This window comes from Danio aesculapii, chromosome 7 (assembly GCF_903798145.1).
Source record: "Danio aesculapii chromosome 7, fDanAes4.1, whole genome shotgun sequence".
Lineage (NCBI taxonomy): Eukaryota > Metazoa > Chordata > Actinopteri > Cypriniformes > Danionidae > Danio > Danio aesculapii.
In genome coordinates, this window is record NC_079441.1 from 38,517,789 (window position 1) to 38,574,254 (window position 56,466).

Sequence of the window (56,466 nt, forward strand, 5' to 3'; positions counted from 1 at the left end):
CTGATATTTGGTGCTCAAGAAACATTTATTGTTATTATCAGTGTCTTAACCAACTGTTAACATTTTTGTGAAAATCATAACATATGACTTATTTTAGGATTCTTTAATAATGGAAAGTTTAAAGCAGCATCTATTTGAAGTAGAAATCTTTTGTAACACAGTCAACCTCTTTACTGTCAATTTTGATCAATTGAATTCTCATGGTTCATTTGGTAGTCACAAGACTTCTAAACTGAAGAGAGATTAGTAAAAAAAATTCTACTTAGAGGGGTGGGGGGGGGGCTGTCAGCTCTATACCCAACACTCAAAAAATATTTTTTTGCTTGTTCAAACTACTTGAGCTGAAACAACACAATTCTTGAGATTTCATTGGGAAAACTTAATATTTTTATGTTCAATCCACATAAATTTGTAAAAAGTGTTAAGTTAACTTAAACGATTTGTGTTGCGACATGAATGAATTGTGTGAAACCCTGCATTTTTTGCAAAAAAAAAGTCTATACATAGGGATGTACAGAGCTGTGGATTGTAAAAAAAAAAACATAAAAAAGAAAGTCTGTCAATTAAACTCTCGCACATTTTAGCTCTTAAGTGGCTATTTAAAATACTTTGAATGTTTTATATTTTGTTACAGACATACAGTGTCATCCTGCAACTGTTTTGCAGCATATGAAATGTCCTAAACCCTATTTTCAACTGTTCAAAGTGGGAAAAAATTTTGTTTTTACTCTCTGATAGTCAAAGCAAGTTCAAAAAAATTCTGTTTTATATGCATTACAAAAAAAAAAAAATCAGGAAAAAGTGTTTTATGTAAATTCAGACCACGAGTCCACATATGTACACATCATTTTTCTCTAAAAGTACATCATATCAAAAGATGATACTTAGGTTTTTATTCTAATCAGGTTCCAATAAGCCCAAATAGAAAAGAGAAATAAAAAAATGCATATAAAAACACCTTTGGCCTTAGTGAGAACATAATTTCTTACATTTGGGTCTATATTTAAATGTTAATGTTTGGCTATAGTTTAAATTTTATGATAACAATCAAAGCAGAAGACAAAGAAGGCTTTATTTACTAATCTAATCCGAAGATCAAAACTCAATAAAGATGTAACAAAGTTACGTTGTATTCTCATTTAACGTGTAATAATTAAGATGACGTTTTTCTTAATGAATTTGTTTGTTTTTGTGGTCACACAGCAACAACCACATAAAAAAACAGAGTTTCCTACCATTCTATTGAGTATATTTTTGAACATTTTAAAATAACTGAACAACAAAAAAAGTATTAATTTAACTCTTACTTGTATCATTTCGTGGAACTAGTTTCTCTATTGAACATGCCTTGCTTCCAGACAAAGAGCTGAACTTTCCCCCCTCCCAATATCTTTCACCTTAATTTAATTCCAACATTTCCAAAATTGTTTAAAAGCACAATTCTTTTCTCTTAACATGAAGGTGATGCAAACTGATATTATAAGGTTCATATGAGTGAGAAAACAGGTTTTTATCCACAATTATAAATTTTCTCCTTTCAGAGATTTTTAAAAACATTCTCGATCTACAGCATTTGTCATTTACCAGAGTAAATATTCACCACTCATTACTGTCTTTTACAAACACACAAACAAAAATTGCATAATTCTGTGTAAATCATAGACTAGTGCAGAGTCCCTTAGAATCGACAATCTATCTATCAGTGACTGGTAAAGCCTGTAAAACTCCTTCCATTTCACTTCTATTTTCTGTGGTAATCACTATAATGCTGTGGAAAGTTGTGTACATTTACTCAAACCTGAACATTCCTTTGAGGAATCATTTTTAAAGTGTTGAACCAAATCTCTGTGTGTCTGTTACATACTGTTTGTTGCCCTGATGCCAGTTTACTGTTTTTCGCACACATATCTATGAGGAAAACCTTCTAAAAGTTTCCAAAATCTCTTTTCAGGACTATATTGTTTTTGGCCAGCTATTATCCAGTGAGTTTATCCACCCCGAGGAAATTCAATTGACAAAATACTTGTTGGACAAATAAATCCTGTTTTCATTGACCAATTTATTACTTTGCAAGCAACAGTTGGAATCAGGGTCAACTAAAAAGATTTCATGTATGCGAAAGGGTCATTTGAGTTTTCCAAAGTTATCCACCTTTTTCTGCATGTGCCTGATGCGTTTCAAATTATAGGTTGCAATTCAGGTTGAGGAACTTCCTTTCAAAAGAACTGAAACTAAGTACATTTAGTTATACTCATATCTGTGGCCAAAGCTATTTTGAGTTCAGTGTTTTGCTTCTCTACTGTATATTTCTATATGTATTGCCATACACATCACAGTACTATTTAATATACATATATGATATTACTGTAGAAATATTTGTTTTGAGTTTCGGGGTTATAAATAAAGTAAAATGTGACCCTGGACCACATTACAATAGCCAATAGTTTTAACAATAGCCAAAAATAGACATTGTAACGCACAATGTAAACATTGTATGGGTGAAAGCAGTTAGAGAATTTGCTAAATATATCAAAACGTAATATTTGATTAGTAATATTTAAAGGTGGTTTTCTCAGGATTTAGACTTTTGGAACCCTCAGATTCTAGATTTTCAAATACTTGTATGTTTTATATATATTGCCATATCATAACAAACCATCCATTAATGCAAAGCTTATTTTTTTGACGTATAAAGCTCAGTTTACACAAACTAACACTTATGACTGTTTTTTTCGATATAACATATGTTAGTAAGTTGGCTTTTAATATTTGAAGGATGATATGAGGAGAATGATGCCACCTGTACTCCGTTTTAAAAAACATTTCTCTATTTTTAACATTGAAGGTAATCTTACAATTCCTGCAATGCGTCATGGGTCGTCAGAAAAAGGTGGATAGTTCATATAGAGTGATAGAAGGGCCAATTTTGTGGTTGATATTTGTCATCCCCCTCCTCCAGCTAACTGCCCACTCGCTCTCAGTCGGACCCCATTTCCTTGAGAACATGCCATCTGCCGTGCCAGTCTGCGATGCCAGAGAAGAGTAACAGACACACAGGCACCAGCAAACAACTATATCTTTATATCATACACACAAATTAGATCCCGGGCCAAATTAGTTTGGATTCCGTCCATGTAACAGTGATTTTAATATATTTAAAAGAGTGTGTGTCGTTTTATGTTTCAATGGAAATTAACTGAATCATCACCAACGACTCACTACCAGCATAGTATGTCTTTATGCACTATACTGTACAAAGCTAAAACAAGCACAAAGATGAAATACTGATTTTTGAATGTGAATGCAGAGGCCTGAGCCTCGGCTGTCTTAATCGCTCAAATATTTCAATGCCACCTGAGTATTTGACCTTTTGCTTCTACATTTCACTGGGAATATTTTCGAGATGTTGATTTTCGAGAAACCATACGTTGATCAGTGTTTTAAGATTTTTATGCTTTATTTATTGTCCTGTGGTTTTGGTTTTGGCACTGACCCCTCGATCTCAAAAGAAGGAAAAAAATATATAAGAAAAGAAGAAGAAATGTTTTGCTTTAATTCTGATCCTGTTCTGTAGTGAATTAGATGTGGTTTGAAAAATACAATTTGCCTCATTGCTTTCGTATTGTTCTTCTGCTGTTAAAATCCAAATAGAATGTAACATGACTAAGTTTACAATATCATGGCTTGTATTATTGGTATAAGCTTTAATTTTTAAATAAAAAATACCTTCTGTTAATCAGGACTATGGAGTGTTTGGACTTTGATTGACATTGAGACTCATTCTCATTTAAACAGGTTTTGTCTGTTATCTCAAACAATTATAATATAAACAACATAGACCTGCACTTAAAACACAAGAAGAGTGATTTGGGAGACTCCAGAATTTGTTCATTAACGCAAATTTCTAATCAGCTAATCACATGGCAATAACTTACTGCATTTAGACATGTGAAAATGGTCAAGACAAGCTGCTATAGTTCAAACCAAGCATCAGAATGGGGAACAAAGGGGATTTAAGTGACTTTGAACATGGCATGGTTGTCGGTGCCAGACGGGCTGATCTGAGTATTTCAGAAACTGCTGATCTACTGGGATTTTCACGCACAACCATCTCTAGGGTTTACAGAGAATCTCTGAGCATCTCTGAACGCACAACACGTCCAACCTTGAGGCAAATCGGGCACAGCAGCAGAAGACAATGAGTTCACTGTACTCAAATGGCATCCACAATCATCAGATCTCAATCCAAAAAAGCACCTTTGGGATGTGGTGGAACGGGAGATTTACATCATGGATGTGCAGCCGACAAATCAGCAGCAACTGTGTGATGCTATCAAGTCAATACAGACCAAAATCTCTGAGGAATATTTTCAGTATCTTGTTGAATCTATGCCACGAGGGATTAAGGCAGTTCTGAAAGCAAAAGGGTCCAACGCAGTACTCGTAAGGTGTACCTAAAAAAGTGATTCACGGCCAGTGAGTGTATATGATAAGATAAAAGTCTTTTAGTTGACAGCTATCTTGCTACCTTTTCAGCTTCCAATGTCAGGGTCTTTCTATCAAATATGCAAGCTTTCTGAAAAAAATAAATAAATAAATAACACAATCTATTATTTAATGTACTTGAAGCAATAGTGAATCAGGATATTTAACCTCTGATTTGGTAGAAATGTGATCATTTAATTACATTTTTCTCCCACATTTTTCATGTTTTTAACATGTGAAGCTGCATGTGACGCTCATGTTTTCTCCTAAAGGCAGTCAATCGATCAATCAATCAATAAATCAATCAATCTTGTCTCTGGTTTTTAAAACTAGTTCATAAACCTGGTATTTTTGTGCTACAATAACCTAGTTCTTTGATGATTTGCTTCGTTCCTCTTTTCCAAGTCAGGTGGATAAAAACATCTTTTCTGCATTCATGTAAACATAGCTTATGCAAGCAGATATTTCAGTTAAATTGTAATTAGCAGTGCACCCACTAATCACAAAATGTTTTATTATGAAATAAATGTACTTTTGTAATGAGTTGCCACTATAGTAGTTTCAAAGTGACTTACACTACTGTCATTTTGTTTTTCAAAGTTCTTAATTCTCAATCATTAAACTGTCATTACCTAATAATTTTTAGAAACATTTCAGATAACACGGGAGTGGCTATCCGGAAGGTAATATTTCAATATTTCATGCTGTCAAAGATAAGATTAAACTATTTCTGTATTGACAATTCCCAACCAGCAGAAGGAGCAAAAGCCAGCACAGACATTGGTGATGAAAAACCTTGTTTTTTGTACGACTTGATGCTAAATTTTTGATTTTTCACTGTCTTCATTTTTGTCTATGGCAAGTGAATATTTATATCTGTGCTGGTCTAATGCATCAATCAATGTCTGTCACAAGCTCTCCAAATCAAGACTAATCAAAACCATTTTTGAAATAAAATCTAAATTAAAATCCTCATTAACAACATTAACTACTACTTTGCTGATTTAATCAAGCAAACGGGTTTAGATCGTAGTAGCCTAATTAGTTCATACTGAGAATTTCACCATCCCTCAAAATTGCATTTTGCTCTTTATTAACCTATTAAGGTCTTATATGTGTATTTATAGCCTCTACATCTCTTTTAAAATGTAAATTACAATAAATACAGTCGAAATGAGCTTGTACTTGGTTATACTGTATAATATCACATACTCAATAAATGTTGTTGATTAGACTATCTAAAACAGTAGGTGTAGGTGATTCTCAACAGTTGAGATTGAAAATTATAGCTTTAATTATTGAATGTACATCTAGCCTACTTACCACAGTAAAAAAAAAAAAGATCTTGAAATTTAGTTATTAGAGTGCCAGTTTGGTTGATGCCGCTAGAGGGCTTCAGTCGTCCGTAGAAGTGTCCTGTTGACAGAGACTGGCTGCAGAATAAATGGAGGTAAACAATAATGTAATAATAAGCAATAATGTTGATATTACAAAATTATGAAAAAAATTAAGTAGGACTGGGAGAGTAAAATGAAAATATATGTGTCATTCTTTTGCCCGCTAAATATTTCCTTCCCTGTCATATTTCTTGATATTAACATGCAAAAATAAGACTAAACGAGGATTGACGAGATGTTTTCAATATACCAAAACGGAAAACAATTATGAATTATTTATTTTGTATAAACAAATTACATTTATTTATATAAAACAATACATTCAGCAGTTATGTGAACCCGGCCGTGAACCAGAGCTGACTGGAAAAGACCAGCTTGTTATTTTGTTAAAAAAAATTCTGTCGACACAAATTAAAGTTGACTCAAAATCTAGCCATTTTATTTGTATTTCTTAATAATTCCGTTGCTTTCAAAAGCCCAGAGCCTTTGTGTCGTTACCTTTCAAACACATTTCTTTGCTGTATGTTAGACCAACGAAAACTCGGTCATTCTGATGCAACTCTCCGCGGAGGGATATCAGCCATGGCGACACATTTGTAATCTGTCTTGTTGCCTGGAGATAAGTAAAATGGAGTCGGAAATCGCCTTTTAAAGTCCTTCTCTGTCAGCCATGTTGGCTCAACCCGACCTGTCATATGATGTTTGGCGACATATGATGCAAGCCGGTCTTGATCCAAAATGTCGTCAGTTCAGGACGTAACCGTAACGCACTCTCTGCCCCGCGCCTGATATCTGTGACGCGATTGCGGCGGACCTTCAGAGCTCGAGCTCGGAACGGCAGCGGGAGAGAAGTCATCGCTTCTCCTGCTGCTATTTAGCACACTGCGTAGGGTCACAGCAGGTAAGATTATTTCACCATGTTACGTTGCGTTTCGACATGTTGCGTTTTATTTGTATTAGTAATACTCTGCAGGCTCGACTTGGAATGAATGTTGATGTTTTAGGCCATCTTGTCAAGTATTACAAACGCCTGTAGCCAGGCAAATGAGCCGCGCCTCCTCCCCGGTTTAGCAACAACGGTGCACTAGCCTAGCTTAACGCTAACGTTACCGCGTACTACTTGGAACTATAACCTCTGTTTTTTTCAATTCCAGATGTATTTTCGTTCCTATATGAATACACGATGCGTGCGTTTAGACTGTTTACGAATTTTCATGTGCAGCAAAAACATTTACGTCGCTTCTAGTTTTCAAGGAAGTGATTAACCGGGACTAGCGTTTCACTCTCTGGCGTAAAATGGTGTCCGAGTTCGCCAGCCAACGACACTGTGTGAGCGGTCATCTGTTTACATCTCATATGCGTCAGGAAAGCCATTTAAACGACAGTAACTTCGATTTTGGCCGACGGTTAAAGCCAAATCACGGGTTTCATAACTCGAAAAGGAAGCTTGTTGTACGTTTTGAGGAAATCTCTTGCCAGGAAGGATTGTCTAAGTTAGGTTGGTAGTTTAACTACGCATGATTATTAACCTATATGTTGCACTTTTCTCGCCCAACAACACGACGAATGTTAGCTGAATCATGCTGAGTAAGGGAAAGTGGTTTGTCTGCTGCGCTCGTACAAAGTGGCCTGTGCAGGGAAATTTTACATAAACGTGTTGTATTGTTAAGTAATTTTTGTCGATCGGCGATCTGAAATGTTTAAGTTATAAACATGGCGTGGATAATTGAGCACTTTAATATTTCGCTGTCTGGTGGTCTCTGGCTTGTCAGGTGATAGCTGTAGCTCGTAGCCAGTCAGCTGGCCTGTCATTCCGCTCCTCTCCTGTCATTGTCGAACAATGCGTGCTATTTTGATGCTGTTAACACGTTAGATTGGGACGTCGTTGGCGCATTCGCCTTCAGGTGGTCTTTTAAATGACTGACCATAACTAAGCGTACGGCTTGAATCCTAACGTGATTTACTTAAGCCATATAAGGGGGCAAACGTCAAGGGCATAGTATTTCACGCTGTAATTTCCCACGCCAGTTTAAACACGGATCCTGTACGAATGCAAAAGGAAAAGGGCATGTGTTTAAATATGATTGCTGTGCAATTTTATTGGGCATTTTTTCGACTTGGATATGCATTTAAAATAGTTAAATTTGGTCATAAATGCAAATATAAAGGTTTCTGTTATTTGCGACGACATGAGAATCTCTGAAGTGTGGTTTAGTCAATGAAAGCGCTATTCAACGCACTTCTACAGAGCGCTCACTGTATATGATGAGCAGTGACGACAGAAGGGGGCGTGGCGGAACAGTGTCTCAAATGTTTTCAGTTTTAACTTGGATTGGCAACAAACCATTTGTCCACTCCACAACCTGTTCTTTGTAATTTCAAGCATTCAAGAAAATAGCACCTCCAGTAGTTTGTAAATGGGGTAGCCAGATTGGCACAGTAAAGCCCTAGGTGACACACAGTTCACTAAGTAAATGCAGTTATAATTTTAAGGGTGTTCTACTACTAGGTCTCTATGATATTGGGAAATGTACTGTTGGTAAGCATTGTGATGTTTCTCATGATATAACATTTCCCTAGAGAAATGCTAAATTTAATAAAAAATATTTAATTATTATACATTAATAAATGGATAATCAATATTTTAATCTAATTATACCTAATTCAGACAACAACAATGAAATCTATGTCAAGGTGCAAACATTTAAACTTTTTAAAACACTATAAATGAGTGAACTTTGACAGATGTTCCGTTTCCTATTTGCTGATGTCAGTTTTGTCGCTCTTCTCTACTCCTGCCATTAATATAAATTTTTTAGTTCTCTGATCTGAGCCACTAAGTTCACTTTTGGGCCCTGTCTAGCCAATAGCATAATAGCACCTATTGGCGAACATAAAATAAACTTCACACCTCTCTGTGATATGAACATGTAGTATTATAACAGTAACAATAATTTCTCTATATATTGTGTGCAGCTATGTATTTTTAATTGAATGCACATAAATGACTTCTGAAATGGTTTATAGTTGATTTATACTGTAGTCAAATTAAAATACTTTTAGCATTTGCATGAAACCAGTTGTTATAAATGTTATTTAAAGAGTGAAAAATGGTGGCACGAAGTTAACTCATGGAGAGTAAAGCTAGGAGATTTGTTTATTCTAAGGTAATCAAACACTGAAGTATCAGGGGTGCCCAAACTCAGTCCTGGAGGGACAATGTCCTGCAGAGTTTAGCTCCAACTTGCTTCAACACACCTGCACAGATGTTTCTAGAAAGCCTAGTAAGAGCTTTATTAGCCCAGGAGTGTCTGATTGGGGTTGAAACTAAAGTTTGCAGGACATCAGCCCTTCAGGACCAAGTCTGTGCACCACTGGTATAGATGCATATTTATAAGGTTTGTAAAAATAAATGATGATAATAATAATACATGAATTAAAAAATAATTTTCAGTAAATGAACTTTTTTGTTACTGTTTAAATTTGAAGACAATTATTTAAGTTTATGTCATGATTGGTATTGTATGTTAAAGTAATATTCATATTAAGTTAACACAGACTTGTGTAGAGGCCACATTCACTCTTGATTTTCTTTTTTTGTTGAGAATGAAATATTCAGATTGAATTGAGGTTGTGTCTTGGGAGTGGATTAAGTTTTGGGTGAGTGCATTGATAATTCTGCACGATACTTGCTTTGTTTCATAGGCATGTAGTATTTGCATATACTTGACAGTTTGTGGAACATGTTTCTTTAAAACTCTTTTGAAACTCATGTATTGTCTTGCTCAACAAGACAGCAGAAACAAGTCATAATTGGGGAACATTCCAGACATCATACCTCATACCTCGGGCAATGAATTAGGTTCACTTCACAATGAAAAATATCTTCATGTGCTCATCTTATAGTTTTTTGGTTAAACAATATATTTTTAAGAGCTGATGACTTTATATAATGACAGCCGAATGTTGTTTTATATGTTTTAGGTATGACCTTTAATGTAATTAATTTTATTTAGCCTATTATTATTAATATTTTTATAATTATTATTTAAACCGTAATACATTTGGAGCTGTTTGTAAGTATATAGAAATCAACAGAAACAGTTCAGCTCTTTATATGAGCCTGCAAATTTCATTTTGTTTTATTGTCTTTGTAAAACGTTTTTATTGACTGGCTAGTACAGCATGCAAAATGTGCTGATATTAACATTATAGTTACAGTATGGTGTGGTATACATGATGCATGACAAGTAGCTAAATGTGTGCTGCCATGAGTGGTTGACGGTTCCTTTTGACAACTTCTGGTGTTGTTTAAAAATCACTGATGAATCTTTATGCATAACCCAGAGAAACCATTTGTAATATTGTTAAGTGAACAGAACTCATTTAGTGATTCATTTACTCATATATTTTCTAGCTTGATTGTAACAGGATTGTCTTCCAACTGCATTGAATTCCACATAGTATTCATACCAAACCACATTAAGCCTCACCTTAAAACAATGCTGACTAATCCCAAAACTTTGCTGAAGCACTTGTAATAGAAATGCATGAGCATAAAAGTTTTACTTTTGTTTTCCTTTTCCAAAGCCAAATATTGTGCATACTACAGATTAAATGAACTTACTGACCTATATCACAATTAAAATGACACTGCTAGACATTTGATTAACAAATTTATAGACTCTTCAGTAATTAAATTGCAAATGTATTCAAGTGTTATGTGCCAATACGTGTTATACAGACTGTTAACCTCTACTTATTCTTATGTTGTAAAATCATGCAGTATACACCAATGTAAATAAGATAATTTTTAACTTAAAAGCATATGTGATAATCTGCAGTTATATAATAATAACAACCACTTTCTTTACACAGTGAATCATACAACATTTTTTATTGCTAATCTCTTATTAAAATGAAATGTTTGTTTAGAAGTCGTAAAACAGCCCTGCACAGTTATATTAAATGTTGAATATTAATCTCTTGTTCATTCTTTTCTGAAAAAGTCCTTAGTGTTCTATCATAAGAACGAACTGGTGTAGATGTGCCATTACAAGTTCTAGTGTGAAAGAACCTTGAGCTATTTTGCATGCTGGTCCGTCCGTCTAGTCTTATAGTTGCTTAAATTGGTTTGTGTGGGTTTGCTAACAGCTTTTTGTGTGGCGCGAGTGCCAAACGCAGGTTTTTTCTAGACAGATTTTTCAAAATACCATGAATAATAAAGATTTGTATTATTTGCTCTGAAAACTAAATGCTTTTTGGTTTTTCTCTCTCCCTCAGGTTGATCCTAGAACCAGCTGTCCTCCCAAGATGAACCCGTATGAGTGAATGCGAGAATGCTCAGTAAGCTGTTAGCTTCCAGTGGTCAAAGCCATGCCTGAAGATTAGAGCCTCGTCTTGCTTAAAGCAATACAAATATACAGAAGATTCTACATGAGTCTTCATGTAGACCTTCTTGTGTTTGTCCTGCTGGATTAAGTCCTTCCTCCCCTGCTATAAAATCCGCTCTGTCCCCTTCATACCACTCCCTCTTGCACTTTCATGTCCACCTGGGAACATGCAGCTGCATTTGAGAATGGCTCCAACCTAGTCTCATGCGTCCAATGAGTGGCGAGTCAGACGGCCCTGCTCCTGAAAGAGTCTCGCAGGCCTTCCCTTTGTCAGGCCCTGTGTCCTCCTCAGAGATGTCCTCACTGCAGTCACTAGGGCCAGTGCAGAGCTGGCTGGGTCAGGAGCTGGAGAAATGTGGCATAGATGCAATGATCTACACCCGCTATGTCCTTAGCCTGCTACTGCACGACAGCTATGACTATGACCTGCAGGACCAGGTATAGTGAAAAATATTTCTGAATGGTTTTAAAATCAGAAAACTATTAGTATGTTAAATGACCTTCTGTACAAATATAACACGACTTGAATGGTTTAATAAATGGTATTATCTATTTTTTTTTTGTAATTATTTAAATGCTGGTTTATCAGCATTTATGACCAGAATAATTAAAATGTTTGTTTAGTAGTAGTTTAGTTATTTCAGTATGTTTTATTCCATTCAATAATTTTCATAAGTAGTCTGTAGATTATTTCTAAATATTTAAAAATATTTTAATCAACTTAATCCTGCTATTAAATAAGATTATAAAGACAAATGTAGTGAATCTAGACCGTGGTATGCTTGTTTGGAATTTCTGTACTGCTACTTGCGTACTAGAGATGACTAGACTGAAGCAACAGGATAAGAATATGTCGTATGTGGTAATATTGACACTGAGAGGCAGGTTGTATTCATGGCACATACAATCAGTACTCCTTTTTTTTTTCTTGTCCATAGGAAAATGACATCTTCCTGGGCTGGGAGAAAGGAGCAGCAAAGAAATGGGGGAAGAGCAAGAGAAAGGGAGGGACTGACCTTAGTCTTGAAGAGATGAAGAAACAAGCTGCTGTGCAATGTTTGCGTTCAGCATCTGATGAAGTAAGACCTGTTGCTTTCATACATTTTTCAATAAATAATTTTTTTATTCCATTACCATTTTCACCAATACATTGCAATTGGTGCTATTTTATTCAGCAACATGCAGTCATAGCAGCCCAGGGCTGGCTGGTCACATCACTTGTGAGTTTAGATTAATATAGGATTAGTGGAGCACAGATTGGTTAAAGAGTCAAGAATAACTCTCCGTGTTAATGCTTTGACATGTGCCTGACAGTTAATGTGGCTGTATCTCAGAGCTACAATCTTTTCTGAAATCTGGTGGTATTGCTTTGCTTTAAAGCCTTTTAGCATTACTGATTATTTTTGTAATATTTCACTGTACAGAAAATTATGTTAGACAGTGGTTGTCGAATGGAATAAATGATGAAGGCTTTTAAATAAATCATATTTGCTGCTTTTAAAGATCACACAGAACTGTTCATCTTAATTTGTTTATTGATTGATTTTTTTTTTTTTTTTTTTTACATGAAAATGTAAATTTAAATGACTAATTTTATCTTCTTCAGAATTCTGGAATTGAAAGCTTGGTTGAGGAACTTTGCTCTAAACTAAAAGATATTCAGAACAAACAGAAAGGTTGGTTTGTGTATTCAGTGTCATGCTGGTAAACGGTTTTATGGCGGTGCTTTAATTACATTGTTTTGCTACAATTGTCTTACAGAAAAAGAAAAGCATGGAATTAAAAAATCTGATATATCTCAGTCCCCTGAGCCAGATGAATCACTTTCTTCTAAGGATCAGGTTGAGATGTAAGTAATTCAGCTTTACACTCTGCAATGTAATTAAATATAGTCATTGGACTGTTGTGATGTGGCCTTTATTAAACCTGAAAAGGCTGTGATTAAATGTATAGTCTATGTTCTGCTTTCTTCGAAGTGAATGGGCTGTGGTGTGTTCTAAGAGCCTAATAGTGCACCCATTTTGTACAGTTTTTCTGGGTTATAGTAAAGATAATTACAAAATCAGTCTCAAACAAACTAGGATTATTCTGAGCTCTGTTCTCATATTTCTTTTTAGGTATTATATTCGTTGTTGATATTATTATTATTATTATTATAATCGCACTGTTTTCTCCCTCCTTTAGGTACTATGAAGCTTTTCCACCTCTGTCAGAAAAACCTGTTTGTCTTCAAGAAATTATGACGGTGTGGAACACAGCTAAAGCCTGCACATATTCCAGCTCATCATCATCTGCTGTCCCTCAAACAAGCACAGACACATCCTCTCCAAAAGACTGCACCAGCGAAGGTGAAGCCTTTAAAGACCGAACAGTTGATGCACCCAGTTCCACCTCCACAACCAGCGAGAAGGCCCAGCAGCGACGCACGAAGAGGGAGAAGGAAAACCGATTCCATGGAAGTGCAACGGGGATGCCTGACGATCAGGTTGCTCCTCATAGCAAGAGGCAGGCCAGACACCGGTCTGAGGGGAGATTCCGTCCCCGATCATGGTCCTCTGGCTCCAGTGAGGCAGGCTCAAGCTCCAGTGGTAACCAGGGTGACCAGGCCCCTAGTTGCAAATCAGTCCGCATAAGACACAAGTCTCGAGAGGTCAGTAGCAGAAACAAAAGGGGCCGGAGTGGTGGCGGACAAGTCAAACTGGCCCTAAAAGTAATTGACAAAGAGGAACGGAAAAATGCACGAGGCAACATGAGTACCACTGGAGGCCCACCTAAGCAACAGCAGCACTACATGAAAAAAGGCAAGAGACCTCTGAGGGAGATTCGCAAAGATGCTAATCTGGTCGAGGCACAGGAGTCAGGAGAAGAGGCCAGTAAAAAGGAATATATGGAGGAGCCTCTTTGGTACACAGAGCCCATTGCTGAGTACTTTGTCCCTCTCAGTAGAAGTAAATTGGAGACAAAGTATCGGAGTAAAGAAGACTCTTCCAATGACCTAGCTATGTCCATTGATGTGGAGTGTCTTTCGGAGAGAATTCAAGGAATATGCATTGCAAATTCTTGTTTTCAAAGGGCATATCTTGCAGCAGGCACTTTCGTGGATGGCCACTTCATTGAAATGCCTGGGGAAGGTGACGAAGAGGCTTCTGAACTGAATGGGATTCCCAGCTGCCCTCCTCCTGAAGACGGTCAAGATTTAGATGATGAGCATCTGTCTGAATTCACTCACTTCTATGAAGTTGATCTTTATCAATCCATATTGGATCCTAGTGCCTCAGATGCGGTACAAGAAAGTCGAATCCTGAGCATGATTCGGCAGAAGAGCGTTGAAAGAAAACACTTCGAAGCAGGATGTGTAGTTATAGATGGCCTTGAGCTGCAAGGGGAAAGTGCAATAAGGGTTGATTCTCTGGGAGCCTCAGAAGCAGGTGTTTCTATAACACAAGATATGGAAAACATCGCCCAGGTCTGGGAGTGCTGTTCGTCGTCTAGCTTGGAAGATTTGGAAGGAGAAAGTTGTCCAGGCGATTCTCCAGGCAGGCTCTCCCCAGTGTTGGACAGTGTTCCATTTAATTTTAGTAAACTGTCTGGAGCTTATGTAGGGTCTCGTCTCCAAGAGGCCAGTGGTAGCAGCTCTGCCCCAAACCCCTACTTCTCACTTTTTGAGGTGCAGTACGATAGCCCTACCTTTTCTTTTCCATGCGACTCACTCACAGAGGGTCAGGAAAATGTAGATTCAAGTAGCTGTTTAGATCCACAAGGTAACAAACAATCTCGTTTGCTAATTTGGACCAAAAACAGTGCCTTTGATGAAACGGAACACTGCTCTAACTTATCCACAAGGACCTGCAGTCCATGGTCCCACTCAGAGGAGACACGGTCAGATAGTGAGCAGGTCAGTGCTCCAGCAGACGAATCAGCTCAGTTTGGCAATGAAGAGGTCAGCTGCATCTCCCTTATCCCACCTTTATGCCTAGAAGAGGAGCTTTTAGATTTCTTTCAAGAAAACTCTAGTCACCAGCAGGAAGAAACGAGTGCAAGCGCAGAGTCCAACCAACTCTTCAATAAGAAATCGAAATTGGAGTCTGTTTGTGGCATAGCACTAGAGCAAGATGAGAGTAAACTCTATAATGCTGTTGTGTTTTCAGATGTCCCAAATCAACAAAGTGATGAATACACCTCAGGGATAATAAAAGACATTTGGATGGCTATTGGAGATAGAGACTGTGTCCTAACACTCGGGGTAAAGAATACAGGGGAGCACTTGTTTTCAGAGGATTCTACCAGCTACCAATGCAGCTGTCTTGACAAGGATGTAAAAGGAGAAATTATTCAAAAGAAAGCTGTGCAGTGTTCGGAGTATCATCTTTGGGACGGGCAGAAAGAGAACGATGGACTTCCTAAAAACAAGCTAACTAAAATGAATGATGGGGATTATACTGCTCCGGCCAAGCCCTGGAATTGTAACTCACAGGAAAGCACCTCATTTATTCTGGGTGGCGTTTATGGAGAGCTGAAGACTCTAAGTGGCGACAGAGAATGGGCAATGATTCCACCTGGTGATGCTTGTGGCAGCTTGTTGCAGTGTGCAGCGACCACATCTTCTGACATGGTAACCATTGCTGGAGCAGATGTGTTCATGAACACAAGCAGTTGCTTTGCTCCTGGCCACAAGCCACTGTGGAGACCTATTGTGTCCCTTGGTCAAAATGAGCATGCAACCAAGGGACCAGGGGAAGGTTTGAATAAGGGATTTTCTGTTGTCTTCCATGAAGATTTACTGGGATCATGCGGAGGCTTCCGTGGAGAAGAGTCGGGACTGGATTACCCATTTTCATCCTTTGATTTAAACAACCCTTTTTCTCAAGTCCTGCATGTGGAGTGCTCATTTGAGCCAGAGGACATGGCCTCTTTCAGTCCGGGATTTAAGCCAAAATCCATATTATGCTCAGACAAGGAACCCTTTTGCCCTTGGTTATATGGCATCAACCGGACTCAGTATCGGGCCATTCGAATTTCCCCAAGGACTCATTTCCGGCCAATATCTGCCTCTGAACTGTCTCCAGGTGGGTGCAGTGAGTCAGATGTAGAGTCTGAGAAAGAGGAAGCAAGTATTCCAGTTGGTCAAGCAGACCTCTTTGATGACCCGCATGCTGACCTTAAGCCTCTCGAGGAGGACGCAGAGTGCGAGGGCCCTTACTATGGGAAATCTGAATTGGAGTCTGGCAAGTTCCTACCCAGATTAAAGAAATCTGGCATGGAGAAGAGTGCCCAGACATCTCTGGATTCGCAGGAGGGTGGGAGCACCCTTCTGCCAATTACTGAACAAGAGATTTGTGTACATTGTGAGGTGTCAGCGGTTTCAATGCCATGTTCTCATGTACAGTCTTCTGTTCTTCTACAAGAGGAGACTAGCAGAGAGACAGAGCCTTGCAATTGTGTTGCAACTGGTCAGATTCCTAAAAGTGGGAAGTTGCTGGATGTTGCTCAAGATATGCATGAGGTAAGAGACCACCTCACTGTCATTAACATGGACATAATAGATTCATGTGTCTTTGGCTGTTGCTATTGGTATTATCTGCACTTCACTATGCAGTTAACTTGTAACATTCCATGACTGTGATTGATGCTCTTAGGTGATCTAAATCTGTCAAAAATGAAAAATTTTGTGCATACCCTGATACATTCATTTTGCCCCATCAATTGTCTTCTTTTCTTTTTTTAATTTTTTTATTTTATTTATTATTTCAACAGATTCCTCTGTTGAATTTTGGAGAACAGTGCTTAACCAACATGCAACAAGAAGAGTGCTGGTGGCAAAGTTCGCTATGTTCTCCTTTATTTCCAGGTTCTCAGTGCGGAGGTAAGAAGAGTACACCAGAGTGGAGAGTACAGAGTGCACTGCTTTTATAAAACCCTTTTACAAATGAAGGTTAGTTTATACTTCTGCGTAGAATGATCGCCATGACCCACGGCGCAGGCCTTGTACGTAGCCATGCATTTATACTTGTGCTTGCTGTTTGTGTTGCTCTGCAATAACACTTCGGAAATGCTAGCTGGCAGTGAGGTTTTTATGTTCCTCAGTGTCAAGTTTCTTCACGTGTGTTTTGTTTTTTCTGAGCGCTACCTTAATGTACAATTAGCTCAAACTCCCTCATTCAGAGGCGGGAACCGGCAGACGTGCAACAACATTATATAAAGTAAGGTAAATGCAAAACAAAAGTTTCCATCTGGAGCTCCTTCACAGGATTCAACACTTGTAAACACTCACTCCATCAGGCTCGCAGCTATCATCAGTGCCCACACTCGTCACTGCTACCACGCCGACCAATCAGAGCTTGCGCTACGCGTCTTTGCAACATTTTTCGAGAGGTGCACGTCAGCCACAGTGAGGGCTATGCGAAAGATGCGCCAGACCATATGCATGTGCTTGACGCAGAAGTATAAAGCAGCCCTAACTGGGGAATAATCATGAGAAAAGGAAATGTGTTTTTATAGTTGCACCCAAATGTCCATCAACCGAAATCTGCATAATTCTTAACGTTGTTCTCTACTTTGCTTTTAGGAAGCAGTAATGTATGATTTTTCTGCTGAACGTGGAGACATACCAATGCTAATTTCCTCCTTTCACTTTCAACCATAAGCTTGAGGATCGATGGGAGGACCCTTGCAAGAACAGTGAGCCCAAGGCCTGCAGTGGGCTCTTACTTAACCATGCTGTCCTAAGCCCTGTTATTCCTCAATCAGTTCTTATTTAAAAAAAAAGAAAAAGAAAAAAAAAAAGCGTAACGGCAAGATAAACAAAAAAATATATATATAAAGAGGAAAACCTGGCAATAGGTTGAAAGTACAGGTAGACTATTCTGGTCAACAGAATTTATTAAGACTTGTTTTCAGTCTGTTAATTCCGAGGTTGATCTGTTCTGCGAAGAATAAAAAGGCATAGTTAAGCATTAAGATTGTTCTTTAATTTACCCCTCATAGATTTTAGCTTCACTTTTATGTTTGATCAAGGATACACTATAACTGTGGTCCTACTGATTGTGCATGTGCTTGTGAACCTAGTCTCAGTCTTTCTAATAGTCTAAGTTTCTGTGACCGAACTATGAATACTCAGAAGTCAGGTTGAAAGCACTATGATTGCGACACCCCTTTACTGCGCCAGAAATTTTTTTCCTACCTTCTAAATAAAATGTAGAGGATAAGAGTTGTGTGAGGTTTGGTGTGTTGAAGGAATTCACGCTTTTGTCCCAGTCAACACACTTTTGTGTTATTATATCAACCATTGGTTGGTTTTCCCCCTTAGCTCTATGCTACTCTGAAAGCATCTTAAAGATATAAAGCAGAGTAGTATTTTGAGAGTATAATAATACAATAATCAACTAAAACTGAGCGAATAAAAAAAGTTTACTGAAGAAATAATTCTATATATTGCATTTCCCTTTTAACACATCCAATTTGATATGTTTGCTAGATTATTTTATCCATTTGAGCTGGAAAAAGTAATTTTTTTTCTTATTACCTTTTTGTTTGCGAGATGGTTTGATTTGTGAAGTTACTTTTATTTTGAAAGCATGTATAAAAATGCCACAGATAATGGCTTCAAGTATATGGAAAACCTTGGTTGGGAAATACCTGAATATTTTGTCCCAAATATATTTCATACAAATTGTTTTAAATTTTTGCACCGTACAGTTGATAGTGAATATCAGTTAAGGTTTGCTACTGTAACCATTACCTTCTGTTATGTTTCCTTAAGCTTAGTGTGACATTTAGACGTTTCAGTTAGTTTTCTTTTCCTCACCCAACAAAATCTTGACTTAATAATTCATTTTTGACAAAAAAAAAGTGTTTGCAGTAATGGCAGATGATTGCTTGAAGGTTGTTTAACTTCATGTAGCTTTTTCTAGAACCTTGTGGCTGTTTTACTGTGTAATCACATGAGCAGCGTCTATAGAACACTTAAAATAAAGAGGGGTGTGTAAAAGCAATATAGTATTTTGGCACACCATATCTCTACAACCTTACATTGATGTAATTTTGAGTTAAAGGCTAAGCTTATTTGTGATGTATGTTTACTTTTTTTTTTTGGTTGCCTGCCCCTCTCCAAACTTCCAAATTACTTTTCCTAACTAAGTTTGAAAAGTCACTTACATAGGTTTTTATGACTTTGGAAAGGAAGGTGGTAGGGGTATGGTGTAACCCTTTTATGTAAAACACAGTTCATTCAGAATTTATTTATTTTATCTGATACCATATTTTGCTTTTATTTGCTTGACTTTAACAGATCAAACATGTCTACCCTGGAGGTCCCCCCACCCCATGTGATTTAGTTTTTTGTTACAAATGAGAAATGTGCTTTATCAGCAAAGTGTGAAGTGTGAATTTACAAGCAGAACCATAACATGTGGGGAAATGTACTTTTTGCAACACCCCCAATGCTTTATTTTTCTGTGTTTAAAAATGTTGGTGTGCATCTTTTTTTGTACAAGCAAGGGAAATTGGTTTTAAAATGTTTGTTAAATATGTTCTGATTGCAATTCCTTCGAAATTCATAAGAAAAAAACTATTTAGGATTTTTTTTTTTTTGCATCAAATGTCAAGAAGGAAAAAGCTAATGACCCTTTTCAAGTGAGTTTTTTTTATTGGCTTGTGCTGAGATGCACTTTAGGTTAAATTGAAAGGAAAAAAAAAAACATGTCTTGACAGTAAATTCTATAGAGTATTTTGCATATTGGTGCTAACATTTATACACTACATCTAACCTTCTAAAAGATTTGTGCTTCTTTAACAGAAACGGGTGTAAGGTTTGTTGAAGTGTGTTCTTCTAGACTGTATGGAAAAGGCTGTAGACCATAACCTTGACGAAGTGATTTTGTATGACCCAGTTTGAAACTGCTTGTGTGTGTTTTCCCATATATTTTTTTTTCACAGCGGTTGAGGGAGTGTGATTGTTTTGCAAAGATCATAAATATGCAGATCATAGAAATGTATAGTGGTAGAAGCTGTGTGTGATGGCAGAAAGAGTTATTTTACAGTATGATAAAAGTGGGTATGGCAGCATGAATGAATGTTTTTTTTTTTTTTTTTTTTTTTTTGGTTGAAAATTAAATTGTTACAATTCAGTTTCATTTATTCCTGTTTTCAACACTGTCCGATTCTAAAACCATTTTCTCTAATCAGTACCTGTTTTTTTTTGTTCCGTCAAGCACTTAGTTGAGTAAAATGTTGCCGTCCTCAACAGTTCAGGTTACTGGACTCGTGTTGATTAAGAAATGTTAATGGCTGGGTGACAGGACAAAAAAAAAAATATTTTTAGATTTAAGCGTTTGAGAAAAATGCATAAATATTATATGAATGTTTGTGTGTGAGAGTCAAATCTAACGAAACGGCATAGACAGATTATTTACTTTTGACAGAAATTTGAAACCGTTCCTCTTGGTTTAAACAGACTTGTTTTAAAATGAAAGAGAGTGACATTTACAAATGTTTTGTTAATTTTTAAGTCCAACTCTGTGTGAGGTGGTATAGTTGCTACAAAAACCAGAGTACTCTTTTATAATATATATATTTTTTTTTTGTCCTTGGGAGACTAAAAATGACCATTGTTGGGTTGATTTCTAAGGGTTTGGTCAGATTATTTGGAGAGGATGACTTCTAAGTCTGCACTTAAAGGTTTACATTTTGATTGCAATGCTGTAAAACTTTTTAAAGCAGAACTATCTCCATTTCCTCTTTGTAACGGCTGCTTAACTGCAGCCCAATCCTGTATTTTCCCTCTGAATACCTGATGAAAGTCACCAAGCCCCAACACAAAGTTGGTTGAATTGTTCTAATGCCATCTGAGTACATCATTTTGTTTCATTGTGAAGTTTCTAAACCTTTAATAAACATCAGGAAAAAAAAGTTAACAGTTGTTGTTCTTATTTGTGACCGTAAAAAATCTGGCCTGGTTTTATGGCAAGCTATTTTAATATTTAATCATGCTAGCAAGTTATTATTTTTAGTTTAAAGTTTTTTTGAAAAATAAGAGAAAATGCTTTAAGCAGTGTTTATTCCTAGGGTACTAGTGCCTTTGTAAAATATGCTAGCTTTTATATATATATAGGATTTTAGCAATTATTGTTATAGGAAACTATTTGAAACACTGGTATTAGGTATTAACTATTTGTAAAATACTATTGTAAAGTACTGACTGCATAGTATTTATTTATTAGAAAATAGGTGTGTTGCAGACTGGTACTTCATTACATACAATCGTATGCTTTTGTTACATTACATTACGATAGTATGTGTTTGTTAGATATTACTGGCAACATTAGATACTTTTACCTATACAACATTTTTAATACATTCTAGGGTTTCTTAATTAGATACTAATTACATACAAGTATTGATTAGTTACTGTTACTTAATATAAGTCTGTGTAAATTAGTGTATTCTGGTGGTACGTGTGTAGTAATTATAATAATGAAAAGTTTATTTTATATAGCACCATTCTACAGACTCAAGATTGCTTTTCTATGGACAAATAATCAACAGAAGAACAAAGTACATATCAAAATGAAATCAACGGACATACAGTGATAGATCATACAGTTGGTAAACAGGAAAAACAAAATCTGAAAAGTTAAGTTTTAAGGTGGGCTTTGAAATCTTGCTGTGTATGTAAATCATGAATATTTTCGTGAATGGGGTATATGCACACAGACTTTTATTTTCAGTCAGCCAGTGCTAGGGCTTCCGGTTAATTGTCATCCCAAATTGCCACATTTAAGGTCTGATTTCTTTAAAAAACAGCAATCATCACTGCCTGGCTGAGATACGATATAAAGTGGGTATCAGACCAAATAAGAAGCACTGCATTAAATTATATTTTTCTGTGCCATGTCTTCCATGGAAATTAATTTTACCCCAGTATTTTCAATGAAACTTCTGCACTAGCCTGCTGCTAATGACAGCGCAGGAAACTGATCCTTCCAGACTTTGATCTCATTCCTGCTCAATAATATGTTAGTATAACTAATATATAATTAGTACCAGGGGCGTAGTGACGGTGGGAGGATGGAAAAGACATGATAATAGCATGATATAGGCCCGTAGCCAGCCTGCTGAAAAGGGGTGGTTCTTTTTCTCAAAAAGTGGACCTTTTTGCAGTTATTCACCTCATTTTCTATCTAATTATGAAGTTTAAATAATGCATTTTAGTGACATTTTAAGCACTATATTTAGCTGGATTAGCTTGTGGGATGGTCATCATAACCACACTTTTTGAGGAACTAAAAACATTTGCTAAATATTTAAAATAAAGAAATATGATTATTTTTTAAAAATAAAAATGTATTACATCATATAACATTAGGAAAAAAGGAGTGTTAAAGTTTTAAATAATAAAAAAAAATAATAGTCGTATATTGGGCAAATAACAAATGGCCAGCACATTCAACTTTCCTCAGTCAGAATTTAGCCATCTGTATGATGATAAAAAAAAAATCTAAACATTAATATTCATGTAGAGCCTCTAGGTATTTCAAATAATTTTTTTTTTGTAAAAATACCTTTTAATATTTTTTTGTTTTCTTTCAGAAATAAGTTCTAAGATTCAAAATAACCCCCCCCCCCCCCCCCCCACACACACACACACACACTTCAGGCCTGTGATATAAGACAAACCTGTAAATGTTAAAATGGCTTGCAATACTGCCCTTCTAGGTACGGCTTTGATGCTGAGCCAACCCTTCTGTAACAAAATCATACCTGGAAAGGTGCATAAATCACAACTAAATTCCAAATATTGGGTTGTCCTAACCTAACATTGGGTCAGATATGGACAAACGCAACCATTGGATTAAAAAGTGTAATTTAAATTTAATTGAAACATTAACCCAACCTGTTTGGATAACCCATCAAAGGGACAGACCTGAACAGAACATTTCTTTACAAATAAGCATATTCTCACTTCTCAGTATTTCCCTTAGCCCACAGATAAGGCCTAATGAAATGTTACAGGTATCTTGTACAAGCTACAAAAAATCAGATAGGTGCATAATCCAAAGTGATAGGCCAAACATAAATCTTCATGGTAAAATCTGAGTTAAACTTTAGACAAGTAAAAAACAGGTGCACACTAGTGTTATTAGATGCAGAATGTATGTGATGCAATAGATGAAGTATGCTATTAGCACTCACCAGTCAGGCACTTTTATAGTAGGGTAAAGGTGGTGTGAGGAATGGGTCACGTTCTCTTTAATCAGCCTGTTGCAGGTTTGAGGGTTTGTATTAGTTACTATAGCAACAGTCTGGCTACCGGTTGCTGATAAAATACCGCCTCCGGTTTTATTACTCGGAGTTAGCAAAACTAGCAAAACCTTAAACAGACTTTACCTTCAGACCGAGGCAACCAAACTATCAGGGACCGCACTGTGGGCAGCCGTGTAGTAGTTTTATCGCGTCGCGCTGTGTCTACAGTGTTGACAGGGCACTGGAGGTCACTTCCTGATTTACTGACTGTCGGCAATATGCCTTAACAGTTTCCAAACGCTCTGCCTCACTTTAAATCCCCGCGTTTTACGTGCCCGGACGTTTTCTGTGAAAACGGCAATAGTTTTTGACTTTGTTTTGAAGCCGAGCAGAGCTTCATTCAGTCGTACGGCAGGTGAATTTATCGATTCGCATGTTTTTCTGGCATGTTCACATCGGTGAGGATGTTTTAAAATGGCGGTGTCAGCGTCACAACAGGTAAGATATGTTACTTTAATTTTAGCTTTATCGCGTTGTTGATGTTACTCGTGCGCAAAGTTTGATTACAGTTTGAGTCATTTGCAGTCAGTCTCTTGTACAAGTTCAATGTCGCCTGAACTTAGAAAGAGTGAAGTGTAAAGCTTAAGACGGCGAAAAGTTGTGTGTTTGAGTGAAGTTTTGATGTTAGGTGACGAATGACATGTTGAAGTGCTCGTAAAATAGAACAGTATCTAAATGTTAGAGTAATAATAGTAATGTTTGATGTATTGTTTACTGGAGTGAAGGTGAGGAAGTGATGGACGCACACACGTCTCTCCACCTGCAGCAGGAACATGGCAGAAGCAGAGCACTCGACCTATGAAAGCAACATCAACTCTCACAACAACGATGGTAAGTTATCTATGTGTGTAGGAGTTATGCCACAATGATTACATCAGTATTATTTTCATTGTGTTGTGCATCAGTGGTATACATGTAATTAAACATGATACCAAACAGAAAAAAAGAAGTTTATGTATCAAAATCATTTTGATTATCCATTGTGCTCAGATGTTTATGTAGTTATTTTTGAAAAAAGTCTCATGATATACTCTTAAAAAAATCTTATGAAGTTTTCATTAAATAAAAAATACAAATGTTCAGTGTTAATGTTTTTGTTAGTGTAATGGCAGTTTTTTTCCATTCTCCACTATTTTCCCCAAGGGTAGGGTACAGAGGATTAAATGTGTAAAACCATATACTTGCAGTGTAATGGTTTACTTTTCATTTGTCAGGATATAAAAAAATCAATATTCAAATGAAAGAACCATAAACTTTTTCAAGCTTCAAACTAAATATGGTTTCAAATAACAGTCAAAAAATATCTATCAATCCCCTTCCTGTTTCTTATGATTCACTGTCTTGTTGCATATTGACTAATATCATGTGATGTAGTACAAATAATAAAATCAAGGCACATTGCAAATAACAAAATCTCTTTAAACATCAAGTAAAAAAATAGTACAAATGGTTAGTTATTAATATTTGTGTCTGTTATCTGTATTAACAGATAATCTGTGCAAATTAATCTTGTTATCTTTAGCCAAAATTAGTAAGTTAGCTTGTCTGAGGATATCTGATTGATGGCTTGGGCATAATTTCCTTAACAATTCCTTTCTAGTCATTAGTTAAGTCAGAGTGAGAGGGGGAGTACTAATATAAAACTCTATTCAGTATTCTACAGCAGTGTGAAATGGGTCAATACTGAAGTAGCGCCAATAGGAATTTAGTTTCATGCAGATTTTAAGAGTTGTCAAACCAACCAGCTATCGGGTGAATCATAACATTGCAAACATAACATATTTAGAATTAACTCCAGTATTTAAATCTAATATTAGAATTTCACATTTAACTTAAGTATCAATAAAATAAACAAAATGTCTAGTCTGCGCTGGAAAATATACATTAATACTTTTTGTTCAGGGATTTGTTGAATTGAAATGTTTTAGCCCGGTGGTTATGCATCAGCACAGTTATTACAAATAAAACAGCTTAAATTTGTCTTGCCTTATGAACGATTGTGAATATACAAAGTTATACAACGTTCAAGACCCAACGTATATGTCGTTTATGAATTTGGTTAAAAAAAGTAATCTAATTCTGCAGTAGCACAGAAATGTTAACAATCAAAGACCAGAGATAATTCTTTGAATATGAGAAATGTTTGGGCAGGGCAACCATTGGGATTGTGAAAGTTTCATTATTGTTTAAGGTGTGTGTTGTTGGTCTATTAATGTATTATTGTGCTGTCAACTGGTTCAGTTACTGATTGTTCTTTCAATTGAAGATTTCATTGTTCAGGCATGTTCTGTATACAACTGAGTGTTGGGTTGTAGATTTTAGGCACTTTTTTGTGTCTCTTGCATACACCTGTGACGCACACTAAGCCATATTCAATTGGAGAAGAAGAACCAGTAGAGCTTGTATTATTCCTTTTCTCTCCTGTATTGTATAATTATTATACATCTATAAGAGGTGCAATATGAAGATGTTATGTCTCACAAAGAGTGTGCTTCATTTTTCACTTCATTTTAAATGTGCTACTGTCCTCGGGCTGTTCGTCTGGTCACCATTCATTCTTCCTCTATCCTCATTAAATCAAAGAGCTATTTTGGTCCAATTTTGATGGAAGATGTTGTCCTTCAGATGTGAAGGACATTGAGCTGAAGAGAGTGTTGTTGACAGGATGTTTCCTCAGGTCCTTGGGTAACTTTTTTTGTGTGGTTTCAGGTTGCTTTGGAGTTTTGATGTCACTCTGTTATGTAGTGATCAGCTGGTATACAGTGTGAGGTAACTAAAGGTTGTTGTGCTGTTGTTTTATTGAGGGAAGACTCTGGGAGGTGTTTACCCAGATTGAGTCTTATCAGTATGTTTACCTGGAACATAGAACATAGACATCATAGGCTAATAGCACAGATTTATGAGTACCTCTGTTATTCTGTAAAATATTTTTAGGCCATGTAGGTGTCAAGTTCCTGGAGGGCCGCAGCTCTGCAGTTTAGTTCCAACCCTAATTAAACACACCTGGTCAAACTAATTGAGTCCTCCAGGCTTGTTTGAAACCTACAGGTAAAGCTACGGTCACACTGCACTTTTCTCCCCATAGACTTCCATTCATACGCACGCGAATGCGTCAGACAAACGCAAGTTTGTGGGGCAAGTTTCGCAGTTCGCTGCGTTGGAAAGTTCAAGCTTGGTAAACTCTGATCTGCGCATCACGTGATTGCGTTTTTCTGCACTACATATTGCGATTTGATATTATCAAATATCACATAATTGGGATGACTCCATTTTTACTGGAGTGCATCTGCATAAAATGTGTAAAATTATACAAAAAAAAAATTGTATATACACAATTAAATTAAAGCACAGATGAAATAGAACAAAGATAAAAATGAAATAAACATCACTTAATGGTTTTTGGAGGAGTCTAATACTATCGAGTTATAGAAATTCAATAATCAAATGTAAAATAGCACACTATAGTCTTCATTATATAAATAATTAAACACAATTAATCTTTGTTAAAGTGGCAAACTTTATAATGTCTTGTCCAAATGGTGTAAATTCATTTGAAATTGCTTGGCATCCTGTGATGTGACTTGCAAATTCGCACATTGTGATTTCAATGCTAAAACGATATATTGTGCAGCCCTATTTTATACACAACATATCACACCACTCATGTTCCATGAGATTGGCTGTTGTTATCCTCATCCTAAACCCAGTCTAGATTTTGATGTGGTGAAAACATTACAACATTACTAAAATGTTGTTTGGTTTTTCTAAAATGAGAGGGATTAAACATCCATGTAAATTTTGCAATTTGTCTTTCTAGGTCCTGAGGTCTCATCGTTTAGCAACTCTTCCATCAACCAGTGTTTGCCGATTTCCTCCAAGCCTCTCACTCAAAACCATGTCAACCATCACGTGCCCTCAGACTCTCAGCCGCCAAATGTTTCCCTCAGCTGCAAATCATTTACTTCCTTTAACGGTACATGTGAAGAGGATCGAAGTAGCTTGGCCTCTCAAGACTCTGGTATTCCCACCCTTGAGATCAACCCACCTGAGCACATTCATGCTCGAGTCACCACTGCTGAGCAGGTGGTGCCACCTCCACATGATGATAATCCAGCAACATTAAACTTGGATATCTCAGATGGTTCCTTACTCAAGTCTTCCACCTTCCCCCGTTGTGACTTTGATTTGGTACGTCACTATGGTCAAAGTGGGCTCTCAAGCGCAGCTGGCAAGGGTACTTTGAACCGTAGTGATGATATTTCGGTGTGCAGTGTGTCCAGTTTAAGTACTGAGTTTTCGACCACATTATCAGTCAGTAATGAGGACTTCCTTGACTTCATGGTTACATCTGAGTCCAGCGCTGTTGTTACATTTGAGAATGAAGATGTCTTGCATCGGTTTGACAGTTCACTCTCTGCACCTATTGACCTTTATGGCAAGTTGAACAACCCTCAGCGACAGTCTGTGGGGGTCTCTGCAGCACACGAGGCTCTTCCAAAGAGACTGGGTCCACTTGCCAGCTTTTTCAACAGGTATTGTTGCATTTGGATTCGTAATCTTGTTTAACTCAGACCAAGAAACCACTGATTGGTTTATATTAACAGTCCTTTTTAGACATTAAAAACTAAAAGTACCTGTGCAGTTATGCATTATTGTAACTTTCCATCAGTAATCAGTGTATTAGTAGATGGTCTGCTTATCTGATAGTGTTTTATTTTGATGCTCCCCAACACATTTTTCATTGTGTGAGTGAGTTTGGAAGTGCACATCAAATTTTTCTAATCCTAACACAACAGTCTACTAACACTGTAAAAAAATTAATTGAAATGTTATTTAAAAGTTACCCTCTAGTTGACAAATGTCTTATGGGACAAACATTTGTTAACTGGTTTGTCTAGATTGCATGAGTCTCACCAAAATTGCTTTCATGGAAATGTTGTGATCGTATTATTCAGTCATTTTGATTTATTGAAATATTTTTCCACACTCTTTATTTCTTAAATTTTTCATGTGGTGTTTCTTGCATAGGAAATTCTGCTGTACTTAAAGTAGGCTTTTTTTTTTTTTTTTTTAAACAGACAGTTACAGTTGTAAAAAGGCAATTGCTATGTCCTGTGTTTCCTTCATATAACTGCAACAACTCTCTCCAAGTGTCCTTAAGTTGACATGGCAAGTTCTTCCTTTTATAATCAGAAGTTTAAATAAAAAAAGCACTGGAGTTTGCTTTTTTAATTTGCTTTTATTTTCATGAAACAATTTATCTTTTTTTCTTTGCTCATTTTTGTTAGCTAGATCTGGCAACACAACTCAACACTTCATTGTGTGATGGCTTGGTTAGCACATCGAGAAGTGAGCAATTCTGATGCATGTTTTAGTGTGTCAATAACATTTAGTCTTTACGTTAAAGCTATGCTCCACTTTTTTTAAATGGCCATTTTCAAACTGTCCATTTACAACTCAAGTTTTACAATTACTTGTACTTTTAGTTAGGCTTGGCTTAGTTTAAAACATTGAATTAGATTAGAATATTAGTATCTTGCTAAAATAAAAAAAGTTTAGATCATTTTCCTACTTAATGCTTGACTCTTCTGTAGTTACATCATGTACTAAGACTGACGAAAAATGAAAAGTTGCTTTTTTCATAAGCCGACATGGCTATGGAACTATACTCTCAATCCTGCATAAAATCAAGCAATTTTGCTGTGTCATGATGGAAATTACTGGAAACTACTTTCATAATGTAATTGTGCCTGCTGCATCCATGGTACAGCAGCAAAGTTCCTTGATTATTACACAGGAATGAGCGTAGCTCTTATGTGTGTGCAGAACAGGATTAAGTACTAAAAGCAGAGTTGATGACTGAATTTAGCAGTAATGTGCACGTGACCTATAATAATCTGCAGCTCTTCACTCTACCATATTCAACATCACCCTCGTTCAGTGTCAGTGCTGCTGAAACACACATGTGCCACATGCATTTGGCATACAAAGCGTTTAGAAGCCACTGAATAGTGTGGAGTCAAGTTCTCAAAAGGCCTTAAGTCTTAGGTTCTTTATATTCTTAATAGAGCTCATTCATATCTGGAGCCTGGATCTCAGCTAGTTTACTATGATCCTCTCAAAGAGCTGTCCTGTGGGTGTCATTTTTGATTTTGTGGACCATCTTTTAGAATTGCCTGCCCTTTCATCTCAACTTTGAACAGGAGCATCTCGAAACTCTTAGCAGATATCCTAAAACTGCTCAGATGCCTGACTCTAAACGATAGTGTTTTATGCATTAATTCATTTATCTATTTATTTATTTATTTTATTTCTTGTCTGTTTTTGCATTGCTTTAACAGTGCAAAAAGAATGAAAGTAAATTTTCAGTATCGAGCAGTGCTGTTTTGACTTTGATTTCTTTTCTGTTTTTCATAAGGGGTCTTTTTGCTAAGAGGATGAAGGACACTGGTGCACTAGAAGGGCAGAGAGAGCCTGGGTGGAAGCTGTTTGGTAAAGTTCCACATAAAGATCTTCCAACCAAAGACTCCAGGAAACTACAAAAGGTATGTGACTGACTGATCTCCACTCAATACAAGATCTTACAGGAGTGCAAAATACCTACTTTTTATGTTGTATGTTTGAGGCAAAATAGACTCTTCACATTTCTGGGTTTCTCAGTAGCATAAGTCATCATAGTTGGGAATTCTTAGAGCGCAGTGAGTGGGAGAATACACCAAATAGTTTTTTACACTCTTATTTGCTGAAATAATAAATGAAAAACTCCATGATGATGTTATAAAGACTTTCAGAAAAAGATTGCGTGAGACTGATGATGGCAGCCAGAGGAGAGAATAACTTCAAATTTAATGTAATGTGCATTGGAAACACAAGCGGTAATCAATTTTTTGTATTTGATGCAAAGATGATATAATGCATACATAAATACATATAAGTGTTCATATGTTTTAAAAAAAATCGAAATATTAAAAACTTTCAAGGATTTAATATGCTGATGACTGTTAAATGCATCACAACAGGCTTGTGAGTCCATTGTGGAAGTATATTTTCTGTATTCAGTGGCATCTTTAGCTATTGCGTGTACCCTTCATTGAGCTTGACTGTAACTAAGCTCTTTTCTATATCAAACAAATGCTGGCATTACAGCATATATCTCTGCAAGATTTTTGCACTAGACCAGAAGTCAGGCAAAATGGAGGTTTATTCAGCTTCTGACTATGCTTACTTTTTTTTTTTTTTTTTACTTCAGAGTTTACTAATTCCAGTCAGATGATGTTTCAGAAACATTTGAGTTGAGCAAAGTTGATGTTAAGCTCACCTTAAGTGTGCAGGCCAGGGTAACATTTTCCACCCATTACTTCTGCAAATATGCAATTACATATTAACCAAAGAAATGGCACTTAAAGTTGAAATATTAATAGATTGCGCATAAGGCAATTATTAACACTCACACTCATCTTTGATGTACAGATAGCAGAATGGATTTTTAATTTTGGGTGTCTTTGTTTTAGTATAAGGAAAAAGGAATGTAACACTTTCTTGGTAGATTGTTTGGATGATTTGCTGCAATTAAACAATTCCACCTTTTCATTTGAATGTTCATCGCTGTAATGCTAATCCGTGTTTGGCAACTATGTGAAATCAGGTAAGGAAGTGTTCATACATTCTCATGGCTAAGTGTTAAAGGGTCATATTCTGCTTTTTACACATTCAGCTTCCTATTCATGCACTTCAGAGGGACAGTTAGCAATGTATGTGAACTTCCTCAAACGTCTCAATTTCAGTCCTGTCACAATATCCTGAGGGGGCAGGGCCTTGTTGAGTTGCATTAGTGTTGTTTTTGCCATATCCGAAAGAATGTTTCACCATTGTGATATACTGATTCACATGCCATTTCTTCTCCATATGTTTACATTCACAGATGCAAACAACATTTTGTGATCTTGTGTTTCTTTGTTTGACAGCTCATGTGAAAGACATTTTTTATTATTATTTATTACTCAGATGAGTCTTAACTTGCCACATCACATCTTTTTTTGCTGTGGGCATGGTTTATGTCTGTGGGCTCAGAAAACCACAAACTGAGTACAGACTGACAAGGTCTTTAATACAGACTTTAACAGATGCAGATGTTTGTTGCCAGAGTGTCTGAGGCACAAGCTGTAAAGACCCTGCAGTCTTCTGTTGTTGCATTTAAAGAGACTACTTTGCATGTACACTATCGGTCAAGTTTGGGTTCTGTTTTTTTTTTATTTATTTATTTTTTTTTTAAAGAAAATTATTCCGTTCATCAAGGCAGCATTTATTAAATGTAAAATAAAAAGTTTAAATTTGTTAAATATTTATTAAAATTTTAAATAACTGCTTTCTTAATATTGTATGTAGTTTCAGATGAAATTATCACTCCAGTCATTATTACTTTTATCACCATTACCATTAATAATAATAATAATTAATATTAGAGTGATTTCTGAAGGATCATGTGACTCTGAAGACAGGGTCCTCTTTAAAATCACTGGAATAAATGAGTAAATTAAATTATAAAGTACTTTTGAACACTTATTTTATAGTGCAATAACATTTCACAATTATACAATGTGTACTGCATTTTTGATTAAATAAATGCAGCCTTGGTGAGCAGGAGAAGCTTATTTTAAAACATTTACTAATCCTATTGACCCCAAACTTTTAACCGGTAGTGTATAAAGTTACTTTGATCTGAATCTTCAAAGGTCTTGGTTGGCACACCTAAAAGATGTAAAAAAAATTTTACAACATGAATCGACCCCTTCAATTGCCTTTTTTTTTTTTTTTAAATATTGGATATTCAACAGCAAATTGATAATGTAAAATACCTTGGCTTCATGCATTGGCCTTACATTTGTATTTTATGTATAGACTTTGATTTGTATAGCACCATTGCAGTTTAGTACATAGAAAGTTTTACAAATCTTTAAAATAGACAGTTTTTCCACTATATTTTTAATGTTAAACAGAGCTGAAGAAATCATAACCAGTTTCTCTTTCACCAATCATTAAGCTGCTGTGGAGAAATAAACCCGCAGATGGTTTTCTCTTAGAAGTATGCATTTTTTTTTCATACCAATATGCAAGAATTGGTCACATGGCTTTACATTGCAGTGCTGTGATGAAATTATTTGTGAATGGGTCATTGTTTCCAGTGTGCAGAGAAGCCTGCAATTGTGCTTTAGGTAATTTGAACCCCCTGATTCAGCCTCCCAATGTCCATCTACATTACACCCACATCCAACTCCTGCCTTTATCTCTCTTTTTGTTCTCAGCAGCTGTAATGGAAGATTGAGGTATTAGATGACCGGTTTAGAGTTGCTAGTTGGTTTAGGATCTGGAGCAGTGGCTTATAGAAAGACATGACTTGCTATGAACCTAAAATGGTTTTCTCTGTTCTGCATCAGTGCTTTTGACTTTAAACATCGCCTCTTCTACCTGCTGCCAGCACTTCTTTTAAAGGAATTTTTTTAATTCATCATTTTGACCACTTGTTTATGATGTTTCTTTACATTTCGCTTTAATCAATGGGATCTCGTGAGATCTTATGACACACAAGCCACGTAAAACAGATTATTCATCATCTTTGTACATCACTCAGGCATGCACAGCGGATCGCAGAGCGCACTGATTGCATGAGACTGCAGTGCAGAAAGCCTCATGCTCATAATGACCGGGATCCATTAGTAAGGCTGCCTGTAAATCATGGATGCTCTCTCAGCACTGTGTGTTGATGACGAGTAACATTAGCACACACACATATGTACACAGCAGGATCAAGAGACGAGAGCTGATCCTCGGCATCCTTCTGATGTAGGGCCTCCCAGATTGGTGCACGTTTGTCAGGACGGAGTAACGGAGAGATAGGGGGCAAGGAAAAACAGTGTCAAGTAACTTAGCAGGAGTGCGACCGCAATAACAGCAGAAGAGCAGGAGCACAACAGTGTCATGCTACTGTTTCTCAGGGTGTGTCCTGTTTTCCTTGCGCTCTTCCTCTGCTACCATGCCTTGGCTTTCTGTCTGGAAGGCACTTAAGCTTATAGTTGTGGAGACACCGCTATGGTAGAGTTTAGTGTCTGAAACGCTGGATTCTGAATGTCTCAACAGCACTGCGGCGTTCATGGTGAGTGGAGTTCATCTAGTCTTGTAATTCGCCTTTCTTCCTCTCATTGTTTTCTGTCGTATGATTTAGAAAAGGTAAGGGGATGAGGTCAGTTATGGGAAGGAAATGATGTGGAGAGAGATACTGTGAATTTTGTTGTGGTTTGCTGTTCCACTTTAAGAGTTAAAGCTTTGTCCTTGTCTGATCTTATTTAATGTGCTCGCCTTATACAAATTTGGCTCATGGTTTAAATGTGGGTCATTTGGTCTGATTTTATCTGTTGAGAGAGTGCAGTGTTGGGGCAAATTAAATATTTATATTCTGTCAGTTCAGTGTGCGATAGCGAATGCTGTCTGGTTGCATAAATAAAACAACTTATTTCTATTATTACTATTTATTATTTTTGTTTGGTTTTATGGATGAATTTAATTAGAGAATGAATCCACATTTAAACCTCTAGATTTAGAGTGGGAGCACAGATTGTTGTTGTTTTTTTCCCATGGTGTACAGTGTGTGACATAATATTTGTAAAGGAAACTCCAATATTGTAACAATACTGTAGGTTGTTCCAATTTTAATTGGGCCCATGCTGACATTGTTTTGCTAAGACTGTTATTTTTCACAGTTCCTGCTGGTTTGGCACCTTCTGCTTACATGTGGGCAGGTTGTGATAAAAAGGTTATGTGTTCTGTGGTAAAAAGCTAAATATTAAAAAAACTGCTACATTTAGGTGCTTGACCACGTTGTCATGCCTTGAGACTTGAAATGCATTGATAATTATTTTCATGATGAGTTAATATACTTCAAATTATCTCAATACTCCAACATGCATAAAATATACATTTATGTATAATATTCAAAGTAATTTATTATTTTTATTTGGAAATGTTCTGTTGACTCGTTTTTGTGTTTCATTGCTTTTCTTTTTTGCAAGTTTCAAAAACCTACATAATAAATAAATAAATAAATAAATAAATAAATAAATAAATAAATAAATAAATAATATAAATGTATATTAGTTTATATTGAGATTGATTGATATTTCTAGTCATACCTGTTTTAATAAATAAATATTCAAGAATTTATGTGTTTTCATTCTTTGGATTATTTGTTAACATATCCATTTTGGATCTGTGGATTTGTTTTTTCTTTCCATGATTAAAATGCTATTTTTAGTTTTGCTTTATTATAATTATTTAATTTAATATTAACTTATAGTTATTTCTTTTTATATTTTGGCAGGAATATGAAAGAAGGAGTGGACACACAAGCAATTCCACATCTCCCAAAAAGAATGTAAGAAAGAACCTGGACTTTGAGCCTCTTTCAACCACAGCGCTTATACTTGAGAATCGTCCAGCGTGAGTGTGTTTTTCTGTACCACTATCAGTTTTATTTTCCTCTCATTCCTTCATTATGGGTAGAAGACAAAAATCATTACAGGACAAAATTAAGCAATTTTCATCTTGCATGCAAAGTATACCCTGGTTGGAATGATGAATTATTATATAAAAATTGTGGATAAGATGATGCCTGTTTTCACAAAGCTGTTGACTGTTGTTGTGTATTAATCTTCAGGAATCTTCCTGCAAAGCCTGAGGAAGAAGCCCAAAAACACAGACAACAATATGAGGAGATGGTGGCTCAAGCCAAGAAAAGAGGTAACTTGCTTTAAGTGCTTTTCTGTGTGTATGTTTGAGCTGAGGACACTCTGTTCATGCAGCATCACAGTAACATTTGGGCTTAGTCAATATATACGAGTAATGCTATTCATTTAAATAGATTTGACTGATCTTCATTGTGTGCCTAAGATTTGTGCTCTAGAGGGCGCTGTTGTAAAAGCTTCAATTTAATCCCGTTAACAGAGATTTCCATTTGACTGCCATTTCCCTCTCTCACTCTGTGCACTTGTGACTCTGTCCAGAGCTGAAAGAGGCCCAGAAACGGAAGAAACAGCTGGAGGACCGGTGTAAACTAGAGGAAAGCATTGGCAATGCTGCTCTCACCTGGAGTCAGGAGATATTACCCAACTGGCAAAGCATGTGAGTGAAAGCACAGATGGTGCCAGATATTTTTTCACATTTATAGCTAAAAGGTATGCATTTATTGTTTCATGTGAAGAATAACCTCAATAGATAAGAGTAGCTGGAAAAACGTTCTAAACAGAATAGTTGACGAGCAATGGACTGATTGATGTAAACTAAACGAGAGCCACGAATGTTGCTGTTGTGTGCTGATATGTTGGATAATAATGTCTCTTTTGTCCCAATTATACAAAATATACAAATATATATAAAAAGGAAATAAAAAAATGGTTTGAGAAATAGTCACAGTATATTCACGCACATTGAAGTCAAATTACTTCACTCTGCTAAGCTTGAACTCTGAGTATGACTTTGTCCTTTTCCACACCATTCCAGGTGTTCATCGAAGCGGGTGAGGGATTTATGGTGGCTGGGTTTGCCACCCAGTGTGAGGGGTAAAGTCTGGAGTCTGGCGATAGGAAATGAATTGAACATCACAGATGGTATGAATGTGTTGTTTGCTTTACCACACAAACCTCATAAATATCGAAAGGATGAAGTGATTTATTAATGAAATAAATTGCTTTATTTATCATTTATGATAGTTTATAATATGCACTACCTGTCAGAAGTTTGTTATCATTTTTTTCATGGTTTTTTAAGGTTATTTTGTTCATCAAGGCGGCGTTTATTAAATGCAAAAAAATTTTTAAATTAAATATTTATAAAAAATTTAAATAACTACTTATTGTATGTAGTTTCAAATGAAGTTATTTCTCCAGTCATTATTGTTTTTATTGCTATTACCATCAATAGTAGTAATAATAATAATAATGATAATTAATATTAGAGTGCTTCCTGAAGGATTATGTGACTGGAGTAATGAAGCCAAAATCTTTAAAATCACTGTAATAATTTATAACATTAAATTATAAACTACTTCTATATATTGCTTTCCCCCCCAAAAGAGTTAATTAATTTTAAGTTTTCTCACACTTTTAGAAATTCTTCTCACAAATTGCACATTAACAAAAACATGTATATATATTTTTTTATCTTAAACTGGCAACATGAACTTAACTTGCATGATCACTAATCATGATTAAAATGTCAAGCTTTGTAAAGTAACGCGTAAGAATGTTCAAAATGTTGAATATCAGGTTTGCAACCTATAATGTTGCATATCAGGTTTGCAACATATTACATATTATGCATCTTGTTCATGCATTTTATGTTTAGTAAATGTACGGGTGCAATCCTTGGAGATCAGTTAACACTTTTTACTTCAGCACATCTCCAATAAAACTTCTGGGTGACACTGCATCAATTTTTCAGTGTGATTGTTACACGTTCCGTATAGAAATAACAATAAATTCATTATTGCGTTCAACTAACCTTAAACCTAACCCTTATCTTAATCTAAACCAGAGAGTAACAATAAGTATAGTTAATTAATATAGTTAATTAATATCGTTAATTACTTAAATACGGTTAGACTTTAACAAGGAAATCCTAAAATAGCATAACCCAAATTTTAAAACCCGTTACATGTAATAACCATACTGTACCACTAGAGGGTGTCGTTGAAAAGGAAATTAGGATCTGAACTTTACATTTATGTTTTAAACAGAGCTGTATGACATATGTTTGGCAAGAGCAAAGGAGAAGTGGAATGCCTTTGTAGCCCCAACGGCTGCTGCGGAAACTGAAAGTGAAGGTGATTAATTCAATTGTATTTTTCAGCTCTCTAATATTTTAAAACTTAAGCACATGCATGGTTTCATTCCTTTGACCTTTGCCAGAATTATTTTTTAAACCCAATATAGCACATTCTTTATTATCCTCCTCTTTTTTTCAAGCTTGTTTATTTATTAACATCATTCTTTTCTGTTTAACTCATTACTCAACTAATGCTCAATTTTTAGATGCAGGGTTGTCTCATGCTGATCGAGAGGCCAGTCTAGAACTCATCAAGTTAGACATTTCCAGAACATTTCCCAATCTCTGTATATTCCAAGAGGTAGGACATATTTCTCTTTCAGCTCTTTGATATCATCTACTGACAGTTGGGGTTATTATCTCTATTTAATAAATTTTTTATTGATTTCAAGGGGGGCCCATACCATGATGTATTGCACAGCATTCTGGGAGCTTACACTTGCTATCGTCCTGATGTGGGTTATGTAAGTACTACTTTATTTAAGTGATGATTATTTTGAACATGCTCTGCACCACAGTACTGTTTACAAGTAAAACCTCTCTGGGACTTAACATTAACCTCGGTTTACTTGGGTATTGACTCGTATGAGAGATTTTGTGAGTGTAAAACTGACAGAGAGGTTGTGTTGTACAGCTGGTTTGCTGGGGTATGGTAATGAGTGGTGTTTTAAATATTATGCACATAAGAAGCAGAGTGTTAGATCTAATTTTGCTGCAGATGCGAGAACATGCTCCACATCCTGCTCACAAACCGCAATATCAGCGACTGGCCAAAGAGCTCTCGCACCTACTCCTCCACTCAGTGCTGATTCAGGTCTAATGCAACTTTTGTCATTTACAAGAGAAAAAAAAAATCTAATTAAAAGTTTCAGATCTTTTATTTGTTTTCAGATTATTTATTTTATATAAGAAAAAAACTTGTCAGAGACGCCTCTCTATTATAAACATGTTTTGTTCATGTTGTGTTTTTTTTTATTTGTGGCTGTGAAGTCAAGTGAATAAAAGTTAACCAGAGAAATAATCATCATTATTAATCATTATGAACGTTTTGAGCAAAATAATTGTGATTAACATTTTTTCTGTTATCGTGCATCCCTAATTAATATAATTTCAAAGTAATATGTTCTTTAAAGGTGCTGTATGGATTTTTTTTTTCTTCTAAAACATAAAAATACCATAATATGTTTGCAGTAATTTAAGAAACATGCCAAGTGAACATTCTTGTTTATCTGAAAAACAATGCTGTAGTCAGATATTCCACATGAGGTTATCAATTAGCAAATAATGTAAATAATACAAATGTTAGCTGAGCAGGTTACATTGTAAACCTGTGTCATAACAACACTCTACGTGACGAGATTTGCAGTGATAAGCAATTTGGCTGTTTGCACCAGACAAAACATGTTAGAAATTTAAACAGCCATTCAGAAGCACAGAATATATGTGCACTTACTGCACACCAACAAAATGGTAAGGTTTCTAATCTAATTAATAGATATTAAACCTCTTTAACATTATATAAATGTAGATGCTAAATCACCAATCTGTGTTGGTTTACGCAGAGTCATAGTTCTAAAGTTCTTTCAGTAATATGGCAATAAATGTCATGTTAGATGGCATTTAAACTCATTATTAGCATTTAACACTGAATAAATTATATGAGCTGTACCTGAGGTGATAATGTCAACAAGTTTTTTGTACAGCTGCTAAAATTGGAAGCCATTTCTAAAATATAAACTCCAGGCATTGGTTTGGACAAAAACTCCTTTTAATATGAAAATATTCCAAAGCGTGTCGTCGCTTTTATTTATAACACGGTTTAAATCGACGTATAATCTTGATAGTCAGACTCGCTCCTGTTGGTCCTCAATCTGGCAACCTGCACTTGCGTGTGTTTTGATCCAGGCATGTAATACCTAGTTTAACCATTGAGTGTCAAACTTTCATATTGCACCTTCAATGTCATCCGGAATCATTTTGTGGTTCTTTTGGTTTAGGTACCAATAATGTTTAAAAAGTATCAGTTTAGCACCTGTATCATAACAAAAGCAAAATGATCCCCAACCCGAGTAAAAACAATTCATTAGGCAGCACTGATCTATGCTTGAGTTTTGTAAAGATTGCCATCCATGTTTGTCATTTTCATACCCATCTGTTTTCTGGTGTAGGTGCAGGGAATGTCCTTTATAGCAGCGGTGTTGATCCTCAACCTGGACACTGCTGATGCCTTCATTGCATTCGCCAATTTGTTGAACAAGCCTTGTCAAATGGCTTTCTATAGAGTGGACCACAGCCTTGTGAGTTTGAGGAGCAGTCATGAAGTCCTAATGGATAAGACCATATTATTTAGACAAGATTTTTCATTTGCTTGTTTATTCTTCTTGCCTAGATGTTGACATACTTTGCGGCATTTGAAGTGTTCTTTGAAGAAAATCTACCAAAGCTTTTTGCACATTTTAAAAACAACAATCTGTCCTCTGATATTTATTTAATCGACTGGTAAGTGAGATGCTATGTGTCATTCAAAGTTCGTTTAATAAACTTGTTTCTTAGTTTTGTGAGTTATTTATTATGCCTCTGCTTGTTCAGGATCTTCACCTTGTACAGCAAATCTCTCCCTCTGGACATTGCGTGTCGTGTGTGGGACGTGTTCTGTCGGGACGGTGAGGAGTTTCTCTTCCGCACTGCACTGGGTATATTGCGGCTTTATGAGGACATCCTCACACACATGGACTTCATCCACATCGCTCAGTTCCTGACGCGTCTGCCGGACTACATCTCTGCTGAGGAGATCTTCTCTAGCATTACCACCATCAACATGAACAGCAAGAACAAGAAATGGCCACAGGTGCGCATCTTTATAAAACATTCACACATATCAGGCACACACACAAGTATGTGATGCATTTGAGTAAATGCAAGGATGTATTTACACCTGCCTTTTTTAAAAATCAAACTCTGGTTCGTTTTACTCTTGTGTGGATATTTTGGCCAAGTTAAATTCAGTTATCTCCTGCTGGTGCACACAGAATAAACAAACTAATCCTAGCTGAAAAGGTGTCACTTTCAAGCTCTGGTATGGTTTGTTTCAGTAAGGCTAAGGTGTGAATATGATCCGACCTCAATCTGACACATTTGCAGAAAGCCATGCACCTTTTGAGTTCTAATTTTTTGAGTCCCATTGTATGAGTTGTGCTTCAATGGCATCTGCTGTTACTAAACATTCTCCAGTTCTAGCTCTGATACATGTTTTATTTTGGATAAAAGAAAAGGGGATTGCTGCGTTTGGCTGTTCTGCATTTTTTATGTAACTAGTCAACGGTTTTTACTGAAATGTGCATAATGTACATTTCACCACCACGTTGCTCTCTATTGTGTGCGTCTACAATTGAAATCAAGAACTTCAAGAGCTACAGCAGTCAGTGGTAGTGTTTAGGACAGGAATTTTTATCTAATAGATGGTTGACTTTTAGTACACAATGGGGTTTTGTTTACAGTTTTAGCACACACATCATTTTTGTTTACAATTTCTGGTTCGCTTGCTAAAAGGCCAGTGTGAAAGCGATCCACACCAATTTTCCACACCAAAGCAAGTGAACAAACTGATTTCCATGTGTGAATCCACCCTAATATTCAGAGATATTCAGACAGTTTAATAAAGGGTGTCCATGGGGTCTTAAAAGGTATTAAAAGTTGATAAATCAATTATGAGAGATTTAAGGCCCTTAATGGGTATTAAAGTCTTAATCACGTTTTTACAAGGTCTTAAATTTTGTTCAAGTGTTGTTCAAAGTGTTTGACTCCAAAAAAGCATAAATATATTTATTTTCCACCTAATATTAACAAAGGCATGCTTGATCCACGTGATTGGTTCAGGCCAAGCTCCTCCTTCCCGGTGATGTCACGTAATTTGCGACAAACGCGCAATAGAGCAAAACCATAGAGCGAAACAAATGCAAAGTTTTGTGTACTCCTAGTTGGAGAAAGAAGAGTTTAAACAGTGGCTGAAACCTGTCGCTGAAAACAACAGTGTAATTTATTCTTTCAAGTTTTTGTTTCTTCCGAGCTTATCTGAGTTCTGCTGCATAGTTGTGCTCCATTGATTTATTTAACTACAGCTGTTTATTAAGTTAAAGGTTTGATACTGGTTAGAACTTGAAGTGGTGATGAGGTCTTAATATTCTTACAATATGGTACAAACAATGGTTCTTAAGGAACAGTTTTGTACCTTTTGTAAAAGTTGTACATTTATATGGTACAGAAAAGACCTCTTATGATACTGTTCTGTACATTTTTATGGTACAATTGAAATGAAGGCACACAAAATGTTATAAAAAAAGAGCTGGCAAAAGTCCCGCATGTGCAAAGTGTTCATGCAGACATTTTAGTACTGTAAAACTAATCAAACATTGTGCATCTCTCATTAAAATAATTTTTTCCTCTTCTATTTGTATTAAAATTATGTAAATTAAATTAACTTTTAGATGATTACAAAGGTATTATGTGAAAATTGGAGAAAAAAAAAGGTTTATATTGTACATGGGGGAATGTATTTCAGTAACATTTTTGTGAAGTGTTGTGAAATATTTAGCAAAAAATAGATCTTGATTTATGTTAAGTAATTTGTTGCTTTATTGTAAATGGAAAAGGTGCATTTACACAAAAAGCTACTTTTAAAAACATTAATCAAAAAATGGATTTAGTGTTTTATATTTCCTGAAAATAAATTGACACATTTTGGATATAGCAAAATGCCTTTAAATAATTATTGAAGGAACACTTCAACACTTTTGACACTGTTAAGGTACAAAGTGTCTTGTCCTGTAGTGGTACCTTCATGGATCAGATTTGTAATTTTGATGAAGGTACAATATTGTATCTGCAGGTTTTAAAAACCAAAGGTACATTTTGGTTTCCCATGGTACAAATCATGTCCTTAAAGGCACAAACTGCAATGGTACAGATTAGTTTCCTTGTCTTAATGTACAATTTTGTTCCATAAAAAGGTGACAAGGGTTTGTACCTTCTTTGGTACAACATTGTACCATTTTTTTTTTTCTGAGAGCATAGGAAATATAAAAAAGCTAAGTAATTTTCTGAATTGTTTTAATTTGAAGTTTTTTTTATTATTATTATTCCTTTTGGGGGGCAAGCATCTATTGCACATGCATCTATTGCAATCTTTGGAATTTTTACTACTAGTACTAGTTTTTAGACCGTTTTGTTAGATATAAGCTCCAGATTTGGCTTCAGTGCTGACTAATCTAATGTATATGCACAAATATAATATTGTATAGCTTTCTATTAAAAGATAGATTTGTGAGTGGTGTATAGCTTGTATATGCTGAGCACTGTATATCACCTCACGCTTACTACACTGAGTTAATTTGATAATATATAATTAATGTAATAAACATTAATACCAGAATATTAATTAATTTAACCACTAAAATCGTCTTAAATAGTCTTTAATTGCTGATTGTTGCAGATGGACTGATCCTGCTGCAATACTTGACTCCTGATTCCGCTTCTGATATGGGCATTTTCTCTCTCATATTTCTAGGTTCTTCAGGCTTTGCAGAAAGGACAAGATCGGGGCAGTCCACTACTGAAACGCTAAGGATGCTTCCTCATGTCCTCTCTTCCAGCACAGACTAAGAGACAAACTCATGTTGACAGTGAGCACTTCCTGCAGACCTCTGGACCACATCAGAGACCCACTGTACACGTCCTCTTCCTTGCAGACTGAAAGCAACACATCCTGTGAATGTACACTCCAACTCTCAATTCAATGTGGCGATGTAAGTTTGTGAAGCTCTGAACTATTCCACGTCTCTATCCTCCTCAACTTTTCTCTTCTGCTTCATCCCTTTTGTCTTATAAATGTGACTTTCCATCGAAGAGAAATAAAATAATGTATGTTTTGCTGTGGTTTTCTGAAGTTGTTTTTATTTTCCTCTTTTCCTGCTGAAACATAGAGACTTGAAATGAAATTCTTGGCAGAGTTGCACTGGTTTTTTCCCTTTGAGTGTCCTTAAATCATAGAATCTCAGTTTTGAGCTTTAAAATACTTGGCACACAGATCATGAGGATATCATTTTGTGTCTGTGAATCTCACCACTTTTAAAAAAACTTTTGCACACTTTTTAATCGAAGCTTTTTTTCAAGAACTATAATTTATTCTACCTCTTACTCTTCCTGTGTGTGTGTGTGTGTCTTCTGTGTTTCTGTCATCTCTCAAAGATTTGAGTGAATGCTATTGGTGTGTTTGTTACTGGATTCTTGGAAAAAAAAGTTGTGCCAGTCTAAAAGCAGGCAAGCATGCTGGAATGCTAGCATTTGTAAAGTTTATCTTGGGTTCATGTTGACAGGATGACAGGACTAGTATAATGCAGCAATGAATGTGGCTTTAGCGTTGTGGTGCAACTTGGTTCTCATGGTGGTTGAAGTGTTGACAAGAAGACTGAGTAGGAGGATTTGTTCAGAGATGACGATGACTTTCTGTCTACAGCTCATCTTAACACTTGATTGATCTCATATTGTCTTCGCAATGACAGAAAAACTAGTCAAATCATTTTTGCTGTTAAAACTGCATTAGGTCGAGATTTAAAGAATTTAAAACGTGGATTTGAAGAAATACCATGTTATATTGATTCAGTCTTTGCATGTTTTATGTAAATGAACTTAAGTAGCCTAATTTATGTGACCACTATAACAGCAATAACAGCGCTTGTCACTTTTTTTTTTTTTTTATTTGACAGTGTACTATCCAGATTCTTATTTATTATACTGATTGGAATTAATGGTACAAGTCATTATTATTTGTACGAGGGAGGAAAGATTCCTCTGAAGGTGTGAGTGTATATGTAAATGCGCATGCGTTTGGGTCAAAGATGTAGAAGGCGTTAAAAATTATAATGAACAGGAAAAAAGCTGTTCTGCACACATGATGATTATTACTATTAATGTTATATTACATTAATAGTAATAATCAGTAGATTACATCTCATTACAGTAGATTACATCTCATTAAAAACACATTTAAAATTAGGCAATGCAGCACCAAAATATGATTAAACTGTCATTTTAAATCGGTTTTTAGTAATTTAAAGTATAATCAAACTCTTTGTATGATCCTTCTTAGTTGTACACCGGTGATAAGTGTTTAATTTTTAGAGAAATGTATTTGTGCTATATTTTCACTCATATTTTGACAATTGTTTTTCAGATAACTTATTTAAAACCTTAAAGCAAATACTTGCATTTAAAATGCTATATATGTAAAGTTGATGTCAGAATTATTAGCCCTCCTTTTCAATTTTTTTTCTTTTTTTAAATCTTTCCTAAATGAACTATCAACATCCTAAATTCCTAACAGAGCAAGGAAATTTTCACAGTATGTCTGATAATAATTTTTTTTCTTCTGGAGAGTCTTATTTGTTTTATTTCCGCTAGAATAATAGCAGTTTTTAATTTAAAAATTAAGTATTAATTGATTTAATACATTTTAAGTTATTAATTTTTATAGGTATATAGGGTCAAAATTATGAGCCCCTTTAAGCTGTATATTTTTTTCTATAGTCTACAGAATTATCATTCATTCACAACCATCATAATACAATAACTTGCCTAATTACCCTAACCTGCCTAGTTAACCTAATTAACCTAGTTATGCCTTTAAATGTCACCTTAAGCGGTATAGAAGTGTCTTGAAAAATATCTAACTAAAAAAAAATATGAAAAATATCTCTTTAAATATATTTAAAAACTTATCCAGCATATGTTTGCACAGCAGATGCCCTTCCACCTGTGACCCATCACTGGGAAACACCCATACACTCATTCACACACATACACTACGGACGATTTTTAGCTTGCCCAATTCAGCTGTACCACATGTCTTTGGACTTGTGGGGGAAACCAGAGCACCCAGAGGAAACCCACGCAGACGTGGGGAGAACATGCAAACTCCACACAGAAATGCCAACTGACCCAGCAGAGGCTAGAGCCAGCGATTCTTGCTGTGGGGCGACAGCACTACCTACTGCGCCACCGCGTCGCCCCAGTACTGTCATCATGGCAAAGATAAAATAAATCAGTTATTAGAAATATTATGTTTAAAAATGTATTGAAAAAAAATCTCTGTTAAACAGAAATTGGGGAAAAATAAACAGGGGGGTTAATAATTCAGGGGGACTGAATTAACTGTTTATGTCTTTGACCCATATGCAGTTGAATGTGTAAATAATCTATGAAGTCACTCTGAAGACCATTTGAAGGCACGTGTATGTTGTAAACCCTTATGTTGAGTCTATGTTCAGATATTATCAAGATAATGTGGTGAGATTTTGCTGCTTTTTTGATCACTGTGATCGAAGGAAAACCTCCCACCTTTTTTGTGGTTTAAACCACACTGTACTGCAATAAGCTGCTTTGCACATTTTTTCCACTTGATAGTTTTTCACTGTCTTCTTTAATGTTCTCTCTGCTGTTTCATGTTTTGTATTTAGATTGAGTCCAGGAGTTTATTGTGCGCTCTTGGCTGTTTGAATAATCATCCTTGAATAGTTATTTGTTGCCCTCAACTTAATAGACAGATTCTTTACAGCAATTTTAAAAATGAATTGTGATGACCGCTCAATTAATTGATGCGTTTTTTTATTTTTAAATTAAATTCCAAACCTTTTTAACAAAAAAAAAACATTTGTTGTGTCCTGGGGTTCGTTCTTTGTGCTTCACTTAAACGATATAAGATGATTTGACAGATCCTGGATCTTTTGATCTTAATAACTGATTTCTGGCTAAGTGGTTCTTCAAACAAGTTCGCGAATCAGATTAAAGTGTATGGATGAACTGGTCTGAGATCTGTGTCTGTGTGTGTTGTGAAAAACCGATCTATTGATCCTTGAAATCATGATCATTAATACAACATCTGACTGACGGCACAGCAGCGTAATGACATCATCTGATTAATATTCAATTATCCATGCGAGGAAAACGATATAAAATTCATAGTAAACAGTTAAATATAATACGCAATAACTTTACACATTTGCTGTGGGCTGCAGGCTTTACACTTTCATGTGTCGAGAGTATTTAGCAATTTATTTAATTAGATTTTTAGAGCGGATTTTCTTTATTATAGTAGCTAGGCCTATTCAAGTTTCTTAATCGGTGTAAGGAATTTAAAGTACCAATATCAAAATGCTTTTTTAATGCAAATTTAAAGGTGTCTGCAACTTTTGCGAAGCATCAAATCCCCGTCATATTAGCTGTTAAAACATGTGCATGACTGCATAAATTATTATTCCTTTATAAAACAAACAAAATAAAAACAGTTGATTATTGTGCATGTCTCTTATCATACAGAGTTTGTGCTAAAGCTGGGTCAGTACCTTTTAAATTAGTAGGCGTTTGTGTGTAAAAAGTCCATATTAACCCTTTAATAAGGTGCACTACTTGAAGAATTTTTTTTGACCCACATCTTGGATTGAATAATATACTGACACAACTCTGATAAATATTATGATAACCTATTATAACGATAACTTATGGATAAAAGGTCAAGCAGGTGGTTACGATGCCTTTTAAAGGGTTTATATATATATATATATATATATATATATATATATATATATATATATATATATATATATATATATATATATATATATATATATATATATATATATATATATATATATATATATATATATATATATATATATATATATATATATATATATAATTTTTTTTATTTTATTTTTTTACTTGTATGTATGTATGTATATAAACATAAATATTATTTAATACTAAATATCATAATTATTATAAATGTGTATATGTAATTTTTTTTTTTTTTTTTACTATTTTCCCAAGTGTATATAACTTATAGTTTACTACTGTAAGAAAATATTAGCATTCGGTACATGCTTTCAGTATTACCTTTGCTTGAAAGGACCTGATCTAATCTTGTTTATATGATGAGTTTTGAAGAATGAAACGATCCTGGATCAAGTCAAATCGTCAATAACCAAATCCAGCTAATTGAGTAATCCACGGACAAAGAACGGACCCCTGTTGTGCATTCAGCTGCTATTGACTTCATATACAATAAGCAGTGAAGACAATCTTAGAGATAGTTCACCCCAAAATTAAAATGGACATTTATTTGCACTTATTTTCCACACCTGTTTGAGTTGAACACAAAGGAAAATATAGTGAAGGAAGTTGGGAAAAAGTCATTGACTTTCGTAGTATTTTTGTTCCTACTATGGAACAAATGTACGAGCAAATAGAGGATTTATTTTCCTTTTTTTTTAGGTGAACTATCTCTTCCATCGTAATGACGAAGCTGACCTGTTTATTATTAATAACTCAATGTTATGTTGTGAAGACTCATGTGTGCACAGTCATTAACAGATCATGTTGTCCAGGAGCACAGGAAATGTTGATTAATGCAGTTATGTATTGTAACTTATTGTATTTATGTTAGTGTTTTGCTCATGTCGTATTTGACAGAATCAGGTGAAGAGAACATGTTCAATATACCTGTCCTTTAATGTCAGCTTTTTATAGGTCCGTATGCTCACTGTATGAGCATTCAAGTGCAGACTGTGCATGAAATCTCACAGCTTGATCATGTCTCATGTTTGTCTTTTGTTAAACGATGCTGCCTTTGCTTTTGTTGTGTCCGTACAGATGATAAACAAATAAACGGTTGTAAATATTAATGGTCTGCTGTCTCGTATTGATCAGCGTGAATAAAGGTGCACTAGTCTAGAAATAAGGCGACTCATAGATGAAATGCATTGAAATAACCACAAGACGTTTCCTGTAAGTTGTTTTTTTTTTTTTCTCTCAGTTATGATTCGCAACGGAACATTTTGTTACCTCTCACCTCCCCTACCAAAACCACACTCACCCCCTCCTCTTCTACCTTTAAAGCCCATGATGAGGTTTAGGACATACATTCATTCTGTCATTATCAGCATCATCTTGTGAAGCAGAATCAGCAGCTATGGGTCATTATTGTGTCTATCTGCTCGTTGGACTTCTGGCCATCACGTTCCTTCAGACTGGTGTAATGGGCAACCGTAAGTCACATTAAACCTTATTTATGTACTTGTTCAGTGGTGTGAATTAATGTATAAAACAGTTATTGTCTCATTTACCAGAGTGAAAAGGTGAAGCCTTATCTGATCTCATTTTTATTTTATTATTTTTACAAATTAATTTATCTTTATTTTGTCTATGGTATATAAGTGGCTGATTATTCAAGTTTTATTTTTGTTAATACAGATGCCAACACACCAGATGCATGCTGTTTTAATTTTTTCAAGAGAAAAATCCACCCAAGTAAAATTAATTCCTACAGTCTGACAAGAGCGGACTGCACTATGCCTGGAGTCATGTGAGTTTTACCACTGCTTATGTTTTAATATCTATTCCTATTTTTGTGAAAGAAAGATGCAAATGATTGCAATAAACTTTAGTTGTGAAATGTACCATCAGTGGTAATTGGGATGGGAATTCATGAAGTTTTCTCTGTGGAGTAACTGAACTCTCTTCCTTCTAACAGTTTTGTCACACAGAAGGGTTTGCGGCTCTGTGTGGAACCTAAGCTGCACTGGGTCAAGAAAACCATCCAAATCATTGATGACCGCAATATTTAGGGCTTTCAGCTGTAGTGATGATCATCAACCATTTGGTTTTAAGAGAAAAATGAGCTCTGTGATCTTCCTCCTGTCTTTTTCTTTTTTATTATAGCGATAATAGCTAGATTATTATTATTATTTTTTTTAGATTAGTATTTCTTACACATTTTGCTGTAAATACTCAGTTGTTTCTATCTTTACCTGCACTGTAAAACAATACATTTAAATGAACGTGTGATTTGTCTCGTTTTAAAAATGTAGGCTAAGAAAAAGTTTTGACTTTTGCTTCTATATAATAATTTTTTTGCACTTTGACTATTTGTAATCTAATAAAGAATATAAAAACATAAAAACAGCCTTCTGATGATTCCCGATTTACTTCTAAAGTGTTGTTAAATAAATGTAGTATTGTTCTATTACACAATAACACTTTTTTTACGTGAGCTTGATCTTAACTGATAATAATAAAGACTGTAAAACATATTCGTAAATTAGCAGTTTTCCAGATTTTGTGATTGATTTTTGTTTTTCCACATTTATTTATGCTTTCTAATTGTTACAATTTTTTTCTGACAACTTTTGACCTTGAAAAGTTTGTAAAAGTGATTTTATTCACATTTTTAGTAGTTTAAAGTGATCTATTGGAATAAACTGCCAGTACATTTTCTGTTATTTTACAGACTTATTTCTCTGTATATTATTATACATTATATTATTTTAAAGTACTATCCTGTCAATAAAAGTCACTTTGTTGAATTGAATTTTCAACATCAGAAGTCAACACCGCTGAGATCAAGATCCCATAATGCAATTCATGTGTAAATAAACTGAAAACACTTGTTAATCACAAAATACAGAAACTGGTCATTAACAGATTTTTTTGCATATATATATATTTTTTTTTACAGTGTATCTATATACATATGTGCATGTGCATTTATAAACAAATATTTAGACTTCTCACATTATCACAAGAATTATGATGTCGATAATGTCAGATAGTTTTGATTGATACAGTTTGTAATATTATATCAAAAATAAGTCTGGAAACTATATGCTGCGTAAAACATATGCTGGATAAGGTTTTAAATATATTTAAAGAGATATTTTTCAAAATTTTTTTAATTAGATATTTTTCAAGACACTTCTATACCGCTTAAGGTGACATTTAAAGGCTTTACTAGGTTAGTTAGGTTAACTAGGCAGGTTAGGGTGATTAGGCAAGTTATTATAATGATGGTTTGTTCTGTAGACTATAGAAAAAATATACAGCTTAAAGGGGCTAATAATTTTGACCCTAAGACAATATTTACTAAACTATCATTGCAATCAAATATCAATATGTTGGTTTGTTAGCCTCAACATCAGCTGATAATATGTGACAGTTTACTTCATTTGGCTATACTCGCTTGCATAAATGGACTATTGTACTAATAGTGTAATAGTAAACTGTAATAGTGTCCTGCACACACTACTAAAAATCTTTTAAAATGAGAAAATTATATCTGGTGCGTGATTTTTTATTTATTTTTTGCTTTGACTAAGCATAGTGTGACATACTGCAGTCTGAAAAAAAGAGAAAAACTTCCAGAAGTTCCAGTATTTATTACTGAAAAAAGTATTTCTACTCATTCCACTCATTTTACAACATGAAATCTTTCAGCCAGGAAATCTATTATCCATTTAATTTTTCTTTTATGCAGTCACACTTTTCTACATGAGCTTGATCATAACTGATAATAATAAAATACACCTGTTTAAACCGGTAAACAATTTTACAAAAGGTCACCCGATAGACTGCATATCTACACTAAATTTATTCAATTAACTTGCTGACTATGCAAAGCAGTTGTGGACTCACAACATTTAACTTTTTTTGTCATTATTAATAATTCATAATGTTAATAGTCATAAGAAGAAATAGATTTGTAGTTGTGCCAAAACCCAGAGTAAACATGTTGTAGTGGTGAGACAAGAAATCTTCAATTGAGTGGATCTTGTTAAAACACCAGACCCCTCTCTAAAGTGGTTTGATGAGGAGAACAAAGACAGTCTAAATACTTCTGAATTAAAAATAAAATGTTTTCTGTAAAGCGTCATATAAAACATTTACATTACTATTGATGTTTGCATTTGAATTTAATGGTTAATAATTCAACAAATTGATTTTTGAGGTCAGTTGAGCTACATGTTCTTCCTGTGCTCACGTGGGTTTCTCACAGGTTCTGCGGTTTCCTCACACAGTTCAAAAACATGTGTCATAAGTGAATTGATCAATCTAAATTAGCACAATAGACAAGCTCTTAGCCAGCAGTATATCTCTATATGGGGGTGACGCAGTGGCGCAGTAGGTAGTGCTGTCACCTCACAGCAAGAAGGTCGCTGGTTTGAGCCTCGGCTGGGTCAGTTGGTGTTTCTGTGTGGAGTTTGCATGTTCTCCCTGCGTTCGCGTGGGTTTCCCCCGGGTGCTCCGGTTTCCCCCACAGTCCGAAGACATGCAGTACAGGTGAATTGGGTAGGCTAAATTGTCTGTAGAGTGTGATTGTGTGTGGATGTTTCCCAGAGATGGGTTGCGGCTGGAAGGGCATCCGCTGCGTAAAAATGTGCTGGATAAGTTGGTGGTTCATACCACTGTGGCGACCCCGGATTAATAAAGGGAATAAGCCGAAAAGAAAATGAATGAATAAATATCTCTATATAGCAACTTATAAACTGTCATCAGCCCTAAATAATGGGGGAGTTCATCAAGATCTACCTTGCCCTGCAAACGGGAGGTAGCCCCGGGCTCGAGGATCCTCCCGGGCTCAGGGCTCTCTCCCTGGACAGCATGCCGACCATGCTTTATAATCAATCATCATATAAGTGTGAACTCTTGAAGTGTAAAAAATCTGATTAACATAATTATACAATAATTAACATTATTGTTTTTTTTTAAATAAGTGTTAAAAGCAATAAGCCATGACTGTTTACTTTATTAAAACTTCTTGACAAATGTATAAAATAAAGTACAGTAAGTGTGAGCCTTCATACCTTACATTATTAAAAGGGCAGCGTAACTTGGTGTTGGTGGGCTTGTCTTTTAATAGCTCTATTTTCACACCTATGCGGTATTTCATAGATGTTAAAACATCAGAGCTATGCGTGGAAGATGAGAACGTGTGGTTGGACGCTTTGTGACCGTAAACTTAGCAGCTACATTTCCTGTTGCAGGAGGCCGTGTCTTTTACATCGCTTTCAAACTATTTTATTGTATTATTCTAGGCGACACGAGTGGGTTATTTACTATAAATTACATACATAATACACATAAATTACATAGTATTTAAGCTTTTTTGACACTGCAAAAGTAATTTGCTGAAACCGAAATATCCATTGTTGACCACTAACCGTTTGTTTGGTTGAGGTATGGGCTAGCGTACTCACCATGTTAAAACGACACCAAACACTGACGGTCACAGAGTTGACTTGACTGAAGAAACATCGCCCTCTGCTGACACAAACTGATGAAAATCCATATACCGAATAGACCAATTGAAAATGTTATTAGGTAAAGCTTTGAGTAAAATATTATTCTATAAAGGTTTAATATTACAAGAATTTCTTTGAACATTTAAATACAAATAATGTAATTTAGAGCATTTTATTTTCCCACAAAATGACAATTGGTCAGAATAAATGAGAAAACAAACTCACTACATTTACTCACAGTATATCTTCATTTCATGACTTGCACACTAGAATTTTAGAGGACACAATAATAATGCTTTACATAAGGTATATTTGAAGAGTTCAGATACTTCCTAGTGCCATCTGAAATGTTCTTCTAAATTTTCTCAGCCTCCTACACTTATGTTCAGTTATTTCTCTTTAAAGGCCTTGAAAATAACCTATTCTTTGCCATAAATGGAAGACTGTTGAACCTTACACAGCTTAAGAAAAAAAAATGCTAGTTTTAGAAGAAAATTCCAGATGGCACTTAAAGGCTTTTGCATCTGAAGTAGAACTTTTAATTTTGTCAAGTCAGTTGATTGTTTTCTCTATCTGCATGAAATGAAGCTTCTCTTTCTCATGAAGTATACCGAGTCTGAAATCAAAATGTGAACAAAATAAAAATGGAAAGATTTGCTTCAAAGAGTTCAGATATCATTTTAGATACTACTAGAACTTCTGTTACTAGAGCTTCTATGTTAAGCTGCTTTGACACAATCTACATTGTAAAAGCGCTATAGAAATAAACATGAATTAAATAGAATTTTACTGTTAACACATGAGGTAAGCTAGTAATACAAACTTTCCATCTCAACTGATACACTGCACAATTATCCACTTCTCTGAAGTCCTCTCCATTACATCATTAAATACTTAAAATTGATAGAAAGCCCAATAATTGAGGTGCATTTGATTTGCAGGGATTTGATTGCACATGATGGCGGCCCAGCTAGAAGAGCATTGCAATAGTCCAGTCTTAAAAAATGACAATGAGTTGTACAGCATGCTCCTTCACAAAGGATCTGATCTATACAGATGTTGTTAATGGAAGCTTTTGTGTTGTTTTAATTAATCTTTGAGCATATAAATGCAGAACATGTGATACCTTATCTGAAAGGTACAGTTCACCTAAAAATGAAAGATTCGTCATCATTTATTCACCCACTTTTCTCAAACCTTTGATTTGATTTATTTATTTTCGAACAAAGTATCATACATAAAATATCATTAACAAAAATACATTTCAACATGGTCGAAAATGGAGTGGGATGAAGCACAAGCTTATTATTTTCCCACCCCATTACCACATACATCATTCGTCTATTACTTAAACTTATTTCTTCTTTTACTTATCTCTTCTTTTTACATGAACATATTTGATCCTTTTGGCATATTTGACAAATTATATGTTTGGTTCCATTTGTACCTTTATATTTTGTAACATAAACCCAGAGAAAAAAAACCATAGTACTGCAAATAGCCATTAATTAAAATTTCATCATACCTTTTAAATCACCTTCATCATTATATTCCTATAATAATATATATTTATACAACTTTTTAAATTGATTATTATCCTGACATTGTTTGAGAGTCAGATCTAGACTGTTCCATAGTTTTACACCACAGACAGACATACACAAACTTTTTAAAGTTGTTCTTGTTTTCAACCTCCTAAAATTGAGTTCTTCTCTCAGATTATATCCCCCTTGTCGTTTTTCGAAAAACGTTTGCATGCATTTTGGAAGTAGTTTATTCCTAGCTTTAAACATAAATTGTGCTGATTTAAATTTAACCAAATCATTGAACTTAAGTATCTTTAATTTAAAAAATAAAGGATTTGTATGCTCCAAATACCCCACGTTTTCTATGAGTCTAATTACTTTGAAGTTATTTTTTCTATTGATCACAAATGAATGAATGAAAAAAAGCAACCATTGACGTCCATCGTTTTTGTTCTTAATAGGATGTCAATAGCTATTTTCAACATTCTTCAAAATATCTTTTTTTGTGTTCAACAGAAGAAAAAAAGTTTAGTGTGAGCAAATGGTGAGGAAATTCTCAATTTTGTGTGAACTGTCCCTTTAATGCTGTTTTCTCAACACTGTTTGCTGTTTGAGTTGAACACATTCATTCATTCATTCAATTCGGTTTAGTGCCTTTATTCATCAGGGATCACCACAGCGGAATGAACTGCCAACTTATCCAGTATATGTTTTACACAGCGGATGCCCTTCCAGCTGCAACCCAGTACTGGAAAACATCCAAACACACTCATTCACACACATAGCACATGTCTCTGGACTGTGGGATACCAGAACACCTGGAGGAAACCTACACAAACACGGGGAGAACATGCAAACTCCACACAGAAATGCCAACTGATATACCCAGGACTCATACCAGTGACCTTCTGGCTGTGAGGCAACAGTGCTAACCACAGAGTCACCGTGTTGCCCCCCTGAGTTGAACACATTAAATCAAAATCTTTTCTGATTATGTCTGTGTAGCAGTTTTGCTCTGTTGTTGAATAACACATGCTTGCTTTTTGTGTCAATACAAGCAAGTAAATACAAATATTGTACATCTTGCCTGCTTCATTATAAGAGGATAGTGAATGATTAAGACTGTGTAAATATTTTTCCCACTGGGATAGATGAACTTTTCTAGTAGTGAGATTGCACCACTGAAATTCAGTTGGCTTTTTCTTTCCAACCCAGACATCATGTTTCAGTCTGAACAAAGTCCGTCAGCGCCAGAGCCGTGGACAGAGAAAGAGAGAGCAACAACAGAAGCCAAAAAATGCTCAATCATCACATGATTCTTGTAGACTTCACATAGTTTTAGGAAGTTTGTGACGGAGAATGCAGAGTTAGAGAGACTGAACTGAGATTTTAGATATATAGGAATAAATAACTCCACAGATGACTGTTTATAACACACCAACACATGAATGTTGTGTGAATTAAAATCAATATTTACCAAAACATATTTCAAAATGTATTTCAGGGTAAAAAAACATTTACTGTATCTTATTTGAAATAATTTAGAAGAATTGCATTCTACAGCAGTTTATAGACTAATATAAATGTATCTTATGTGCCGAGGAGCTTTAAAAACTGTTTAGACGTTTCAAATAAGTATTTTTTTGACGATGTAAAAAAATCTTTTAAATATTTTTTTCCCCAAAATTATAGGTCTATCAAAAATATACCAAAATTGAAGAAATGTATTCATACAAAATATATTTCTGCCTTTTTTGATATTTATTTATTTATGCTGTTTTATTTATTTACTCTTTTTCTTTTCTCCTTTTGCAGGGTATGCATCCATCAGCCTATTTTAGCAAAAATACCAGAATTCTATTCATTTAACGAGGAATAGCCTGCTTTAATGCACAAGTTAATAGAAAATGTGCTTAAGAGATCTTATTCTTGACACTGACTTCCTGGAACTACTGCGATGCTCCAGGCGATCAAGATTATAGTCGATATTTCTCTCAGTGGCTCTGATCAGCATCTAAACAAAATACTTTGTGTATCAGGACACGTCACTGTGACTTCCCTACAAGTTATTTCAGCGTTATCCTGTTGATATCAGAGCTATCTCGCTGAACCTGCAGCTATGCGTCATTATTGTGCTTGTGTTTTTCTTTTTCTTTTTGTTCAACTCCAGTTTGTTACAGGAAACCGTAAGTCACACAAGTTTTAAGTTTATTCATATTTAGTATATAAAAACACTTTATTGTTGTCTAACTTACTTAAATTGATCTGATATTTTTTCAACACAGATTCCAATGGAAATGCATGCTGTTTAAATTTTTTCAAGAGAAAATTTTTTACATTTTGTCTATGGTATATAAGTGGCTGATTA

The 56,466-nt window shown here is 35.3% G+C and overlaps 3 protein-coding genes across 4 annotated transcripts; all 3 read left to right on the forward strand.

The window, feature by feature from the left end:
* Positions 1 to 6,610: 6,610 nt before the first annotated feature.
* On the forward strand, positions 6,611 to 18,458 carry kiaa0232 (KIAA0232 ortholog). The gene is made up of 8 exons (XM_056461892.1): positions 6,611 to 6,783; positions 11,166 to 11,713; positions 12,214 to 12,354; positions 12,882 to 12,951; positions 13,037 to 13,124; positions 13,460 to 16,778; positions 17,030 to 17,138; positions 17,841 to 18,458. The coding sequence occupies exons 2-8, from the start codon at positions 11,480 to 11,482 to the stop codon at positions 17,855 to 17,857; spliced, it is 3,978 nt and encodes a 1,325-aa protein (XP_056317867.1). The 5' UTR covers positions 6,611 to 6,783; positions 11,166 to 11,479; the 3' UTR covers positions 17,858 to 18,458.
* Positions 18,459 to 23,580: 5,122 nt separating this feature from the next.
* tbc1d14 (TBC1 domain family, member 14) lies at positions 23,581 to 43,374 on the forward strand. Of its 2 annotated transcripts, none has more exons than XM_056461894.1 (15): positions 23,581 to 24,013; positions 24,296 to 24,406; positions 27,393 to 28,107; positions 29,994 to 30,120; positions 34,947 to 35,065; positions 35,283 to 35,365; positions 35,629 to 35,746; positions 36,125 to 36,231; positions 37,359 to 37,445; positions 37,654 to 37,748; positions 37,840 to 37,911; positions 39,616 to 39,744; positions 39,837 to 39,946; positions 40,037 to 40,295; positions 43,011 to 43,374. In XM_056461894.1, exons 2-15 carry the CDS (start codon positions 24,349 to 24,351, stop codon positions 43,065 to 43,067), a joined length of 2,136 nt encoding a protein of 711 aa, XP_056317869.1. In that variant the 5' UTR covers positions 23,581 to 24,013; positions 24,296 to 24,348; the 3' UTR covers positions 43,068 to 43,374. The 2 variants fall into 2 exon arrangements, with proteins under 2 accessions (XP_056317869.1, XP_056317868.1); XM_056461893.1 differs by having other exon boundaries at positions 23,582 to 24,013; positions 24,301 to 24,406.
* A 4,979-nt stretch (positions 43,375 to 48,353) lies between these two features.
* ccl36.1 (chemokine (C-C motif) ligand 36, duplicate 1) lies at positions 48,354 to 49,457 on the forward strand. The gene is made up of 3 exons (XM_056462880.1): positions 48,354 to 48,543; positions 48,749 to 48,860; positions 49,029 to 49,457. Exons 1-3 carry the CDS (start codon positions 48,468 to 48,470, stop codon positions 49,120 to 49,122), a joined length of 282 nt encoding a protein of 93 aa, XP_056318855.1. The 5' UTR covers positions 48,354 to 48,467; the 3' UTR covers positions 49,123 to 49,457.
* Positions 49,458 to 56,466: the final 7,009 nt, after the last annotated feature.

Coding starts and splice junctions, on each gene's coding strand:
- kiaa0232 (XM_056461892.1), top strand. CDS start 11,480: ATGCGTCCAATGAGTGGCGAGTCAGACGGCCCTGCTCCTGAAAGAGTC. Junction 12,355..12,881: donor TGCGTTCAGCATCTGATGAA/GTAAGACCTGTT, acceptor TATCTTCTTCAG/AATTCTGGAATTGAAAGCTT. Junction 13,125..13,459: donor TCTAAGGATCAGGTTGAGAT/GTAAGTAATTCA, acceptor TCCCTCCTTTAG/GTACTATGAAGCTTTTCCAC.
- tbc1d14 (XM_056461894.1), top strand. CDS start 24,349: ATGGCAGAAGCAGAGCACTCGACCTATGAAAGCAACATCAACTCTCAC. Junction 28,108..29,993: donor CTTGCCAGCTTTTTCAACAG/GTATTGTTGCAT, acceptor GTTTTTCATAAG/GGGTCTTTTTGCTAAGAGGA. Junction 37,749..37,839: donor ATCTCTGTATATTCCAAGAG/GTAGGACATATT, acceptor ATTGATTTCAAG/GGGGGCCCATACCATGATGT.
- ccl36.1 (XM_056462880.1), top strand. CDS start 48,468: ATGGGTCATTATTGTGTCTATCTGCTCGTTGGACTTCTGGCCATCACG. Junction 48,544..48,748: donor GACTGGTGTAATGGGCAACC/GTAAGTCACATT, acceptor TTGTTAATACAG/ATGCCAACACACCAGATGCA. Junction 48,861..49,028: donor TGCACTATGCCTGGAGTCAT/GTGAGTTTTACC, acceptor TCCTTCTAACAG/TTTTGTCACACAGAAGGGTT.